This window comes from Epinephelus fuscoguttatus, linkage group LG9 (genome assembly GCF_011397635.1).
Source record: "Epinephelus fuscoguttatus linkage group LG9, E.fuscoguttatus.final_Chr_v1".
Lineage (NCBI taxonomy): Eukaryota > Metazoa > Chordata > Actinopteri > Perciformes > Serranidae > Epinephelus > Epinephelus fuscoguttatus.
This window is the reverse complement of record NC_064760.1, coordinates 42,852,027-42,924,115: the sequence shown is the minus strand read 5'-3', so window position 1 is coordinate 42,924,115 and position 72,089 is coordinate 42,852,027. Positions and strand designations below refer to the sequence as shown.

At 40.5% G+C, this 72,089-nt stretch overlaps 2 protein-coding genes across 3 annotated transcripts in view; one reads left to right on the top strand and one right to left on the bottom strand.

The window, feature by feature from the left end:
• Positions 1 to 15,286, top strand: part of ccdc142 (coiled-coil domain containing 142) — a 48,765-nt gene extending 33,479 nt beyond the window's left edge. Inside the window, exons 12-17 of one of the 2 annotated variants that reach the window (XM_049586258.1) lie at positions 437 to 551; positions 6,629 to 6,806; positions 7,707 to 7,817; positions 9,945 to 10,045; positions 14,068 to 14,233; positions 14,409 to 15,286. In XM_049586258.1, the coding sequence (XP_049442215.1) occupies positions 437 to 551; positions 6,629 to 6,806; positions 7,707 to 7,817; positions 9,945 to 10,045; positions 14,068 to 14,233; positions 14,409 to 14,517 (780 nt within the window). In that variant the 3' untranslated portion in view covers positions 14,518 to 15,286. The remainder of the gene's footprint in view (positions 1 to 436; positions 552 to 6,628; positions 6,807 to 7,706; positions 7,818 to 9,944; positions 10,046 to 14,067; positions 14,234 to 14,408) is intronic. The other variant, XM_049586257.1, reaches the window with a different exon arrangement.
• A 3,865-nt stretch (positions 15,287 to 19,151) lies between these two features.
• Positions 19,152 to 71,800, bottom strand: enpp6 (ectonucleotide pyrophosphatase/phosphodiesterase 6). The gene is made up of 8 exons (XM_049586273.1): positions 71,481 to 71,800; positions 35,980 to 36,159; positions 29,022 to 29,133; positions 25,446 to 25,587; positions 25,161 to 25,340; positions 23,613 to 23,750; positions 22,674 to 22,797; positions 19,152 to 21,988 (listed from the first exon to the last, which is right to left on the bottom strand). The coding sequence occupies exons 1-8, from the start codon at positions 71,749 to 71,751 to the stop codon at positions 21,786 to 21,788; spliced, it is 1,350 nt and encodes a 449-aa protein (XP_049442230.1). The 5' UTR covers positions 71,752 to 71,800; the 3' UTR covers positions 19,152 to 21,785.
• Positions 71,801 to 72,089: the final 289 nt, after the last annotated feature.

Sequence of the window (72,089 nt, the reverse complement as noted above, 5' to 3'; positions counted from 1 at the left end):
CCGTGTAGAATTTTTTTTCTATAATGGTGTCAGACACTAAGAATTACAGTCTGAGCACTTCTAGTGGGCATGGTGCTCAATTGCCTACAGGGATTACATTGCAGCCTGTTTTGCCGCTGCTGTCTGCAGTGGTCTCGCTCAACACTGGAATGACACTGGAATCCTATTAGTCACAAAACATGGGAAAATAGGGCCCAGGTTGAAAAATACCAAAGTTACCCTTTAATATGAGCATAGTAATAGGTAATACATTTATATGACACAGCTACAAGATCTGTAATGTGGGTGTTTTAGAATGATGTGTGAATGCTTCAAACAAGACAAGATGTTTTTCCCTTTCTTCCATTTTGCCAGCATGAATGTGTGCATTGTGCAAACCAAAGAGTGTAGGTGTCATGTGATCCTGATGCCACTGCTCTGTGTCACTGTCCATCAGACCTTCTCTTCTCTGGTGCTGAAGACCTTCTCCAGTGACTGCAAGAGGATGTCAGGGGAGATTTTTGAACAGACCATGCCTTCTGCTGTACACTGGAGACCCAGCCTCAGGACAGGTACTGAAGTCTGACTGTTATTAATGGTTAGTCTAGGGTCAGTCTATGTATGAAGTCATACCACAGATCTTTGCTGATCCCTTGGAGAGGATGAAACTTATAATGTCAGCTCAGCTTGTCACTAAAGAGTATAGAGACAACCTCTTGAGTGCTTCGGTGGGACAGGTGTGATGTTTAGAAGATGTGTCATGTGTGAGACCCACCGTCAGGAGATTTAAAAAGCAAGCTAGAAGCAGTAAGCAGCTAACTTAAAGGTAGGATCTGGAGGATTTTCAAACAAAACAAAATATAGACATATACAAATGAAATCCTGCTTAATCATCACCCATGGGCTTCTACTCATGTGTGGTGGTGACTCTGTTTGCAGAGCTCCTGCCCTTTAACTGTATTTTGATGTTTTTTTGAGCTCGGACTGCTTTTGGGCAGAGATTTCCCCAGCCAATGAGAGAGCGCAGGTGCCGTGTCCAAGCGTGTCCGAGCATGCACCAGCACAAGCTTTGCCTGAACCTCTTCTGTGAAGCCTTCTTCCGTACCTCCGGGCTCCGTACACCCGGGAGAGTTGAGCCTGATAGGAGGGGCCAAATTTGAATGTGTGTTTACAAACAGCAACTGGAAAATCCTCCAGACCCTACCTTTAAAGAAGAAGAACAGTGACTGAAATGTCCGAAAGTGGGGAGACAATGAGGAGCATAGCTCCTTACCCTCTGAGCACTAGACGAGAACAGAGATCAGTTGCTGCGGTGTTGCACATCAAGCCCATCACGCACTTCCGTTATGGCATTATGATGCTGTTGTTTGGCTCTGCCAAAAAAGCAAAGGGATGTCATAGCAGCCCTGTCGTCCAGTCTCTGTGTAAAGAGTGCTGTTATCAATCAGAGGAGCACCAGTACATGTCTGATTTGAGTTTTTTAGGTATACTGTACTGTACTGAATTTTTAAGGGTCATTTATACATAGAATTGCTGCAAAATCTTTCAACCCCCATTGCAAATTTTATTGGCAAAATTTACAAACTTTCAGCTGTTTGCAACAAACAAATCAAACATGAACTATTTAAATAGCTCAACACAACTAATATTTACAAGTGGTTTCTCCAAATTAAACACAAAATGGCACTATTAATGACTACTGCAATTTTAAAATTTTTCAACCCCCTGAATAGAATCCCTCATAAGAGCACACATTTGCAAAAGGTGTTGTCTCAAACACACCTGATGCAAATAATCAAGGGCTTCATTAGTTGCATCAGGTGTGCTTGAGAAAGAACACATCAAGTACCTGGACTGGCCAGAGGTTTACTGATGGTGACGTTTGATTGCATGTTGAGAAATATGGTTTAGTCAAGAGACTTACAAAAAGTTAAGGGAAGTGATCCTTGCCTTGCATAAACAAGGAAAGGGATACAAGAAGATAACAAAGGCACTGAATGTTCCTAAAGATACAGTTCACAAGTTCAAAGTTAAAGGAACATTGACTACACTACCTGGACATGGCAGAAAGAGGAAACTATCAATGGCTGCCACCAGATTCCTGAAGAGGCATGTGGTCAACAGCCATTGTGAATGCAAATTGAGAGTAGATTTACGAAAACAGCTCATAGTCCATTGTGAAGTGGTCAGAAACAGAGTGTGCTGCGAATCATGTGGAGCTGATAGGAGGATGCAGTGACCTATGAAAGGAAAAAGCTTTGATATACAGAGCTGGCAACAGAAGCAGAGGAGCATGGTTGAAAACGAGAAGGACATCCCCTGGAGGTTGGATGTAGGGACTTTGTGGGCAGATCACTTTTGTCCCTGTTAACTGAACTGGGCATTCGAGGGTGTAGCCTAAAACAGGAGGTGAAAGCATGTTTGACACTGCAGCCAATTCCAGTGACTGGCTGTGAGTTAGAAGAAAGTATGCACAGAATACTAAACATATAATGTTGATCAGCGACATTCCAGACAGGATTGTACAACTCCGATTCCAAAAGAGTTGGGATACTATGTAAAACGTAAATAAAAACAGAATGCAATGATTTGTGAATCCTTTATGACCTGTATTTAATTGAATACAGTACAAAGACGAGGTATTACACGCTCAAACTGATCAACTTAATTGTGTTTTGTAATTATACACTTATTCTAGATTTGATGTCAGCAACACATTCCAAAAAGTTGCAACAGGAGCAACAAAAGACTGGGAAAGTTGTGGAATGCTCAAAAACAATTGTTTAGAACATTCCAAAGGTAAACAGGTTAATTAGTAACAGGTGATAGTATCATGATTGAGTATTCGGTATGGGTAGGGATTTTTGACCATCTACAATCCATAATATCATCAAAAAATTCTGAGATTCCAGAGAAATCTGTAAGGGGCAAGGCTGGAAACCAACAATGGATGCCCATGATCATCGATCCATCAGGCAGCACTGCATTATAAAACTGACATGACTGTATAAAGGATATCACTATGTGGACTCTGGAACACCTCCGAAAATCATTATTGGAAAACACAGGTCATCACTGCATCTACAAATGCAAGTTAAGAATGCAATTATTTGCAAATCCTCTTGGACCAATATTCAGTTGAATACAGTAGGAAGACAATATTCTTAATGTTTAAACTGATAAACTTAATTGTTCTTTGTTAATATACACTCATTTTGAGTTTGATGCCTGTAGCACGTTCCAAAAAAGTTGAGACAGAAGCAACAAAAGACTTTTGAAGTTTTGCAATGCTCACAAAACACCTGTTTGGAACATTCTGCAGGTGAACAGGTTAATTAATGCAATGATTGGGTATCAAAGGGGCATCCTTGAAATGTTCAGTTGTGTACAAGCTAGGATTGTCACTTTTTAAATAATGTGTGGGTAAATAGTCCAATGGTTTAAGGTTTGAACAATGAAAAACACACAATGGCAAGGAATTTAGGGATTTCACCATTCACAATCCATAATATCATCAAAAGTTTCAGAGAATCTGGGGAAATGTCTGCATACAGTCAGGTCCATAATTATTTGGACAATGATACAGTTGTCGTCATTTTGGCTCTGTACACCACCACAATGGGTTTTAAATGAAACAATGAATACCTGCTTAAAGTGCAGACTCTCAGCTTTCATTTAAGGCTTTTTTCAAAAATGTAGTATGAACCGTGTAGGAATTACAACCATTTCTTCACACAGTCCCCTGACCTTAAGGGCTCATAAGTATTTGGACAAACTAACATAATCATCAATTAAACAGTCAGTTTTAATACTTGGTTGCAAATCCTTTACAGTCAATGACTGCCTGAAGTGTTGGACACATAGACATCACCAGATGCTGGGTGTCTTCCCTGGTGATGCTCTGCCAGCCCTTACTGCAGCCGTCTGCACTCCCTGCTTGTGTTTTGGGTGTTTTGCCCTCAGTTTTGGCTTCAGCAAGAGAAACGCATGTTCAGTTGGATTCAGGTCTGATGATATGACTTGGCCATTGCAGAACATTCAACTTCTTTGCATGAAAAATGTCTTTGGTTGCTTTTGCAGTATGCTTCAGGTCATTGTCCAACTGCACTGTGAAGCATCGTCCAATGAGTTTTGAAGCATTTGGTTGAATCTGAGCAGATAATGGTGTCCCAAACACTTCAGCTGTCATCCTGCTGCTCTTGTAAGCAGTCACATCATCAATAAATACAAGAGAACCAGTTCCACTGGCAGCCATACATGGCCATGACATAACAGTACCTCCACCATGCTTCACTGATGAGGTGGTGTGCTTTGGATCATGAGCAGTTCCTTCCCTTCTTCCTTCTCTTGTCTTCCCATCATTCTGGTAGTTGATCTTTGTTTTATCTGTCCATAGTATGCTGTTCCACAACTGTACAGGCTTTTTAGATGGTTTTTGACAAACTCTAATCTGGTCTTCCATTTTTAAGGCTAACCAATGGTTTGCATCTTGTGATAAACCCTCTGTATTTATTCTAGTGAAATCTTGTCTTGCTTACAAGAGCAGCAGGATGAAAGCTCAAGTGTTTGGGGCTACATTATCTGCTCAGATTCAACTAAATGCTTCAAAACTCATTGGACGATGCTTCACAGTGCTGATAGACATTGACCTGAAGCATACTGCAAAAGCAACCAAAGACATTTTTCATGCAAAGAAGTGGAATGTTCTGCAATGGCCAAGTCATATCATCTGACCTGAATCCAATTGAGCATGCATTTCTCTTGCTGAAGCCAAAACTGAGGGCAAAACACCCAAAACACAAGCAGGGAGTGCAGACAGCTACAGTAAAGGGCTGGCAGAGCATCACCAGGGAAGACACCCAGCATCTGATGATGCCTATGTGTCCAACACTTCAGGCAGTCATTGACTGTAAAGGATTTGCAACCAAGTATTAAAACTGACTGTTTAATTGATGATTATGTTAGTTTGTCCAAATACTTATGAGCCCTTAAGGTCAGGGGACTGTGTGAAGAAATGGTTGTAATTCCTACACGGTTCATACTACATTTTTGAAAAAAGCCTTAAATGAAAGCTGAGAGTCTGCACTTTAAGCAGGTATTCATTGTTTCATTTAAAACCCATTGTGGTGGTGTACAGAGCCAAAATGATGACAACTGTATCATTGACCAAATAATTATGGACCTGACTGTATATGGGACAAAGCTGAAAACATTGAAAAAACTATGACCTTTGATCCCTTAGATGGTACTGCATTAAAAACCGACATGATTGTATAAAGGATATTACTTCATGGGCTCAGGAACACTTTAGAAAACCATTGTCAGTAAACACAGTTCATCGTTGCATCTACAAATGCAAGTATCAACAACATCCAGGAGCACTGCAGACTTCTCTGAGCCTTAGCTCATATGAGATGGACTGACACAAAGTGGAAAAGCGTGCTGCGGCCTGATGAGTTCACATTTCAGATTGTTTTTGGTAATCATGGATGTTGTGTCGTCCGGGCTAAAAAGGTAAAGGACCATCTAGATTGTAACCAACTCAAAGAGGTGTGTCAGTGCCCATGGCATCATAGGTTACTTGCACATCTGTGGAGGCACCACGAATGCTGAAAGGTACATACAGGTTTTGGGGCAGCATATGCTGCCATCCAGCCGACGTCTTTTTCAGGGATGTCTCTGCTTGTTCCAGCAAGACAATGAGACACATTCTGCACGTGTTCCAACAGTGCAGTTCATAGTGAAAGAGTGCAGGTATTAGACTGACCTGCCTGCAGTCCAGACCTGCCTCCCACTGAACATGTGTTATAAAGCACAAAATGCAACAACAGAGAACCCTGGACTGTTGGGCAACTAAAGCCATATATCAAACAAGAATGGGAAGGAATTTCACCTTCAAAACTTCAACAGTTCCCAAACACTTACTGAGTGCTGTTAGAAGAAAAGGAGATGTCACACAATGGTAAACATGCTCCATGCTCCAACTTTTTTGGAACTCGTTGCAGGAATTTAAAAGGTTGAGTGCTTATGTACAAAAAACAAAAAGGTTTATCAGTTGGAATATTAAATATCTTGTCTCTGTACTGTATACGACTGAATATACATCCAAGAAGGGTTTGCAAATCATTGCATTCTGTTTTTATTTATGTAAACAGTGTCCAAGGTTTTTATTTATTTATTTTGTTTGTTTCTTGTTTTTTTGGGAGTGGGGTTATCTGTTGATGATGGCAGCATGCTGATGACCCACAAGATTTGTATGCACTCTTACACTCACATGTAACTTCTCATTCAGATAAACCCATGACATTCAGATGAAGCTGCCTATCCAGGTGCCTGGTGCCTGTTGACCAGCCACTGTAATTTATCCTAAACATATAATGTAGATAGAAGGCCGGATCATGCTCCCAAGTATCTGCTCTTTGTTTAGGTTAGATGGTGTCGCCTGTCAAAGGGCCCTGTAGGTTTATGAAGGCAAACCCTTTTTATAACATATTAATAATAATGATAGTAATAGTAATAGTAACTTTAAAAACAAAGTTACATTACTACATTACATAACATAAATACTGGACTTCCATAGTAATACTCAACTTTGGCTACAATTTTTACCTGTGTATTGACAACTGTGTATTTTTCTGTCGTTGCACAGGTTTTCCTGGCAGTCCCAGTGAGTATGCGTGTCTGGCTGCTCAGACTGTGATTGGTCAGGTTTTAGAGGGGGTTGCACCGTTGTCTGATGATGCCCGTGTCCAAGCTCTGAGTATAACAATGACAGCTTTTATGGAGGCATGGATGGAACACATCTTGAAACATAAGATCAAATTCAGGTATGTTTTTGGTCATATCATCACACATTGATGCCACAGTGTTATTGACCAAATCAGTGACACTGTTTACATCAGAGATTAAGAATACCATGAAATGAGGCACCCCTGTAACCTAATTGTTAAGGTGCATGCCACATAAAAATGCACCCACAGTTTGACACCTGGCCGAGGATCTTTGGTACATGTGATACCCTTCTGTCTCCCTGTGTTTACTGTCCAGCTCTATACTGACTGTTGAATAAAGGCAACATGCCATGAAATAATCTATTTTTTAAAAACATTTCCCAACCTGACTGAAACTAGTGCCTGGAAATCAAGAGTACTTTTCAAGCCCTGTTCAGACCAAGGATTCATGACGAGACAAAACCGTTTTAGAATGTTGCAGAGAAAAGTTGCAGCAGTGTGCACTGGCCGGTCTGATTGTAGCTCAAGCCAGCTGATGGTGTCACCTGGTGTCGGATGGTGGGTCGCTGCTGTGGCTCACTGTATGTAAGGATTTCATGACCTCAGACGTCAGGGCGACGTATGTCCCTGATCTAGTAACATTGTTGTGAACCGGCAGGTTTTTAGAACATTACAGAACAACACAGTGCAAGTAGTGCCTGTTTCAACTCGTCTCGTCGCAAATCTTTGGTCTGTACTGGGCTTAATGCTTTGCCCTTCCTAGTGTCATGAAAGACATGGGTTTCTCTGTTTCTGCCTACAAAACTATTTTGTCAGCCTGCACACATGATTAATGTGTGTTTTGTGTTGTGTGTAAGAGAGAGAGAGAGATTGTTCATGATGCAAAAGCAATCCCCCTCTTCTTGAGTGTGTTTAACTGGGTATATTGTGCAACAGGCTGCTGATGTATAGCTCAGTAAGTCCTCTGAGCAGTGTTGTTGTGTTGTTCCTCCTCAGTGTGCAGGGAGCTCTCCAGCTGAAGCAGGACTTTGATTCTATCAGAGAGTTGATCCAGTCAGACAAATATGGTCTGTCAGCTGAACTCCACCAGCGACTGCTCAGCCTCCGGTATCACACTTTGTTATATCCTGCCTTTTAACTAACCATACATGTCATTGTAATGTAATCTCAGTTTATTGACATCAGACGAGGCTCCTGTATTGATTATATAAGAGTTGTTCTGTATCTTAAATTGAACTGGGAATGTGTTTACTTAGAAAGATTTAAACCAATCAGACCTACAGTACAGGCCAAAAGTTTGGACACACCTTCTCATTCAATGCGTTTTCTTTATTTTCATGACTATTTACATTGTAGATTCTCACTGAAGGCATCAAAACTATGAATGAACACATGTGGAGTTATGTACTTAACAAAAAAGGTGAAATAACTGAAAACATGTTTTATATTCTAGTTTCTTCAAAATAGCCACCCTTTGCTCTGATTACTGCTTTGCACACTCTTGGCATTCTCTCCATGAGCTTCAAGAGGTAGTCACCTGAAATGGTTTCCACTTCACAGGTGTGCCTTATCAGGGTTAATTAGTGGAATTTCTTGCTTTATCAATGGGGTTGGGACCATCAGTTGTGTTGTGCAGAAGTCAGGTTAATACACAGCCGACAGCCCTATTGGACAACTGTTAAAATTCATATTATGGCAAGAACCAATCAGCTAACTAAAGAAAAACGAGTGGCCATCATTACTTTAAGAAATGAAGGTCAGTCAGTCCGGACAATTGCAAAAACTTTAAATGTGTCCCCAAGTGGAGTCGCAAAAACCATCAAGCGCTACAACGAAACTGGCACACATGAGGACCGACCCAGGAAAGGAAGACCAAGAGTCACCTCTGCTTCTGAGGATAAGTTCATCCGAGTCACCAGCCTCAGAAATCGCAAGTTAACAGCAGCTCAGATCAGAGACCAGATGAATGCCACACAGAGTTCTAGCAGCAGACCCATCTCTAGAACAACTGTTAAGAGGAGACTGCGCAAATCAGGCCTTCATGGTCAAATAGCTGCTAGGAAACCACTGCTAAGGAGAGGCAACAAGCAGAAGAGATTTGTTTGGGCCAAGAAACACAAGGAATGGACATTAGACCAGTGGAAATCTGTGCTTTGGTCTGATGAGTCCAAATTTGAGATCTTTGGTTCCAACCGCCGTGTCTTTGTGAGACGCAGAAAAGGTGAACGGATGGATTCCACATGCCTGGTTCCCACTGTGAAGCATGGAGGAGGAGGTGTGATGGTGTGGGGGTGTTTTGCTGGTGACACTGTTGGGGATTTATTCAAAATTGAAGGCACACTGAACCAGCATGGCTACCACAGCATCCTGCAGCGACATGCCATCCCATCCGGGTTTGCGTTTAGTTGGACGATCATTTATTTTTCAACAGGACAATGACCCCAAACACACCTCCAGGCTGTGTAAGGGCTATTTGACCAAGAAGGAGAGTGATGGAGTGCTGCGGCAGATGACCTGGCCTCCACAGTCACCGGACCTGAACCCAATCGAGATGGTTTGGGGTGAGCTGGACCGCAGAGTGAAGGCAAAGGGGCCAACAAGTGCTAAAGACCTCTGGGAGCTCCTTCAAGACTGTTGGAAAACCATTTCAGGTGACTACCTCTTGAAGCTCATGGAGAGAATGCCAAGAGTGTGCAAAGCAGTAATCAGAGCAAAGGGTGGCTATTTTGAAGAAACTAGAATATAAAACATGTTTTCAGTTATTTCACCTTTTTTTGTTAAGTACATAACTCCACATGTGTTCATTCATAGTTTTGATGCCTTCAGTGAGAATCTACAATGTAAATAGTCATGAAAATAAAAAAAACGCATTGAATGAGAAGGTGTGTCCAAACTTTTGGCCTGTACTGTACATTTTTGTTAAAGTTTCAAAGCTGCTTCATGCACCATACGTTTTTTAGACTGCTGCTATAATGGTAATACCTTGATTTACACCTGACCAGCAGCTCTGTAGACCCTCTTTTGGCTCATGCAACAGGTAAAAATATGAAAGAAAAAGCACCAGAAAATATAAAATAAGCCTACTTAGTAAATGTAAAGGTTTCATTGTACTGGTGATCTGCTGAAACTTTGACAGAGCTGTAACATACTGACAGTATCCATTGTTGACTTCTTTGCAACTGTAGTTTTTTTCAGTTACCACGCAAGTTGGGTAATCCTTTTCTTTGTCTGCAGGGTTTTTCAGCAGGTGGACTCAGCAGTGGTTTGTCTGCTCCAGCAGCCGCAGGCCAAACCATATCTACAGTCCAGAGCCTGGGAGCCTTTCACACGCTGCTGTGAGTATCACACCAGTTGGTCAGAAAGTCACAGAATGAAATCATAACCCCTTCTACACAGGGATCACACTATAGTCCCGTTATGAAGTCTCTTCTCTTTGCCTCCTTTGCATTTTTGCACAGAATCAAACAACAGCAGCATCATTTTGCTCCAGTGTGTGATTTTAGACAGCATGCCGACATCGCAGAAGCAAAAGAGGCATGACAGACATGACATGTAACATTACAGCAATGGCCTCTAGTGTGGCATATAACATACATATTGGCAGCACTTTATAAACAATAACAATGACACAACATGGCAACAACAATCATTTAATATGCCAGCTGATCTCGTCCTCTGCTCGGAGGGTAAGAACTTCGTGGACCTAAGTGTTTTCCCAGTTTTCTGATATTTTGGGCCGCCATTCTTCTCCTTTCAATTGGCTGCTAACAGCTACTTTTTAAATTTCCTGCGGTGAGTCGCACACATAACATGTCATCAAAACATCACACCCATCCTGCCCATAATCCTGTCCTGCTAGCTGTCCCTTTTAAATGGATGTCATTTTGGTGCTAGTACTACCTCTAATGCTGGCTTAAAGGCGAGACTACTCCACACCCCCGTTCAGCGATTGTACCTTTTACACAGAACGCGAGGCAGTATTGCGGCCATAGAGTCCATTGAACCATTACCAGCTTAATAAACTGAGTTATGGAGTCTCTGCTCTTGACCACTCCGGCTTGGTTTGAAGCCATTCCTGAGTATTTTTGGCAATGTTTGGGTTTGTTGTCATGCTGCTCCTGGGTCTCTGTCATCAGCTCTCCCTCCATGATGTTCTGCATCACGTTCTGGCTTCATGGACTATTTTTGCCAGAGCAGCTTGGATCTCTGAAGCGTTAAATTCACTTTTGAATGGCTATACATGCCTATCTAAAGACAATGGAGTTAAAATCAGTGGTGAAAGCTCAGTCACCTTTGGTTTTAAGCCTCGACTTTGGAACGACCAGAAGGGCCCCACCTGAGGATCTAAGGCTGCGCACTGGTTCACCGGGGGTCAGCATATCAGTAATGTGGCTTGGGGCAAGACCCAGACGTGCTTTAAAAATGATCAGTAAAATCTTAAAATCAATTCTAAAATGTACAGGGAGCCAATGGAGGGAAGCCAGGATCCGGGTGATGTGATGTCGTCTGTTAAAACCAGTGAGAAGCCTAGCTGCTGCATTCTGAACAAGTTGGAGGCGGGAGAGAGATTTATGGTTGATGCCAGAAAGGAGGGAGTTACAGTAGTCCAGTCTTGAGAAAATGAATGTGTGAATGACTTTTTCCAGATCAGACTGAGTGAGCATTGGTTTGATTTTAGAGAAGGTTCTTAACTGATGGAAACAGGACTGTACAACTTTTTTGATATGGGGCTGAAAGCTTAAGTCTGAATCAAAAATTACTCGGTTTCTGGCAGTGGGCTTAACATTTGAGGATAGGGGACCAAGACCATTTTTGATGAGGCTGATGGAGTTAGGGGAACTGAACAGGAGGATTTCAGATTTTGAGTTGTTGAGTTGTAGAAAATTTTGTGCCATCCAACAGTTAATATCACGGATACAGTCAACAACAGCAGCTAGGCTTTTGGGGTTACCAGGTCTCAGTGGGAGGTATATCTTTGTGTCATCCGCGTAGCAGTTGGCATTGAATAATCTGACCAAGTGAGAGCATATAAATAGAGAATAAAATAGGACCTAAAACTGAACCCTGCGGTACACTACAGGTAATATGAGCTGTAGAAGAGGAGTGGTTACCTATGGTGACCGCAAATGTTCTCTCTAAAAGATAAGACTGAAACCAACTAAGTGCAGTGTTCCTGATCCCAACCCAGGTTTTAAGACGATTTATTAAAATGCCATGATCAACAGTGTCAAAAGCTGCACTGAGGTCTAAAAGAATTAAAATGGCATCGTACCCCTGTCGACTGTTAAAAGGTCATTAGGTACCTTGAGGAGGGCCGTTTCTGTGCTGTGTAAAACTCTAAAACCTGACTGAAATTTCTCAAAGATGTTGTTATGCCACATAACACCTTATACAACTATGCTATCATCATTATTATTAGTAGTAGTATTAGTATTAGTATTATTATGCTGTTAATGCTATTACTACTGCCAAACTGAGAAAGAGCTAAATTAACCTATAAACCAACATGCATAACTGGTCAAAAAAATTCTCAGCAAATATTACCGTTGACATCCGTAGCAACAAAGTATCTGTATTTTTAGTGGTTAACTTCTGACTGAGTTGCCATTGTGTTCACATTCATACGGCACTGCACAAACTGTCTCATACTTCAGCACGATTCAAATCTGTTATGGTTGTTGAAGATTGTGATTAAAGGCTTCAAAGGGCTCCTAATGCAAATGATATTTTTTGGGACAATGTTTCAAATACTTAACAATAAATTGTGCTACATTTTGATTGTTTTCCCTTTTTTAGACTAGTCGAGTAGTCTTAATTAAAATTTTCATTTAGTCAACAGGGAAATTAGTTGCGAGGAACATCCCTACATGGCACTGTGAGCAGTACATTTCAAGATGCAGCCCAGTAGCAAGAAGAAGATGTTGGCATTGTACACCTCTGTATACCACTTATATGTTACATTTGCACGTTTAACACTTATCATTTCAATATCTATAAGTGACATAGTATATGAGCTGCTTTTCATAGGGGGATGGAGGGGATGTGGATGGTGTGCCACCTAGGGGAGATGTCTGCTGGGTGAGACGCCTGGCAAGCTGCAGATCATTGCTTGAGACCAAAAAACAACAAAACCAGGTGTTTTTAGCAGGTCATTGCAGCTTATTAGCCACCAAATGCAGGTGTTTTTTACCGTCCTGTTGCTGCTTTTCCAGGGTGGAAAGTGCCACAAAAAATGGTTCTTTATTACTGAGACATCGCTGTGATTCCAGCCTAAGACTGTTTTTTTTTTTTTTAATGGACCTGCACTTGTGTAGCACCTTTCTAGTCTTCCAGCCACTCAAAGCTTTTACGCTATGAGTTACATTCATTCATTCACACACACTAGTGGCCGAGGCTACCATACAAGGTGCCACATGCCTTTAAGTTGCAGTTTTTAACACACACACCAATGGAAGCATCTTCGGCAGCAATTTGGGGTTCAGTATCTTGTCCAGGGATACTTCGACATGCAGACTGGAGGAGCCGGGGATCGAACTGCTGATCTTCCAATTAGTAGACAACCTATTCTACCTCTGAGCTGCAGCTGCCCAAGCATAATCTTTTCCTAACCCTAACCAAGTGGTTTTTGTTCCTAACATAACCACACATTAACCACAGCGTTGTTGAAACATTAAGTTTCAGTGTATCTGCTACATGATAAATGTCAATGTAAGATATCCATGATTTGCAGAAACTTATGTTGCCAACATTTTTTCTGCTGATTGGGTTATAAGATGGATCATCATCAATGTTATTCTTCTCAGGGGCAAAAGCTCCCCTAATTACACTACAGTATTGAATTTATTTTAACAGAAATGCATTTTTTGGTGGCATGATGGTGCAGTGGTTAGCAATGTTGCCTCACAGGAAGAGGGTTTATGGTTTGAACCTGGGGTGTGGGAGCCCTTCTGTGTGGAGTTTGCATGTTCTCCCTGTGTCAGTGTGGGCTTACTCCAGGTTCTCTGGCTTCCTCCCACAGTCCAAAGACATGCATGTTAGGTGAATTAGTGACTGTAAGTTGTTCGTAGGTGTGTATGTGAGTGGGTAAGGTTGTCTGTCTCTATGTGTCAGCCCTGCGATAGTCTGGTGACCTGTACAAAATGTGTCCAACCTCTCGCCCAGTGTCAGCTGAGATAGGCTCCAGCCCTACGTGACCCCCATTAGGATAAGTGGCTACGGAAAATGAATGAATGAATGAGAAATGCATTTTGTTGATAGACAACTTTAATGGGTGCAGTAATTTATGGTTTTATAAAGAGAAAATAAAATGAGTGTGAGGAGAGACCAGTGGCAGTAACCTCTGTGTGCAACTCTCCAGGTCCAGCCAACAGCAGCAGAAACAGCATTGATGTGGTGGCGAGCAGTATAACCAACCTGAGGTGTATGGAGGGTGAGGACCTGCATCAGTCCGATCCCTCAGATGTGACCACTGACCTCCCTCCAGTGGACCCATCGACCCCTGAAGAGCCGTACCTTGCTCCAAGGTACATTTTTACAACTGTGATTTGGTGATCAGTGATATGATTTAGAATACCTGTCCCTCCCTTAAAGTACCTCCTAAGGTTCTGTGTTATTAATGTGTTTTGTGGCCCAAAAGTAAACCCTTTTGTGATTAAATGTAATAGTAATAATTGTACTGTCTTTATTTTGTGCTCCCAGTGTAGCTCTGGGTGTTGCTCAGCGGGAATGGCTGGACCTGAGGATCCACAGCAGCACTCGACGCTGGAGGTTGCCAGGACTGCAGTGTCTCTCTAAGTCTGAACCTTGAACACACAGACCCTGCAGAGATCTGACACACACACACACACACACACATCACTTGAATCTCTCTGGCTCTCTGTCTCTTCAGTTTACTGACAACAAACACAGTGTAAATTAAATATCCAGTCTTGTTGTTTATACGGTGTATATTTTGCAGATAAGACGATGATACCTCTGGAGGTTACTTTTGGGTGTAATATATGTTATAAATTGATATAAAAATGAATTTAGCAATGTCAAAAATATTTCTATTTCATAACAAAAGTATTTGTATAACCACATATTTTTATATACTCCTGATTAAAATACATAATTTCATCATCATTACTTCCTGATAAAATGTTTTTTTTGGTTTTCTGCGCACATAATTTTTATGTGCATATGGTGCCTTCCATACTTTGCTGTATGGTGATGGATTTAACAAATGGTAACAAATAGCTTTGCAGCTTCTTGAGAAATGTTGACGAACAGCTCTCTTTAGCTCAGCTAGATTTAGAAGTATTCAAGATCTGGGCTTTATGACTTCACTGCTCTTTTTTCTGCACATTCAATAGTACAATCTACCAAAAGTTCAATACAGCAACATTTTGACCCCAAGGTGTGCCTTAGGCAAAAGGAAAAGAAAAGACAAAACAAAAACTAGACCTGCAGTTAGGAGATCACATGATCAAACTCCTATATTCCAAAGATGATTTTTGGTGCACTCTGCTCTTGGCTGTGTTCATGTTTTGCCATTTTGAAGTATCCTGAAAAAGGAATAATAAGGGGTGATTTGCAGCTGGCATCTGACTCAGAGTCCAAAGATAAGGGGGATACTCAGGCTACTCTAAATGACAATGTCCAAAAATCTTAGAGGGGTAGTGATCTGTAGGAAAAAAAACCTCCAATCAGAGTCCTGTACTGAGTCGGGTATTGGGTCCAGTTAAGTGTATACATACATATATATATATATATATATATATATATATATATATATATATATATATATATATATATATATATACAGTACAGGCCAAAAGTTTGGACACACCTTCTCATTCAATGCGTTTTCTTTATTTTCATGACTATTTACATTGTAGATTCTCACTGAAGGCATCAAAACTATGAATGAACACGTGGAGTTATGTACTTAACAAAAAAAGGTGAAATAACTGAAAACATGTTTTATATACTAGTTTCTTCAACATAGCCACCCTTTGCTCTGATTACTGCTTTGCACACTCTTGGCACTCTCTCCATGAGCTTCAAGAGGTAGTCACCTGAAATGGTTTCCACTTCACAGGTGTGCCTTATCAGGGTTAATTAGTGGAATTTCTTGCTTTATCAATGGGGTTGGGACCATCAGTTCCCACTGTGAAGCATGGAGGAGGAGGTGTGATGGTGTGGGGGAGTTTTGCTGGTGACACTGTTGGGGATTTATTCAAAATTGAAGGCACACTGAACCAGCATGGCTACCACAGCATCCTGCAGCGACATGCCATCCCATCCGGTTTGCGTTTAGTTGGACGATCATTTCTTTTTCAACAGGACAATGACCCCAAACACACCTCCAGGCTGTGTAAGGGCTATTTGACCAAGAAGGAGAGTGATGGAGTGCTGCGGCAGATGACCTGGCCTCCACAGTCACCGGACCTGAACCCAATGGAGATGGTTTGGGGTGAGCTGGACCGCAGAGTGAAGGCAAAGGGGCCAACAAGTGCTAAACACCTCTGGGAACTCCTTCAAGACTGTTGGAAAACCATTTCAGGTGACTACCTCTTGAAGCTCACTGAGAGAATGCCAAGAGTGTGCAAAGCAGTAATCAGAGCAAAGGGTGGCTATTTTGAAGAAACTAGAATATAAAACATGTTTTCAGTTATTTCACCTTTTTTTGTTAAGTACATAACTCCACATGTGTTCATTCATAGTTTTGATGCCTTCAGTGAGAATCTACAATGTAAATAGTCATGAAAATAAAGAAAACGCATTGAATGAGAAGGTGTGTCCAAACTTTTGGCCTGTACTGTATATATAAATTCACCGGAACAGGCAAAAATTAAGTATACACGGGCGGGCAGTAGGTGAGACCAAAAATATATTTTTTATTTTTCAGAATAACAAATGAAAAAGATGTGCAGTATATGTGTAATATTTTGACATCTAAATCACTATTATCACTGCAATTCCTTTCATTTTGTAAGTCAATGACACAAGTCAAATCTTTGACCCTGTTGTCACATTCAACACTGACACGGAGGACTCCAGCGATGAAACTTTGCAGCCTGAGGATGAGGCAGCAGCCTACATCAAGTTCGAGACAACCAAGGAAGATCCTTTTGAGGTTTCATGGCCGTGGAAGGAGCATGCTAAAATGTTTCCTAACCTGGCAGTGATTGCGCAGTGTGTTTTTGCCATCCCAGCTGCCCCAACCCTCTGGATCTCCCTCCCACTCAACATCAGAAATGCAGACTCCCTACAGACTTTCAAATCACTTATAAAACCCCATCTGTTCAAACTGGCTTTTCCCTAGTTTCCACCAGTCACTTTTTATTTTTCGTTTTTATTTTATTATAATTGACATTTTTCAGCACTGTAAAGCATCTTTGAGTGTCCTGAAAAGTGCTATATAAATCTGATGCATTATTATTATTTATTCTTTCCTCCGCTGGATTTGTAATTCAAGAACAAAGAACCCAGATTAATGTGAGAGACTGTAGCCTGTGTGTGTTTAATCACAGGTACAGGTCAGGTCATGGGACTTGTTTTAGTGGGTGCAGGCAGCTGCGGCTTTGACTAAGACATAATGATGGGTAACCTATAAACCTTTGAACAAAGTATTAATAAACAATTCAAAAAACAATTTCTTAGTAGTAGAACACAATAGACAAGAGACAGAACTGAAATCGATATAAATATATGAGAATATGCACTACTAAAGGCTCTGTGTCAGAATGTAGTTTGCATGTACTTGATAAGACCGGTGACTGCGTCAGAGGTTTTGGAGGATCCGGCTTGGATAAAAGTGTGCATTGTTCTACCAGATGGCGTGTGAGGGAGACCAAACTGGGTAGTCTGTTAGCAACTTTTAGTGTTGCCAACAGTGAAGACAACCAAGCAGGGGGGCTGTTCCTGGTTTAAGCAGGGAGGTTAGATAAGTAGAGAGGGTCTCACGCCATCCAGCCGCCTCAAGCAGGTCATCTGCCATCACCATCTTGCATATCCTGGTAGTCCAGATCAACCTGAGATCTGATGAAGTAGTTTCAATTGCATTATTGAACCAGATGGTTGCAGATGTTGGAGACAGGAAAACGAAGCATTGCAACTGTTATTACAATAAGAATACAATACAGTATTCACAGGTAGCAGGACAAACAGGGAGTTTAATGGAGCCCAATAAATCATTTTTGTGGTTCAATCCAGTCATGACGAGTGGGGCTGTGAGGGACAAAATTGGATCCCCCCCCTTTGAATGAGTTATGGATGCCCTTCAAAGAAAAGTAGAATAGAAAAGAGATTAAATTAGTTTTAATCTGGATCTGAGTGGTCTGTGCATCAACCGTTCGTTCAGTTATTTCATTTAATTTGGAGAATAGAAGACGTTTGTCTTCTGACTGTGGCTGGCATCAAGAGGAGAACACGCTGTATTTCATTGTTTTCATCTGTAGCTTGGGTCAAATGCACAAAAAAACAAGTGCTATTCACTATTTGTTTCATGCGCAGAAAGCGGTGCTTTGAGTGGTCAGAAGACTAGAGAGGGGCTTTACAAATGCAAGTCTATTTTTTATTATCACGCTTAGTATAGTATTAAAACAGACTAGCACTGTGGGTCTGTTCTGTTACGTGTTTGGTGTTATTATCCCAGTAGTGTTAAAATGGAAGCAAAGTTCCACTGTATTACATAGGTCCAATCCAGAGTCCAAACTAAAATAAATGTATTAGAAAAAGAATGTCCAAAATGTATGTTATGGTAATTTGACTCTGACCTTGACCTAAATGCATTTCCTTGAATTCTGGTGTCCTGAAATGTAGTACAAATTGAAGGGGCATCCCTAGTTTAGCTGAAAATAACACTTCAAATGTTTTTCTGCACTGTTTGGGTCCAAAACTAAACGTGTTGAACATCAAGACACGGGGGCTGGCAACCATCTTGGATTTGACCTCTCACAGTCCTCATAGGTCAAATCTGACTTCTCTCCTTAACTGAAAATAAAAATTATGGTATGCACTGTTAGAAATGTCATGCTTTCCTCAAGAAAATTACAATTTTTCCACTATTGTGTTTGCTAATTGATATCAGCTTCACATTGACTGGCATATTCAAGTGTGTGGCTAGTAACATCTGATCAAAGTCATGTAGGTGTACAGTAACAGGTGTTTTTGATTTAACTAAGATTTGTTTGTGTAAGTTTGTTTAAGGGGATTTCAGCAGGGTCCTCATAGTTACTCAGATTCATTGAGAGCTCCCTCAGAAAGTGGAGCCTTTCCACCAAATCTAACTATGATTATTTGATATAAATGCAATTCCTTCATTTAAGTGTCTCTGAGTGAAATATAGTCTAAACTAGCAGAAACCCTTAGTGGTTTAATCCCAATAGATAATTCGCAGCTGTTCCTCAGTCTGAGGTGTTTGTAAGCCCAAAAGAAAGCCTGATGGACACACAGTTTCCAAATCAAAGCAAATTTATTTATGGAGCACTTTACACAAAACGTGTGATACAGGGACTTATAGATCCAATACAGAGCAGGGTTCCTACACATTTGGAATTTCAAAATTCCATACTTTTCCATACCCTAATTTCCAAACTTCTCTGCTTTTTTTTTTTTTTTTCCCCAGAGAATATGTGACATCTGAGTAAATATATCAGTGTATCATATTTCACATCATGTTTAATTATTCTTAATAGGCGATTGTGGCCAACTACCATAATGGCATGCAAATAAAAACTCAGGTAAGTTCAATGTCTGGGCTGAGGCAAAAAGGTTGGGACTCTGGGTGCAACCGATGCATTAACGAGACGTCTGTGTTTGTTCCTTTCATGTGGCTCAGAATCGCCTTCTCCCCCATGTTGGTGATGTCAAACGATTTCACACAAAGCTTGCATCTAGCTCTGTGTGTGAATTGGGAATCCTTGGCCAACCAGTATTTATATACGGTATCGTCAAGCCATCCATCCAAAAACGTGCATCTACCCATTGAGAACCACGTGAAACTCATCTTCTTGTCGAAGGTGTAGTGTTGGAGTGAAACTTGATACCTGGGGGGCTGGAGGAGGGTCATGGGGCAGCGGACTGGACATACCACTTGTCAATCAGGTAAAAGGGGCAGTATGTTTTCTGAGATGTTTGCTCTCACACAAACTGCGCTTGGCCCGGCATAAAACACGATCCGGATTCATTAAATTATTTTTGGAAATACCTAATTTTCTATTTTAGAAAACAGTATTTTAGAACAGTGGTAATAGTCTGGAAACATAAATATTTTTCCATTCTTTATTTTTCATTTTCCATACTTTTTAATACCTGGAAACTGATCACATTTATTTCCAGACTTTTCCATACTTTCCATACTTGCGTAGGAACCCTGACAGAGACATTATTAGCTGAATTCAAGGATCCGTTGGTGACTATACAAAACAGGATTGCACACTGGGAAGAAGTTGTAGCCAGATCAAAAATAAGCATCTCAGATATAATCAGCCAACATATGGAGTGAATCACAAGATTTTTCAAGAGCCCAAACTTAAAAAAAGGGAAGATTAAACCTACATTATTTGTGTATTGCCATTTTTTAAGTATATCTTACATAATCCCCCATAATGCATATAGTAGCTGTTACATACATGCACATAATAAAATAAGGCAACATCAGCATCATTTACTATGTAAAAGTTATCAATTTAACAGTGCTCTTCTGTGATACCCAAAACAATACATTCTGATCTATGTATGCAGGGGTTTTGTTTCTATGCTTCACTGTTTTCTGGAGAATATTAGGTCTTAGAACAAAAATGAAAAGAAAAGAGAGAAGATGTTTACAACAGCTTCAAGCCCACAAATAAGTAATACTTCATATTAGAGGTCTGTGTATTTTTCTGTATAATTTTCAATTAAGGTTCCTGGAAATACCTTTGTCATTAGGAAATACTTACAGGTAAAATGGAGTAACCTGGACAATTTTAACTTTCAAATCACCTAGTCGTTTTCAGGAAATTTATAAAGAGATTTTTAGGACAGTGCCCTTTATTCAGAAATCAGAATCAGTTTTACTGGCCAAGAATGTGAACACATACAAGGAAGTTGACCACGGTTTATATCTATAACTCTATATAACTGTAAAGCACCAGAAACCCTGAATACATACATCACTGAATAGAAGTTCTGCTGACATGTTGTATCTCTAACTTCTCATTTTTCACCATTGTAGGTGCCAGCTATTGTTATTGTAGTATTTTGTATTAAGTTTCTTTGCATGCCATATTTGGTCACTTACGAGGGTGTGAGTCACGTGGTGTTGGTGGTACGTCAGCAGCGGTAGTAGTAAAATCAGCTGTTCTTCACCGGGAGGTTCTTATGAATGAACTGAGAGGGTGAGGGGGGAAGTCGCACTTTTGCTGACCGCTTTGATCACTTTTGATCGCTCAACACTAGCAAAAGGAATTGTTTTTAGACTTTGGGAAGTTGTTTCACTGTTTATCAGCAATAAATATGTAATACGCAACATCTTTGGAGCAAAGATTTGTTGACATGCCAGCGAATCCGACAGGTAAAGTTTTTCCCCTACTTAGCCTCTTGGCAACTATATTTTTGCTTTTTGGATAGTCGCTCTACAACCATGACTGACAAAGAATGAAACGAGAAACTGCAGAGGAAAAAAAACTTTAAAAAACTGCCAAAACTGAAAATGCTCAAGCAAACGTAAAGGTTAACATTTAGTTGTTTTGTTGGACATTTAAAGTGTGTACCACAGACATCAAGACATGTTGATCAGACATGGAGAGCTGGACAAAGAAGAGAAACTGTGAGTTTAGGGCTCATAAGGATCCAAAATGGAAGTCCTGTCTAAGGTGTTGTGGGTTTGTAGGATTCTTTTTGCCCAGTCTATTGAAGGATTGGGATGAGATCATGGAAAACTCTTTTAAGGCCTCAGGTTCTTGGTCCTCAAGAATGCTCTAATCATTTCACTTCCCTTACGTTTAGATGCAACGGCCTCTACATGGTGTAATGTTCTAAGTCTTTCTAGCAGATAATTTCTAGCTTCCATCGGGTGCCATAAACACTCAACTGTTCAATTCTTCATTACCATAGTGCAAGCAGTATTCCTAACAAACCCACACAAAAGAGGGTTGTGGGTTGGGATTGACCATCAGAGCCATTCAGGAAGTACTCTACCCGAGACCAGGAGCCATTATTGGGCAAAGGTTTCACCCCCAACGTCCAGCACATTACATTGTAGACGTCCACCGCTCGAATTGGAGCTGCCCGAAAATTCCGCTTGAACTCTGGATGAAATGAAGTAAAGATAATTAGATAAACATCTCAAATAAATATCTTGATATTAGAATATACAAATATTTAACTTCTTCACACTTTTGTCTTTGCCTGCCTCAAAAACACCGACTACCCAGCCAAACTTGTGGGTCATGTCTAGATAACTTAGGAACCCACTGTATGGTCATAATGGTCATGTTTTGAATACACAGTGGATAACAGGAGAATGGTGTGGTTGCTTTCAGACAGATAGCTATGGTGAACCCTAAGGGTCAAATCACAACAACACTTCAAGAAACAACATTTCACAAATCACAACATTTCAGAAAACATGACATTTCAGAATACATAATATTTAACAAAACATTCCACAAAATGACATTTCATAAAACAAGGCAATTTCACAACAAAACACATTAAATTAAAAAAAAATAATTTACAGAACACGTCACAAAACAGGATCATTTTACACAACACAACATTTCAGTGAAAAACAGCAACATTTCCCAAAACCAAAGTGAAATTACATGTTTTGTGAAATGTTATTGTGTTTTGTGAAATATGTTTTCTGAAATGATGCTGTGTTTTAACTTCACAGCCATCGTAGACAGCACTGTAAAGCAGAGTGTTTGCTTGACAGACACAGGTGTATAATATTGCCCTGATTGTTATTTTAAATTATCACTTGTTTATTACCGGGTCCTGTTGCCAAAAAAAAGCCTCTCATGTCAAGAAATTCATTGTCGTAACCATGCCAACCATTTTGCCATGCCGAGGGCTCTCCAGAGTCGTTTTTCCAGTATGGGAGTTTTGCCCTGTTCTGGAGACACAAAAACAAACACATATGATGCGCACGCACACACACACACACACACACACACACACACACACACACCACAGAACTATTTTAACAAAAAGAAAGGTATATATGCAGTAAGGTTTTATCGATTTTTGATGGCTGCAACAATATCAATCCACATATGATTCACAATATCTACAAAATGGATCTTGAGGTGAGATTGTTGTGGTGAAACTGCTGTTTTCAAGGCTAAGAAAGAACCAACAAGCTTAAAGGTGCTACTGCCACCTGTAGATCAGTGGAATAGTGTGAAAGCATTGGCAGAAACGTGTATTGTGCCAGCCCTGTGCATGTGCATCCTCATGTGTGAGACAAATATAATGAGGCTCCATTCATAGAAAAACAGCTCCATAGGCCTATCAATGGTCAAAACTCTTCATGAAATCTTTAACCTTTAAGTCAACATGGATGAAAATCCCTGAGGTGCTCAAATTCATGGGAAGAACATCTATAGTTAGTGCCATGACAACTGAACAAATGCAATTTGTTAATAAGGACCAAGTGTCAAAATAAAATAGCTGTAACAAGTGAAGCTAAAACAGGCAATGAAATGTCTTGATGAACAGTCATAAAGCCTCGGAATGAGAACAATTTTCCCCCTCAAGGTAAAACTTACACATCTTCGTCTCAGTATGGGACACCCTGAGCTTGTGTCCTCCTGTATTTTTGCATTCACTTATAATGCAGTTGCTCTGAGTACAAAAACATCAGCAGGTGAACAGAAGTAGACTTTATCCCTGTAAATGTGTTGATACAAGTGTAGTATTATCTGTTACCTCTGCGATAAACCAGCCAGGCTCAGCGACCAGCGTCAGGGGGGAAACAAACTTCCCTCCTTTTAAATGGAAACGTTCAGGGATCTCCTGTCTGGCATAGACATGCATGTTAGGCACCTGGGACAATGCGGCATACACCTGGCACAACACACACACACACACACACACACACACACATATACACAAAGACATGCATTAACAGTGTTAATTAAACTGTTTTAATAACAAACCTTACATATAAAGCAACTTTCTACAAAAAAGTAGCTTTATTAACTAGTGCCTCCTGCTGGTTGGTCAGACAGCTGCAGAAAGAAATGCGTGACCCTTTACATGTCAAACCCTATTCTTCAAGTTCCTCGCTTGCAGTTTTAAAGATGTCACTGGTAATACAGATACACCCCAAATCCCTATTTCATTATTTCTTCTTCATCAACACTTGCATGACCTGGAAACTGGTTGATCCGGTGTCATTAAAGCTACATGGATTCATACTTTAATGTTAATATCAAATGAAATGCATAAGCATTAAGTTGAAAAGCGTTGTGCATAGTCCTTAACACTGCAGGGCCCCTTAGCTTGACTGATAGTGGCAGCTTATTTCATCTCATAACTCTGGTTATATGCTCTACAACTTAACAACCATCATATAATTATTATTTATTTGTTTATAGTCAACATATTTTAAGGTTTTAAACAAAAATCTCCCACATTTATTTTACATAACTCAAAAAACCCCCACTGATTTCTGTTGAGCTGACAACAGTAGACTGTTTATTATTTTCCCACATTTAACTTTCCTCTTCCAGTATGAATACACACCTGCATTTCCAAAAGTGTCTTCTCTTCAACCTATGTTCAAAGTTCTGCAGCAGATAACTTCTTTTGTACTCTGCTGCTCTGCAGATAGGTGCCACGTGTGTCACAAACTTCCAGTATCAGATCTTATTTAAACAAAATCAGATATTATTTTTGTTGTTTCTCTGATCCCCTACAGATGTCTCTTTTATAACAGTTGTCTATGGGGAAAATGCTTTTTGGGCCACAAGGAATTTTTTCACTGCAATACCATGAGTGGCCACTTGGAAAACCTGGCAGCAATGCTGAGCTGCATTTCTGGGGGCCTTGTCACCAGTTGCTTCTTTTCACCTGCTAATAAGGACTTTTAGCAGGAGGGTGGAAGACTGAGGGGTCCACACAGGCACACTGACCAACCACTCACTAGAGCAGTAAGAAGAATGTGAGCCTTCACTGGCTTCTCGGCCATGAACAAAGCAAATCCTGGCTCTCTGCTGTGGCGAGGGCTTTTATTCCTGCAGAGGACCACATCTTGTAACAAGCTTTGTGGCAATCAATTTAATATCAGAACAGTGGCACTTAATTAATAAAGTACTGCAGACACATAACCTGTACCTGTTTTTACAGTTTTTTTTTTACTATATACAAGAACCTAATCAATTTCTCCATGAATCATTTCATAATGGTTATATGTAACGTTATTAATCACAAAGAGCATCACGGCAGAGCAGTAACTACTGATTCTGGCCTCACCTCTTGGTACTTGTTATCTTTGGGCCACAGACTGACCACTGGTCCTCTGTCCATCATCTTGACAATGGCTGACATGTTGACATACTTGTCCAGCTCTATGACCTTCTCCATCCACTGGACCTTTGTCATACCATGGTCTGAAAATAGCACAATGTTCAGCTCGTTCACCATGTTTTTCTCCTGCAAGAGTGTCACAAGCAACCAAAACAGATGGAAATTAAACTTTGTGACAGGAAAAGCAGTAGTAGCTGTAATTGTTGTAACAACAGGAGTGATGTCACTAACTTTGATTTTGCTGTTGAGTGTCTGCATGGCGAGATCCAGCTGTCGCACAGCTGTTCTGACCTGATGAGAGTCTGGACCAAAGTGATGGCCCTCCACATCTATTTTCTCATAATATATTGCTGCCATGCTCGCTTGGCCTGCCCTACACACACACAAATACATACGCGCGCGCACACACACACACACACACACACACACAGCCACTACCATTATTGTCATTATGTAAGTAGTTACATTATTGCTAAATTATATTGTCACTGATAAAGCATGGACCTACAAAATTCCATAGTTGTAGATTGCAGTTACAAAATAAAAGTGAATCAAAACCATTTCACGTCATCAGCAAAATGGTCCTGATATAATCTTGGCATATATGAAACAGATCAATCCTTTATACAATGGGTAGTTTAAATACAAAAAATAACAAACAAGAATATTCAATAAAACATGCAAATATTCTCTCTTCATTCAGTCTTAATGATTTTCTCTGCTTAGTCATACTCCATGTTAAGCCAGATATACACTGTGCGATTTTTGGCTGTCCCAGACGAAAGATGACCCACATTAAAGAAACGTAGCAATATCTTTGGTCGTGGCTCTAAAACAGTGGTTCTACATCGCACAGTGAGAGAGGTTCAAGGACGGCTGTTGTCACGGTCTTGCCATCAAAGACACTGTGGGATAAAATTCTGACAGTGTCCGAAATTTGGGTTGAGCATCTCACTGTGTGACTGCCCTTATGAGCTACCTCTACTAACCAACCAATAGAAATGGAGCATGAAATGACGCGCTGGCGCTAAACTCAAACAAACAGACAGATAGCCATGGAGGCAAAACACACTAAAGGACATAAGTGAGATTCCAAAAAAGAGGGAAACATTGTGGAGTTGTGGCAGCAGAAACCTTGCCTGTATGATGTGTCCTCCAGCTTGTACAATGATCACTTAAAGGAGGACGAAGCATGGAAGGAAAGGAAATGGAAAGGAAATGCCAGGTGAGCAACCTACCAGCTAGCAAACACACACACACAAACACACAGCAGTATACACTGTGGTGCCCACAAAACTTTAGATTATTTAGTAATGTGACCCTCTCACACACATCTTTCCCCAGCAGCACAGAACACCGTACAATCAGCACAGTTTCAAGGTGGACACCCAGGTTTAGTGTCACCATTCAGTATCTGACCAAATGTCTCCCCCTCTCCCCTTCCGTTCATTCATAGTATGATGTCACAGTGAAGTTGACCTTTGACCTTTTGGATATAAAATGTCATCTCTTCATCATTGCATCCTATTAGACATTTGTGGGAAATATGTCATAATTAGCATATGAATTCTTGAGCTCTGAGGTCACAATGTCCTTGACCTTTGTTCAGGTGGACATTTGTGCCAAATTAGGGGTAATTACCCCAAGGCCTTCTTGAGATATTGCATTCACAATAATGGTTCATACGCACAGAGTAGAGATGGGATTTATGGCTCTTTGAGGGGAGCCAGATCTTGGTGAGCTGTTCCTTTCAAAGAGCCGTTCAAAAAACTGGTTCATTTGACTGATTTTTATATTTATTAAGTTTTAAGAAGCCAGCCTGGTGGTAACTCATTTTATCTTGGAAATAATCACTGGGAGGTATGATGGGGTAAGATTTGGAACAAAATAATACAAAATTAGATATCCCACCAATATCTGAGTTTGAATTATTCTGAAATATTGATTATAACCTCATTTGACATGTGTGGACTAGATTTTAAAGTCTGATCTGGATTCATTGTAAATATTCCACGAGGTTGCGCCATATCACTCTGCTTTGACAGTGACATCACTGTTTTGGATTTACCCTTTATACAAATTGTTTGTATGTGTGTAAAGCTACCATGACTTGTTATTCATGCAACACCGTGACCTTAACACTTACAAATAAACATTAAAAAACAAAGCAGGCTACAATGAATTTTGCTCAGGGGAGGAGCAAAGGAGGAGCACACAGTGATATTAAAAAAAAAAAAAAAAAAAAAAAGAACGGTTCCCAGCTGCGACTCGGTTCCCATCGTTCATGTTAACGAGCCGTTCAATAGAATCGGTTCGTTCGTGAACATCACAACACTAGCACAGAGGGACAGCCCAGAAAAATAATGCCTCCTGCCATGGCTGTCGCTATCACAGAGGCATAAAAACAACAGGTGTGGAGGTTTGTACTTATGTAACTGTTACTTGGTTTCATCCCTATCCATAAATCTCATCGACACTCTCTACCTAAAGCCTCCTACAGACTGTGAGATTTTAGCAGCCTTATAAGTTCAGTGCAGCTACACTGTGCAACATGGATCTAATAAACTTGGGTATGACACCTAGTTTGATGACAGCGCCTAGTGGATCGCAGGCTACAACATATGATGCAATAGCTTCTCAAACTGAGTGCACAAGGATGCTGCACAGGTTATCACGGGTTACTCCAACTGAGAAGCACAACATAGTGGGTACTATATAATGCGGTGGGTCTGTGTGTGTTTGCTAGCTGCTAGGGGGGTCACCCTATGTTTCCAGGGTTCTATGATTCCCGGGTTCTATGTTCCCCACTTAACCCTGCAAAAAAGGTTCTATGTTCCCTGCTTACACAAAAAGGGTTCTATGTTTCCCGCTTGGTTGAGCAGGCAACATAGAACCTGGGAAACATAGAACTTTTTTTGTGTAAGTGGGGAACATAGAACCTTTTTTGCAGGATTAAGTGGGGAACATACAACCCGGGAAACATAGAACCCTGGAAACATAGATAGGCTCCCGCTGCTAGGTTGCTCACCTGGCAGCTGCAACTCCGCCGCTATTTCCTTTCATGCTTCTTCCCGCTTTACGCAATCATGGTAAAGAGCCGGAGGACACATCATACAGGCGAGGCTTCTGCTGCCTCAGCGCCACAAGATTTTCACAAGGTGCTGGAATCCCACACATTTCTTTTAGTGCATTTTGCTTCCATAGCGAGCTGCTATCTGTCTGTTTGGGTTTAGCACCAGTGTGTCATTTCATGCTGCATTTCAATGGGTTGGTTGGTAGACGTAGATCATAAAAGAAGTTACACAGCTGTCCTTGTTCGCAAGACCGTGACAACAGCCGTCCTTGAACCTCTCTCACTGTGTGACATAAGATATCATCATGTTTCTTTCACATTGGTCATCTTTTGACCAGGACAGCCCAAAATCACAAAGTGTATACCAGGCTTGTCACTTTTCAATACTGTAACTGTAATCTCTGCTGTCTAAAGTCCTCTAGAGTACAGTCCTCTCTGTGCTGCTGTTATAGACTTGTCTGAGCTGACTGTGACGCCTTGACTTGCTAATGGACTCACCTCTTATGCCCAGTTTAGCCTTTGAACATCAAATTTTGTTGGAAAAGGTGTTCATTAAAAACTAACATCCTTATCAAAACATGAGGTGCAAGCCACAGGACATACTGTTAAGAGAGGCTCTGTTCCAAGGCTGTATTTTTATGAGCGTTGTTACAAATGTTGTTACAAACTCTCAAGTTGCCATCTCTTTTCAGCTCTTAAAGTAAGCCATGGATCACACGTCATTATGTTGTTACCTTAGGACATTGAGAGCATCCTCTATCGAGTCTGTGAGGTTTTTCTCTGATGGGTTGTAGACGTATTCCTCACAGAATGTTGGACGGACACCCAGAATTTCCACTTCGCAGCCTGAAGACAAACACACATAAGATTAAGACAGTTTGGGATAATTAACATTGTATATTAAAGCACACTGGTCTTGAATTTAGTTCTTACCCAACTATAAACTTTATAATTGGGCATTTGTGCTCAAGAGGTTGACTTGATGGTTCAGTGCTAATAACTCTTCACCTCAGGAACATCTCAGAAACAAACAGTAAACATAAATTGCACCTTATAAACTATACTATACTTTCTGGTATTCTTAATGCAAAATACTTAATACAGCATGGTCCTATAACAACTCACATGCTCTACATTTTTTAGACTCTGGAAAACAGCTAAATGTCAACAACTGTGGTGTAGAAGTCTGCAAATGGGGACTATAACAACCTTTTCTCAAGGTGGGGACATTTTATTAATAAGATGTGGAAAAGCAGGCATCATGGTCCTGGAGGATGTACTGTAAATAGAAGAAATGCACTTCATTCACTTCATACACTCAATTTCCAAAAGATTTCACAGGATAATTTGAAAAAATACTTTGGATGAAGGTCTGCTTGTGAGGCCTAGGAATTCCATGGAGATACAATGCTGAATGTGCATAAGATCTCAGTACCAGTCTGCTGCTTCAGGAGAACCCTGGGCCAGCCAAGCCCAAAAGGTCTCTTTCTTAAGCTTGAAAGCCTCCTTCACTGCAGGTGCTCACCAGCAGGTTCTTAAGTTGCCACAACATACACAACCACAACTCCTTACAATGGGGTCAGGGTTGTCCCTTGTCCCAGATTCTGTCTGTAGCCTGAGCCAAGGGAGGAGAGTGTCCGGTGCTGCTCTTTGCAGATGATGTGATTCTCTTTGTGACTGCGACCTTTAGCACAGCGATTTACAGTCTAGTGTTATGTAGTCAGGGTAACAATTAGCACCTCTAAGTCAGTAGCCATGGGGCTAACCCTGAAAATTATGGATTCCTCCCCTCCCGGTTGGGCATGAGTTGCTGCCCCATGTAGAGGAGTTCAGATATCTCAGGATCTTGTTTACAAGTGAGAGTTTAATGCAGCATGAGATCAATGGGTGGACTGGTGCAGCTTCAGCAGTAGTGTATGTGTTGTACCAGATTGTTGTGGTGAAGAGGGAGCTGAAAAAGCAAAGCTTTTCATTTACCAGTTTATCTACATTTCAGCCCTCAGCTATGGCCATGGTCATGAGCGTTGGGTAGTGACCAAGGGCCTCATTCATTAATATGCGCGTAGAAATATATTTACTCTGCACAAAAAAGTGCACATGCATAATCACTGTCATATTTATGACACGTGCACTGGCTGACTTTGTTCTTATCATTGTACCTATGTTAGAGAATCCAAACCATTTCTAATTGACAGCAGCATGCCCGCTATCTGCAATCAGCATACTGCCACAGCCCCATTTCTCTATATAAAGGAAATACATTTGCCCAGAGGAGTATCATGGAGAAAGTGGTAAAGTTGTTTTGACACACATATTAAGGCCCTGACACACAAGTGTTGGGCCATCAGTGAGCGTCTGTGACAGTCAGAAACTGCTGATCATCCGTTCATCACTCTCCTCAAACACTCTGTTCAAGCATGTCGGTCTCTGATGACTAAAGGCACAGCCTGTAATATCTTCCAGCAAGGTTAGATATGACATCTTAACACCTGCTTGGAGGTAAATCAGAATCTGTTATATACCCTGGATGCCTATTAATAGGCTACCAATTAATTAGTTGGCTATTAACATATACGCAATTTCTATAAGATAAAAAAACTGGGACACTCTGTTTTTATAGTTGGATTTTTGAAAAAATAATTGATGAGGATGAAAGGGTGACAATTTCATAGTTATTGAATACATTTGACCAATACAGTAGTGAATTAATGGTTTTAAATGTTGTCTATAAAAGCCTTTTCAAACAATTATGCTTTTAATATGCTATGCATTTAGTTAAATGGTGTGTGTTTAAATTTTCACCCAGGCCTTCATCATATGTGCATACATACGCATGATCTGAGGTACTTCTAATAAATTCAGGTATGAAAATAATGATGAATCCCAGATTTCTACTAAAACATTGGTATGCACAGTTTAAGCACAGATCTGTGCATACACACTATCTGTAAATGAGGCCCCAAAGGAATAACACTGTGAATACAAGAGGCCATTTAACTGATAAGAGACCCCAGGGTAGGCCCAGAACAACCAGCCAATGACCCTTTCCCTACTTCCTACCCCCTACTTCCTTGGTTTCAGCTACACACCTGTAAAGCTTCATGAATGTATCTTGCATGATTGCGATGCAATCGCGTTGACAAAATCTGTCCACTGACAGACAGACAGACAATAAATCTAATCAAATCTTTATATATTTTTCCCAAGAACAAAATCTCAGAAACATAGACGGCCTGTCAGCTGAGCAGTATTTGACTTCTTAATATAAAATGAAACCTCAGAACATTATGTCACCAGAGCATATGATTTCATCTGACTTGTTTTCAAGTAACCTATACAGTTTGTTCCTCTATGTACTGCACTACACTGTTTATAGATGGATGACAAAGTCTCTCTTATCTTATCACTTCTGATGACCATGAATGTCTGCACACATTTCAACTTATCTGTACAAGATATGTATACAATAACTGATATATCATAGTACAACAAGTTCAGATCGAGTTTGCACGTCATGTGATTAGTCTGCTGAGTTTATATCTCTTTGTATTTAGCTTCTATTTCTAAGCAAAGCAGAGCTAAAGGCACAGATATTACAGCTGTGCCTTCATCAGTGTGTAAACAGTACCTCACACCAGGTTGGACTTTTTTTCTCATCCTACCAACATATTCAACACAAAAGGACTACTGACTGGGCTCAGGAATATACTACTCTAAGAAACAACCATCATAGCAAAGAATTAACTTATTTCACCTAATCTGCATATTGTGTAAAACAAAAAGATAGGTTTTTTTGTAGTACAAATTGCAGCTTTTATCCCAAGTACAATTTACATGAATACTTAGAAGGATATTTACCATCCTTTGATTCAGGTATCATTTAGTTTTCAGTGATTTCAAGTAAACATGATGTGTGTTATCAATATAAAATATAAATATAAAATAACTGAAATAAACAACAGTCATACCAAATTTGTTATCTTTCAAGACAACAGTGGATAGATAGCTTGTTCTTGTTCTCTCTGACTCCCAAAAATAAATAAATGTAATTCAAATTTATTTATTTTTTTCAGTTTGTACATAATGAAGGCAACACTTCTGGTTTTGTTCCCATTTTTTTCACAGGCTTATGTTAAGGATCCATACACCATCCATCCACCTGGCAAGTGTGGTATATTAAGATGTTGATTAAACAGCATCATTACACACAGGTGTGCCTTGGGATGATCACAATAAAAGGTCACATTAAAATGTGTAGTTTGATTGCAACACAATGCTACAGATGTCACACTCTTTGAAGGAGTGTGCCATTATCATGCTGACTGCAGGGATGTTCGCCAGAGCTTGTTGCCTGTGAACTAAATGTTCATTTCAATACATGTTCCTTTTAAATACCATAAGACGTCTCCAGCGTTGTTTCCCTGAACTTGGCAGTACATCTAACTGGCCACACAACCGCAGACCACATAGCCACACCAGCTCAGGACCTCCACATCCAGTGTCCTCACCTATAAGATCGTCCGAGACCAGCCGTCCGGGCAGCTAATGGTTGATTTGCACAACCGAAGAATTTCTACACAAACCGTCAGAAACTGTCTCAAGGAAGCTCATCTCCATGCTCATCATCCTCACCAGGGTCTTGACCTGACAGCAGTTTGTCCTTGTAACTGACTTGTGTGATTGTGACGATGATTGGATGTGCTGCCAAATTCAGGGAAACAATATTGGAGATGTCTTATAGTGAAATTAATATTCAGTTCACAGGCAGCAGCTCTGGTGGCCATTCTTGTAGTCAGCATGCCAGTGGGGCACTCCCTCAAAATATGATAAATCTTGAGCATTGTGGTGTGTGATCAAATGGACTGCACTTGTGTAGTGCTGTTCAAGTCATCTGACCACTCAAAGCTTTAACACTACATGTCGCACAAACATTCACGTACTAGTGGCCAAGGCTACCATACCTGGTGTCACCTGTTACTCAGTAACCTTTCACATGCACTCACACACCGATGGAACAGCGGAGATCTAACAGTCTTAGATCTCTAACATAAACCTGTGAAAAATGGGAGAAAAAACAAAAGTGTTTAAATTTTTGTTCAGTATAAAATAAATGGTGTTTACAAAGAACTGCTGTTATAGCTCATGATTTGGCTCAAGATGTGCTCTAGGCTTACTGACATGTGACAGGAGGAGCAATCATTTGCTGGGTTTACACCTTATATGATTAGATTTTCCAGCTGAGCATTGAATGTCCACAGCAGCAGATGGGAGTTTTCCTTAATTTGATCAACTGAATTTGATAGTCATAAAACACCTTCACTATGAAATGGTGTAATGTATTTCTGACTTTGAACATTATACAACCTTAGGGAGGAGTTGTATTTAGGGTTGTTAAAGAGCTCAATAGGAAATCTGTGTCTGCTGCATCTGTGTCTGTCTCCTCCAGAATGACCTGAATGACCCGAACTAACTGATTAGTGTCCCTGCCTCCCCTGACACTGTGTGATACTTTAAATTAGGACCCATGGCAAACATGAACTCAAATGGGGTGCTTTTGACTAAGGTCCCTCAGGAATCCATCACATTGGTACCTTCAAAAAGCATTAATTAAAAAAAAACAAACATTATTTGAAGTCATTACAAACAAATGGACTGACAAAGTCCTAATAAATTGGAATGATAGAACAGAGCACCTAACTGGGGCGTCGGTAGCGTAGTGGATAGTGCTGGCGCCCCATGTATAGAGGCAATGCCTCGCTGCAGCGGTCACAGGTTTGATTCCGGCTTGCAACCCGTTGCTGCATGTCAACCCCCACTCTATCTCTCTCTCTCTCTCTATTTCACTCTGTCCTGTTCATTAAAGGCAAAAAGCCCCAAAAAATAATCTTTAAAGCAGCTGTGCAGAACTTTTTACCATTAATAAAACTGTCCCTAGTTCGTATCACCCCCCCTTGAAGATCCGCATATTTATTTGAACCCAACAGCGACAAAAAAGCCTTTCTCTATGGCTATTTAGCGTAGCCTCGCGCGGGTCGGACGGACAGCGGAAGTCAGCAAACCGGTATACGGCACCCGAGGCGGAAGTGATTCTGCTTGCCCGCAGCGGCCCACAGTCATTAAACCACAAAAGAAGAAGGAGCCGGTTTACAGAGAGTGTTCTCCAAGTAAGCAGTACGCAACGGGCAGAACACATAACAGTTTTACCAGAGATGTATGTAGGACTTGGTTGTACTTTTGATGTCATGGCAGATAACGAAGGAGCACCATCTAAAAGAAAAAGAACAGAAGAAGGCTATACAGGACAGTGATAGGGCTCGTGTAAACCTCAGTCGGGCATTCACCAAGTGGAGAGAGCTGAGAGAATTGAAAGGTTTGAAAACTGATCCCGAGTTGGCCCTTTTCCTAATCTTGTTAGACGCAACTTGTTAGACGTTGTTTCACTTCAATATGACGACATGGAAGTTATAAGCAAGCTAAATGTAGCTGATGTGAACCGCTTTTGTCTAATACAACAAACGCCACAAAATTCTGTGACCATGAACACGAATATACAGCAGGCAGTTGTCCTCAGTTTATAAGAAATTCAGAGCTACACCAGAACATTTATGAACAGGTCTTACTTTACTGCTAACTTGTGTAACGTTAGAATGTGTCCACTAATTACTTGGACTGACCTGACGTTAGTAGCATTAGCTTTGCAAGCGAAGGCCACAGGTAACAGCTTTGCTGTGTTAGAATTAGATCAAAACAGAAACACGACAGGAGAATTTACTGAGTCATTTTGCGGTTTCCACTAATTACTTGGACTGACCTGACATTAGTTAATCCTCTCGCCCTCCAAAACAAATGCATGCGGTAATTACCAGTTGCAGTCGAGATTTTACGACACTAGGCTGTGGGTGTCATACCGCTTCGACCAAAGGGGCGCTATAATCAACGAAAACGAAAAGATTCGTACAGCTGCTTTAAAGAACAAAAAAAAAAAAAAAGAATAGAGCACCTAAGAGATATGATAAAAAGTATACCTCTTGGTTTGGCGGGGTCTCCAGTCGGTAGCATGACAGTTTTTGAAACTCTACACAGCAGATTATGGTTCTACTACTGATTGCACTATAGCTCAGCAGTTACAGCGATGGGGCTGCCCCATGTACTACGTATGACAACACTGGGTTTATTGGCATTGTGGGAATGAACTCTTAAGCTGCTAATATTTACCCATATTTGGCAGGTATGAATGACCTGAGTGCATTCTGCTTTTTTAGTGGGGATAACGTCAGATCACAATTTTGAGAGCTGACTTGTATTGAGAACATTACCTTGCATTCAACTACAAACCACTATTAATCTTTCTTCTTAACTTAACTGTTGTTTTTCAGTTAAAAGGCAGAGAAGATAAAAATTACATGATCAATCTTTAAGGCTGACACAGCCCACTACACTGCAGCAGCAGCTTCAGTGTACCAACTGTGTCTGCACACGGTTCAGGCACAATACTGAGCGTAAGAACCCCTTTCATAAGCACTCTAGCTACACATGTTAAAGAAGAGAACATTGACTTAAAGCATAAAAATACACTTTGGGTTGCATTCAATCCCTAACAGTGTGAGAACAACACAAGCTGTCACGCTGCCTGTATTGATTCATTTAGAAATGTATCTGTTGAGTGTTCAAGTTAACATAGTGTGTGCTCACCTGGCCAGTAGTACATGAAGACATTCTTTCCATGTCTCTGCAGGGTGACCCATAGTGGTTCTGATCCATCCCACCAAAGAGGCAGTCGACTGTCGGGGTTGGTCCCAATCAGGAATTCCTTCTTTGAGGCTTCATCCCACATGTAGTTTCCAGTCATGTGATGAATGTCACAGTGACGGCCTGACACAACAAAAAATGACATAGTCTGAGTGCCTACAGCTGTTATTGGGTGTGAATGCTATCCGTGTTACACATAGGAGTAATACCTACAGTATGATCTTCTAAATATTTATTATTATTACCACATCACATTTGTTGGCACTTAACTAGTTCCACATTTTTGCACAGGTACAGGCTAAAGTTGCCTGAACAGCAGCCCATTTACCCTCATTGGCTGAGCTGCCCCTCTGGAGGAAAAATAATAATTGTTAATTATTGCTGCTATTGTGGCATAAATTAGAGTAGCCCAAAATACCCTAAGTTAGACCAAATTGTGGGAAAATGAAAATAAAGAAATGTTACAGAACTTGACATTGACCCTTTGAACTCTGCAATAAAAATGGTCCGCCAGGGACTACGTTAGTATTTTTGCTTATTGTGAGTAAGTAGTAGTATTTTTAAATTCTTTTTATCTCTAAAATCTTTACAAACTGAGCTAAAAAGGTATGTAATCAGTAAACGATAATAATCAATAAAAGTACTGAAGGTGTATCATTAAAAAAAACCCTGTTTTTATCAGATTATATTTCATATTTCTTAACACTCCATAAGTTATTTGAACTATGTACATTATTTAGTTTTTGAGATATGTTCATTTTTATGAGCAGAGTGCAAAGGCGTTTTGATGGGTTCATCATTCATTAATCTCGGGCCACCAAGAGTTTTTCCATCACACGTAACGCATTGCAATGACGTCATTGCAGACGTACGACGTGATGACACATAACACACAATCCTTAGCTTTCTGCTGCAAAAAGAATTAATGTTCTAGCAATTATGATTTTTATTTTACATGGATATATAAAGGATTATGCAAATAACAATCTCCCACTGCATTGGCCTTTTGCTAAGTCCCACCCCTTTGTAATGGTCTGACAAGCTGTCGGAGTAAGCAGTACAGTACAGCCCACGCTGTAACTAACTGCACTTCCTGAAGAAATTTTATCATATTTTTGGAAAACTTAAATAGTGATTCCAGAGAGAAGCAGACAGAGGGGTCTACAAAATGTGCTTGAAGGATATATCCAGGATGTCAAACTGACTCAGCAGCAAAAAAGGTTTAAAAGACAAACGTACTTAGAAGCTAAAGCCAAACTATAGGCTACAGATCACAGAGTAAAAGTGAACCACCACATCACTGCTGATCACAACAGAAGACAATGAAAATAAAGGGAAACATCACCGATATTGAAACAGTTGTGTGGTATTGCAGTGTGTGCAGATAAACGATGTTTGGCTTCGCCCCCGTGCTGCTGCCATCATCCGGACCTCCACCGCCAGACAGGCAGGAATCTCCGGGGGAAGACAAGCAACGTTCATCTGCACACAATGCGATGACACCAGTTTCAATGGTTTCTGTAGCAGGGTAGGTCTTTTTTATCCGTGTTACATTCATTAATAAGCAAAAGCAGCTTGTGTATACATTCAGTAGGCTACATCTTCAGTAGCTAGCTAACTAACTAACCTTAGACTTTTCAGGCTTTGATTTTAGTTTTGGAACAGGGAAGAAACGTATATCTTTTTCCAGTGAAAACGACTGCATTAGAGTCAATGGAGTGAATGGTCAATGGTCTGAGCCGGCTCCATACTATGCTATGATTGGCCAGTCTGCGTCCGGGGGCAGGACTTAGCAAAGGGTCAGTCCCTGGGGGGAATTTCTGCTGGCTATGGCAAAATACTACGTTTGCACCGCATGTAAGTTAAAATACGGTAATGACAGTATGACAAGGAAGACACAAGTCTTAGCTTTCTGCTGCAAAAAGAACAAAACCTCCAGCTATTACAGGTTTTATTTTGGATTGATGTGTATATTGTAGTGTAAAGAGTTAATCCCTAATCAAGTAAAAGTGTTATACCGCATAAGTTGATTAAGAAACAAAAGCCACATAACCATCATATAACCATGTTTTATGTATAAGGACCTATAAAGCCAATTGAAATGCATCTATATGTGTTAAAGCATTGTTATACATGTCAAAGTATTCACAATACGGAGTCATGAGCTGATATTGTATCCACACTAAAGAACACACATATAACCTATCATGTTCTGTATAATGATAACACACACACACACATTCAAATGTTTGTATTACCTAATGCACATTAAAGGTTCATACTACATGAGAGCACAAGGGGCTGTATAAAGAAAGTCCCTAAGATTCACATGTTTTTTAAAAATAAAGTGAAAGCGAATCCAGAGCTAAGGGTGGGAGATTTGGGAAATTCCAGGCTCAAAATGAAAGTAATACACCATTAAAAACGGGCCTGCTCATGATTGGACAAAAAGAAAAAGGTTGCCACCAATAGATTTGGATTAAAGTGGGATGGATTAGCAGAAAGAGGTGGAGACTCTACCCAGTCTCCACCAGCATAAAAGCAGACGTGCTGAGAAGCGAGTTTCAGTCCAGCTCCGGGGCTTGACTCAATGAGTTGTATGTGTTGAAGTTTGTGAACACATTAAACTCGATTGCATCGGACTCTGCCTGTCTCCAGTGTTTCTTTGAGTATTACTTAGCTGAATCCAAGGTATCAGATCGACATCAGAGGACAACTGAGAAGCAATGTTGAGGACAAGGTCGGGAGCCTCCAGGCCCAATCCCAGGCACCGATTTCAGCCACTTCAATATATACAGTGGAATGGAAACAGCGATCTATTTCACTTGCACGGCACATATGGTAGGGTAACAAAAGGTCATTAGGTAATCAAATCAAATCAAATCAAATCAAATAAAACTTTATTTGTATAGCACTTTTCATGCATTAAAAATTTTGTAACAGGGAGGGGAAGACAGAAGCTTTAGCTTTCTGCTGCTAAAAGAATAAGTTCTAGCAGTTATGATTCGTATTTTAGATCTATTTAAACAGAACCAGGCAAACAATGTTTTTAAAGGATGCCCTATGATCCCTGTCATGTGATGCTATAGCATTGTTGTTGACCAGCCTTTGAGGGCTCTGGTGGGGTGGAGTGCGTGTGCACTGTTAATTTCAAGAATAAGAAGAATAAGATGTATAAGCGCACATTCTTTTTTTAAAATATGCTTCTTGCAATCTCCTAAGATTAATTCAGTTTTATTTTATTCAAAGGGTTTTCTCACAGCAGGTTTGATAAGGACAAACACCATTAACTTATGATTATCACAATATTAACTTTATTTACATAAAGGAACAGGACAGGCTACTCCTCCCAAAACTTTAACAAATGGAATGCCATTATACAATACTGTTATTGTCCAAAATGTGAAAAATACCGTGACAATAATTTCAGGTCATATTGTCCATCTCTAGTAGGAACTGGTGGGCTTGAAGCTGCCACAGTGCCACATACAGGGAAAGGGCAGTCAGAGAGTAATGAGAGACGGACTAACACATTGTTGGTTTAGATAAGGGGAGGTGTGTGTGTGTATATGTGTGTGTGTGTGTGTGTGTGTGTGTGTGTGTCTCCAGCCAGTGGTTCTTTCAATGGGAGAAAGTGTTCTATCAAAACACACAAATCAGCACATCATCAGGGGGCAGGCTCCAAAACTCACATCCCGTTGGCCAGGGCAGACTGTTGTTTATATAGGGCTTAGGAACATGGGGGACTACAACACACACAGACACACACATGCACGCACGCTATGTTTTGCCCAAAGAGTTGTGTGTCACATTTCTGTTTTGTCCTTTTCATCAAGTCATATCTTCTGACAAACATGAGGCCAATCCCATTTCTGTCTTAATCAATTTTTTAATTTCACAAAATACCCACATGCTTCTCTCCATTCACCAATAACCTATTCGGATAATACATCTCAGGAGAATTACTCCAATAATATAAATATAAAATAAACAATAATTTGTGTTGTTCAGAAAGCTCAGGTTGGGTTGGTGAGAGTACAGTGTGGGGTGGGCTTTGATGTAGTCACATACAGTACGTATTTATTGCAACCCTAACCTACACAAAAATATGAAAATGTTTATCACATTTTGTGTCATGTTTTAAAAGAAAGAATATATTGAAATTGTTAGATATTAGCCCCTTTTCCACCAACATTTCCAGGAGCTAATTAGTAACAATTCACTATCAGCTGAACTAGCATGCTGTCCTTGTGTAAGATATAACGTTAGTGACGTTTAATGTCACTTACAGTAACGAGTGTAATTGCCATCAACTCGAGTCATTTTCAAGTTATCTTCACTTCGTTTCCACCGCTGCCGCTCGACTGTTGAACACTTACCGTGTCGCATCGGTGTGTGTGTGTAGATACTGTGAGCGCTTATCAATAGGCTACTACGGTCTTTGATAATTTAGCTCTGGGACTAATTTAGTACCGGTTTTCGGTACCCATCCTTAATCAAAACACAAACGAAGTGAAGCTTGTAGAACTTAATAAAGCTTGCGGCGGCTGCCCGTACCAGGAAGTGTGGAATGCTGCAAGTGTGTGCTCCACCGATCAGTGTTCTTCGGCAAACAGCTGAACCCCCCTACTAGGTACTTTTTCCAGGGTAAATTTGGGGTTGAGGGAAAGTTTTTTACCCAGGTAATTTCGGTGGAAACGCACAGAGGTTTGTCAAAATTCCAGGTACTTGATAAAAGTTCCTGCGGTGGAAAAGGGGCTTATGTTTTTGTTACGTTTTTAATTATCTTTCATAAAAAATGAGACAGCACAAATAAAATTATATCATATGAAAACATAACATTGCTAAAATATGAATTAATGTATATTACTCAGGTATTAAGTTACTTTAGTAAAATGTTCTAAGTGCAGAGCAAGTACATAGAGACTTCTGCTGGCCAAACTGTCTTACTGTCAGTTCAAACTTGTGCTAACTTGAATGGGGAAAAATAATTCAATCGTGCGGCTCTTCTCAATCTTCCAAATGTTATCAGACCAAAGTCAGCAAATTTTTGTTGTCTACTTATCAACTCCCTGATCTTAACAAAATATATAGTAACTTAAACCACCACTCATTTTAGAAGGACCACCACCAGAAAATGTGGTCTTTGTTTAAATTATCATACCATTAATGGACCATGAATCATAGTTGTTTGTTTCTGGCTGCCAATGTTAGGTAGCATAGCTAGCACGCTAGCTAAGTTAGGTGAAAAGTTGTCTATTTCCATCTTAAAATGCAGATTAAAAATTTTGCCATCTGTTGATACTTTGCCGAGGGTTAATGTTAGAATCAATAGTCCAGAGGGACAAGTCCACCTGTCCAGAAGACAGGCCATGAAACCCTGGGACAAAAAACAAACAAAGTCCATGGCTCTACATCCAGGGGTGTGTGGACACTGGAGAAAAGTCAATGGAACCGCCAATGTCCCACCCTCCCACTAATTCTTCTAACGGAGGAGAAGAGCACAGCCTGGGTCAGTGGGGTTTGCTGGAGGCTGCTTAGGGGCTTAGAGCGAGGCCACTTGTCATATTTTTCAACAGAAGTTTTGAGCCCCTGTCCTCTCTCCGGACAGGTGGACATGTACTTCTGGACCATCCATTTTAGCAGGGCTGCCCCTGACCAAATTGGGGCCCTAAGCGAAATTTTATTTGGAGGCTCCCATCCCAAATGTATCATAGGTACAAAATGAGCATACAACAACTTGCCATTTAACTTGACAGCCTTTACTGCCAATAACAAATGTACTGTAGATACAGTAGTTTGGCTGTATGAGTCAAATAAAAACTTCAATCTGAAATAAATAAATAAATATTAAATAAAAATAACTTCAAACTGAAATAAATAAATAAACAAATCTGAGTCACAAATAGCCATCAATTACTCATCAAAAGAAATTAACTTCCACCACCTCAATCCCCCACCCTTGATTAAACACTGAAAACAGAAATAAAATACAGACATTCTTTTCTATTTTCATCTTATTTAGCTATATTTCTCCCTCTCCCCTCTCTGGGATTATCCGACCTCCCGGCCCCACACATACCCCTGAGGCTTGGGTCTCCCCCTCCGTGGAGCCCGCCCTCCCGTCCCCGCACACACTCCTGAGGCTCTTTTGGACGACATGTCGACAACTCTTCACCTGCTGCAGCTCTGCAAGTGCCTGCCAGCGCACCCCTCTGATTGTTCAGATGTCGAGTGCTGTCAATCATTGCAGCGACGCATGGGCGGTCAGGTCTCTTCTCTCCTTCCTCGAGCTGATTCTATGCGCACCTCATGGTAGTGCATGTGCGCATCCATTGCGCATATGCGCAAATGCGTCCCCTCGCGCAAAATATGGCCCCCCATGGAAGATGAGGCCCTACGCACAGCACGTGTTCTGCGTTTAGGGAAGGGCGGCCCTGCATTTTAGTACTAATCCCAGTCAAGTAAGTCAGCAACATTTTTAAATCAAATTTTAAGGTGGAAATAGTCAACTTTTCAGCTAGCTAATGCAGGCAGCCATAAATAAGTATCTGTGATCCACTGACTATTGTTAGTTGTTATACTCTGTAATGATTCATGATAAAGGAGTTGATAAGTAGACAACATTAAGCTAGTAAGCTAGTGCACTAGCCAGTGGAAAATTGTAATACTTACACATTAAACAAGCAATTGCCAATGCAAGGCTAACACTATTTTTACAACAACAATCTTAAATATATATTAAGCTACCTTTGTTTATACAATATAAAGCTGAGGGTCTGCGCATGCACACGTCTAAAACAGTTGTAATGAAACTCATGCATGCACATGTCTAAAGAGGTGGCTCTGAAACTCTCATATGCACAGGTGTGAAACGGTGGCCTTGAGGTATTCTTGAGATATCAGGTTCACAAGAATGAGACAGACAAGGTCACAGTGACCTTGACCTTTAATCACCAAAATCTAATCAATTCATCATTGAGTTCAAGGTAGCGTTTGTGCCAAATTTGAGGAAACTCCCTCAAGGTATTCTTGAGATACTGCATTCACAAGAATTAGATGGATGCAAGGTCATGGCAATTGTGACCTTAGACCCATGACCACCAAAATGTAATCAGTTCATCCTTTAGTCCAAGTGAACATTCATGCAAAATTTTGAAATAATTCCTTAAAGGTATTCTTGAGATATCATATTCACAAAAATGGGACAGAGAGGACATACGGATGTATGGACATACAGACGTACGGACAACCCAGAAACATAATACCAAGGCTGCCACTGGTGCAGAGGCATAAAAAGTGGCCTCTCAAGCAGAGGCGAGCACACAGACTTACCAATTAAAAACAACAGACTTAAGTTAGTTAATAATACCCAACTGGCCTCGCATTTTACAGTCTGCACTGAGCTGAAGTTTGTTTAAGGTTGGGTATTCCCCAGCTGGACTATTATTAATACAACAGGTCTGTTTACATTAGTGACTGATAAGAGACGGCTGTGCATCTGGGGTAGGGGTTCAAAGCTGATGCACATGTGATGACTCTTGTGGCACAATGCGCTTAAGCTCTGGACACATGATGTTAAGAATACACCTCTAAAAAGAAGATGTGATTTGTTGGCACAGATTACAAAATGGTGGAAGAGAGAGAAAATAGTGAGGGGCGAAGAGGGGAGACAGGCCAGAGAAAATGATAGATAGCGCTCAAAGTTTGGGATCATTTCAAGCTGAAATAAAACAAAAAAACTGCACAGTGCATGTACTGTAAAACCAAACTAGCTTACCACAATAGCATGATGCAAGTACTTAAGCATCTCAACAGAAAGCATCCAGTCCACAAGTGGATAAAGTAACATTAACATTAACATTAGCATTTAGCATAAATCAATATGATTGCTAGTTGAGATAAAGGCTCTTATGGAATGTACTTTAATTAGCTAATTATGCCAATTTTCAGCCAGCTCTGTGCTTTTGGAACATGGAATGTCACATTAAATGTGAATGACCAACACTCCTGGTCGCCGCTAACCTGCCAACAAAAGTCCGTTGGACGACTTGAACCCCGAGGACCTCCGCTGGCTGATGAGCGGGAGCTCCAGGCAGCACTAAAGGTGCTGACACACCAAACCGACATCAAAGAACTAGCGGCGACGAAAGCCAACTGTTGCATCGTCTAAGTCGCCTCACGTCACCCTGTGTCAGTTGGATTTGAACACACTACAAAGACTACATCCAATGGCCAAGTAGCACGTACGTTCTGCGCCTGCGTGAGAGGAAATAACGCATAAAGGGAAACCGGAAGTCCGAGGAATGCATGAGATAAACAAAGTAGCGGAGTGAGAGAGTGGTACATGCTGTCAGCCAAGGGGTTTCCTATCTGTGCAGTCGAGCACCACAGCACCTCCACGAACTATTACATCCAGATGTTCCTGGTGTTTTCTCCACAGGCTTGTTAGACTGCCCAACAAGCCCACTGCTTCTTCCCACTTTAACCTGAATAACAATCCGGGGCTCTGTGCTCTGGTTGGATCCAAACGGAGGGCTGCGGTTAGCTGAGAGGCTAGTGGAGGCTAATTGGCTGTGCTTCCCTCTAGTCATGCTGCGGCTAACACTCCCAGCTAGCTCTGGTTTGTTATTCAGGTTAAAGTAGGGAAGAAGCATCGGGTCTGTCAGGCAGCTGAGTGAAGTGGAGACAAGGAGGAAGCACCGGTTAGCCCCAGTTTCACTACAGGCAGATTCACCTGCTACAGGGACGAGGAAATAAAACCTGAACAGCCAATCAGAGCAATCTCTCTCACAGACAAGCTCTGCCGCCGATTCAACATGCTCAATCGGCCAAAAAGCTGCCGACACCAAAGTGTCGATGGTGCGGGACACACCGCAAAAACTAGGGCGACAGACGCTCACCGACCGCCCGACTTTGACCGACGGCCAACTGTCGGCTTGTTTTGTTAGGGCCTTTAGGGAAGCCAAACACTGTTTATCTGCACAAACTGCTTACACTGCAGTGACACAGAGCTGATTAAAAATTGGCAGAGTTTTCCCTTTAACAACCTAAATCAACATGGTGGCTGGTTAGGCTTTCAGTAACTGTCTGCAGCATTTTATTGCCTGTGTTTATTTTTGTTGAAAAAATGTGTGTGTGTGTGTGTGTGTGTGTGTGTGTGTGTGTGTGTGTGTGTGTGTCAGAGAGAGAGAAAGACAAAGGCAGGTGTGTGAAACAAAGGGCCATTTGGCCTACAAAACAAAATGGCTGACAACAAAGAACTACAAGATGGCCTCCTTGTTGCTGGAAAGTTAGTTGCAAACCTTGTGTTTGGCAGACTAACATCTCTGGTCTCCAGATTATGCTCCTGCTGTGAGCAAGGGCAAGTTGTGCTCCAGGAGAAACAGAACAAAAGTCTTGGTCAACACGGCATCTCGGCCAGTCAAGATGCAGCGAGGGTCGGTGTTCGTTCTTTTTTTTTTTTTTTTTTCAATTGGGCCGGTGTTCAGTGAGAGTGGACGGAGAACGTCAGAACGGCACCCGAGGTTGAGACAACGGCTCCATGGAGCTCAGCAGCTGCGTCTGTCTACGCATACATCTCCAACAATAGCGATTGCTCTAAGACTGCAAGGAAAGCTCAGCTTCCCCTAAAATGTCAAAAAATAAGTGGTCAAATATGTACTGTTGTGTTTTCATGTCATTGACTAAATATGCGCTAGAACGTGTTCAACTTTTGGTCAGAATCAGCTGCTTATCACAGGCCACTGACGCGACTTTCTTCTCATTCATTCCCATAGCGTCACAGTGCATTAAACAGTGGAGGCTCAGCGTCCAAAGACTTCCATGGGGAAGCATAGAGCGGGTTGTTCCACTGCAGTGAAACTAGACAGTCATTGGATAAATGCTCGGTTTTGTCCCACCCATCGGACGCTCAGCATCTCTGGGGGTCTATGGGGCAGTGGGCTGGCCTCGGCTGGCCTGGACGCTGTGCTTCTGCATGATGATTGGATGATCTGTCTGAGGCTGAATCCCTTTTTGATTGACAGCGAAATGAGTGAATCAGCGATCTTGAAATATAAACCACGACCGGAGCATTTTTCAAGTTTCATTCCATTCTTCCGAGTTGATCTGGAGACTTTTCCAATCCTCTTAGTGACTTTTTCCTTTGTTAAAAACGACTAGAGACAAATCTAGCATCTTTTTCTGGTGTTATTGGAGACTGTACTCGTGTTTGGAGACTCTGACTTCTGTCGCTCTGCAGTTACTGTCCCCAACGAGCAGCGGGTGCTGCTGTGAGCCCCTCCACCGTCCCAAAGCACTCACAGGCGGTCACACTAGCCTCGCGCAGCAGCCCCAGCTAGCGAGCAAGCTAGCAAGCTGCACATAGAATTTACGTATAAATAAATGGACACATTTTATGATGTAGGCCGAAAATCAGCTTCCCCTCCTTGAAAGACCAGCAGCTGCCACTGAACTCCAACCACCAACGTTCAAGTTAATTAATTATCAAGTCAATGAATTGTGTGCCATTGTAACATATAACATAACATTATATAATTTAAATAATAGTATGATGCCATGCCACATATCTGGGAAACTTTGTCTTGTAGCCCCTCAGAAGCAAGATCCAGCACCAAGCACCAGCCATGAGCCCACAAGTCCAGAGTGGGCGCGACTTATGTGAACAGAATATAGATTCTGATATTGTTGAAAAGGATGTTGTGTTGTTAAGAATAATGTTGGAGATGTGCACTCATGTTGAAATAAATCTACATTGTGAGGCAACCCTTACTTGCACTGAACTGGAAATATTTCAGAATAATACACTTAATTGCATGGCTTTAGAGAACAGTGCACCATTGTAGACTTAACACATGTAAGGTTATAATAGGTTGTGATCTAAAGTGGGCCGGTCTGAGGCATGAAACTCCAGGGCTGAAAATGAGTCCCACCCCAGTCATGCCTCCAAATGTGTGTGTCGAGGCAACACACCTGAGACAAAGAGCAGCTGCCACAAGCAGGCTCATCCTCTAACCCATTCTGTTTGTTGTTGGTTATTTCCTTAAAAAATATGACTTTATTCTCGTAATATTATGACTTTTTTCTCATTAAATTACGACTTTATTCTCATAATATTATGACTTTTTCTCAGTTACAACTTTATTCTCGTAATATTACAAGTTTTTTCTCGAAATATTACGACTTTATTCTCAAAATCTCCAAAAAAAATTTTCTTCAATGTGGCCCTAATACTCCATCATAAAAACCAGATAATGACGATGGGCCACATTTTTAGCAGCGAGCAACCAATCCACTTTTTTTTTTGCATACATATAAATACAGAAGAAACAGAAACAGACTAAAAAAGAGCTACGAATGCGCAGAAGCATAATAAGCGACATTAACAGTATCTAATAACACACACTATCTCTCTACAGCATCTCCCTCTCCCCTCTCCTCCACACACACACACATGCACACACCTCACCTCCTGACATTGTCCTTATAGCCTAGGTCAGATACACAGGATATAGTTTTATACAGTCCATGGCAGCAACAGTCATGATTACAACAACAAAGTCACTATTTAAAACCCAATAATATCTCACTGGAGTATAAATATTCCTCCTGACGTCACAATACTGAGTGAAGAAAGTCACGTTATCTCAGCATGAAGACAAACATCAGTATCAGTCATTCATCCTGCTCTCTGTCCCTCCTCTACTGAGGACACTCACTCTCTGCAGGTCAGCTGACTCAGGTACATGTTCAGATAAAGTGTTAGCCTACATAGAGACAGCTTTCATTTTAGTTTGTCTTTAACACTTTGCTGTTAGCACCGCGAGCTCGATGTGCTTGTGTCGACTGCGATCATAAATCATAATAGCAGTGAATGAGAGAATCATATTTCAACAACAGAGCAGATTGAAATATTGCTTTCTGCATGCTGATCACATGTATTGATAAAGTACTGGCTTGACTGGCAGAGGTTTTATTGCAGTTACTTACAGTAACAAGCGTAGTTGTCACCAACTAGAGTAATCTTGAAGTTATATTCCCTTCATCTGCACATGGCCCTCGTGGCCCTCGTGAAATTCCTGCCCTGCCACAGTAGCACATGTGCGATCCAGCATTGTGCTGCATGTGTGGGAGACAGAGCTGCTTGATTGTGTCAGGTGAGCGTTTATTTGCTAGTTTGTGTGTGAGGTGGATCAAAGCACATTGCCATACTTCTTGGTAGTTGTAGACTATAGTGTGACATTGAGACAGCACCTGGATGCAGGCGACAGGTGTGTTTAAAAAAAAATGCAGCAACAACACAGACATTTCATATACAAGACGTGTATAACAAGGACAAAGTGTCCCTTGCCCCTTCCCTCCCTCTGCCTCTTTGTTGTTGTTTTTTTGTCATTGAAGGATTTCTATTTTAAGAACATCAACACAAAAGACAAATACATAAACACAAACAGCACAGACTAAACAATAGTGCATCTCTGCAGTGTTAATAACATTAATAAATCAAAAGTCCAGCAGCACAGCACCAAACTTAATGTCATCAGATGACCTATTCCACACAAAAAGTCTGGAAACAGCTGCTTCACTACATTCCCCAAACTACTCCTTATCTGTAAATATCTCCAGAAATCAGATTTATCTTTTAGGTTGTACTGTGCACTGAGTTCTTGAAAAGATTTAAATGTTTTATCATTAACCAGATCTGATATATTTCTTACACCACCAGATAGCCAGGAATGCCAAAAAATGACTTTTTCCCCCACTTTCGTTGTTGGGTTATTCCAAAGTGAGGAATATGCCTGCTAATATTGTGATATCTTTAACAATTTGTGAAGTTTAGTCCAAACATTCTTTGAGTGTTGTAAAACTGGATTGGTCTCTTTGCTCCCAGACTTGTTCGAAAATGGGGTATTTTGTGATAAACCTTACATAGAACTGAAGGGGGCGGTAGGTTCTTGTTCTATTTCTGTCCATCCTAGATGATAACTCTCATTTATTCTGTGTTTTGTCAATTTAGCAAACTCAAAGGAAACACTGTACAACTCTACACTGGGTAGGGAAAGCCCACCATTCCTCTGCCTCTTTGTTGACGCACTAGAGTCATTTGAAAAGCCATGGAAAATGACTTTTTAACTCCCCCCACAAAGATTTTTAATTGTTTCAAACTCCAGTGGATTTGGACCTACTTGATACTTCTATACTCATGCCATTTTCAAAAAGGGAAACAAATGACAGTCTTTGCCTTTTATTTTGATCAGTCTGTTTTTATAAAAGTGCTTGTGATATCTCAAATGTGGCTTTGACTTGCAACTGAACATGTGACCCATTTCGTAGAAAACACCACTATATATAGTATGCAATTAAAGCAGTAAAAATGTTGATTTTTATTGAAAGGAAATCCATTAGGTTATCTTTTGTATATTTACTGTTGCTCTTTGATAAAGCAAGTTTTACTTATCCGATTACTCCATTAATCAATGGATGAAATGGTAGAATACTCAATTACTAAAATAATCAATAGCTGCTGCCCAAGTCCAATCGCAGCTTTGGGGGCAGGACCATGGGAGAGCTTATCAGCCCTGACATGAGCTGATGGCTGCCATCACAGATAACCTTTTACATTTAAAGCAATGGGCCAGTTAGTAGCAGATCTATGCTGCCCTCTGCTGAAATGCAGTACACCTCCTCACTCTGTTTTCTGTGTTGTGATTAGATTTTAATGTGGTATGGCAACAGTTCATTCCATTATTAAGGACAAAGAGCTTAATATTTAGTTAACAATTTTATCATTTAATTGTGATGCAGTAACTGCATACAGACAGTGCATACAGATAAGAGTGTGTACTGGGTTTCATTTTGTCTGCCTTTGATTTGTTTTAAGCATATAAAATCATCCATACAATATAAACTGCCGAGTATTCTACTAGCAATTGTCCAGTAGCTGGATAATAAGCTGGAGCAGGGTGGGTTTTCAACAGGACATTAAGAACTGCAACGTTATAGTTTTCACAGAGACTTGGCTCGACCCCTCTACCCTAGACTCGCCCATTGTTCCAGAGGGGCTCTCCATTCACTGCCAGGAGCGGACAAAAGCATTGGGGAAGAGCAGGGGGGAGGGGTCAGGCTTCATGATCAACAAGTGGTGCTCCAATGTAGACCTAATTTCTACAGGGTGTTCTCCTGTAAAGTCCTCAACAAGCTGAGAGAGCCTATGCACTGGACAAGCTGTATGGAGTTAACGACAGGACAGAGACCTCACGGCTGGAGAGTGCTCTTATTGTGGCCAGGGATTTTAACAATATCAAATTGGAGAAAGTCCCACCCAGAAATCATCAACACATAAGCTTCGCTACGCATGGAAGTAACACTCTCAACCATGTTTACACTCCTTTCATTGATGGATATATGGCCCTCCCTCGCCCTCCCTTTGGAAAATCAGATCACTGCTCAGTTCTGCTCAAACCTGACTCGCTGATGACACAGACCATTCAGCACTGATCCGACCAATCAGACTTGGCACTATGTCATTGCTTCAGCAGGAGTGTGTTTCAAGACAACAACATAGACATACAGAGAGGTGGTCTTTGGCTACATTAGCAAATGCATCCAAGACGTCATACCAATGATTACTGTGCTGACAGTCCTGATTCAGAAACACTGGGTTTCTGGGGAAGTCCATGCTAGCACGCTTACAACACAGGTGATTCAGATGTGAACAGGAAATCCAGGTATGCGCTTCAATTTTAATTCAATTTCAATTTCAATTTTATTTAAAATCAGGCAGAGAGACCAATTCACATAGCCTCAACTCTTTTGGAAGGTTATTCAAAGTGAGAAGAGCACGTAAAAGCATTTTTTCCAAGCTCAGTCCAAGCACTTGAAACAGACAACAAAAAAGTCTTGAGATCTCAGACAGGTAGCTACAATCAAAGTACAAATGTACGGAGAGAGTTTACCCAGTATGGCTTTATAAATGAACAAATACCAGTGACCTAGCCCACAAAAGATCAAAGATGGCCAACCAGCCCTGGAATAAAGCGTATAGTGATGAGTGAGGGCTTAACAATTTGTAACAAATCGCACTGCACTATGATATGTAGTATCTAACATGTGCAAGCAATGTGCAAATGCATTCATGTACAATAGACCATTGTAATCCAAAACCACTAAAAACATAGCAGCAACCAGTCTTTTTCTGGCCTCAAAGGAGAAACAGGACTTGTTTCCTAAATAAAATCCTAACTTCAGCCTCAGCTTTTGGAGAAGATTACCAACCTGAGGTTTAAAAGACAGGGAGTCATCAAGCCAAATACCGAGATATTTGTAACAACTGACAATCTATAACTTCTTTCCCTGAGCAGAAATAATTCACAGGCTTCTTCCTAGCATTTGAGAAATGGATAACCTTAGAATTATCAGCATTTAAGATCAGCTTTAGTTGTGAAAGCTGAATCTAGATAATGTTAAAGACAGCCTGCAATTTGGCCACAGCCTCCTTGATGGTTGAGCTGGCACAATATATCACTGTGCCATCGACATAAAAACGAAAACTGTCACATCCACGTTTTGAACCATGCATGAATATGTTTGTTTACAATAACACAAATATGATGTGAGAAGCTTTAGGTGCAGCACATGTGCATGGACAGAGAAATACCAAGAACGTCAAGTTAACAATACTCCCTGCTCAGCCTTATACATCATATCTTGTGTCATACAGTCGCATGTATAATCACACCAGCTTAGAGGAGTCAAAACAATGGACAATTACTGTACCAAGTCCTCTTCTTATCTTAACCCCCAGACTCCTGGAGCCTCCTCACATGCATAAATGAAGACAGTGAAGGACTCTATTTAATTTTTATTTAACCTTTATTTAACCAGGTAAAAGACCCATTGAGATCGAGATCTCTTTTACAAGGGGGACCTGGCCAAGAGGTCAGCAGCCCACGTCACAATAAATAGCAGACAGGCAATAAACAATATGATAGAGCAGCCAATAACTAAGGTCAAAGTTTGAGGTCAAGGTTGACATTTAAAGTGCAGCAGTGGAAGTCACAATAACAATTTTAAAAACATAAGCACTGTTCCAAGGTCTCGCAATGTCTGTCAGTCAAGAGAGAGCGAAAGTTCTCCAATGGAATAAGCTCCGACATTTTTAAATCCGACTGGAGGGTATTCCACGCTGATGGGGCAGCAAATCTGAAAGCTCTTTTCCCCTGTTCAGTCCTGACACGGGGGACAATCAGGTGAATGATATCACCAGAGTGTAAGGCGTAGCAGCTTTTAGTTCTTTGCAGAAGTGTACACAAGTACGTTGGAACTAGGCCAAGAAGAGCTTTATAAATGAGAGTCAACCAGTGTATGTACCGGCGGACACTCAGAGATGGCCATCCAGACTTGGCATAGAGTTCACAGTGATGGGTGAGTCTGCTACAGCCAGTGACAAATCTCAGCGCACAGTGATAGACGGTGTTCAAGGACTGTAGACATTTAGCTGAAGCTGTCATGTACAGAACATCACCATAATCAAGCAGAGGTAAAAAAGTTGCAGAAACAAGATATTTGCAAGCTCGGAGAGAGAAGCAGGATTTGTTTCTATAATAGAAACCAATTTTAATCCTGAGCTTGGTGACCAAACTAACAATATGCACTTTGAATGAAAGCTCATGATCAATAAGAAAACCCAAGTACTTGTAATTTGAGACAAGTTCAATGGGAACACCTCGTGAGGTTAAGATTGAGGAGATGTTCCCTGGTAATTCACCAGATCTAGAAAACACCATCAGTTTGGTTTTTTGTGCATTTAAAACTAATTTAAGATTTTGCAATCAAGATTGAACAACATTAAAAGCAGATTGTAAAAACTCAAGAGCCTGCACAATTGAGGGTGACCAACAATAGATGACAGTGTCATCTGCATAAAAATGGTAAGAGGCATTTGACAGGTTATCACATATTTTGTTTATATAAATAAATAAAATAGGCCCCAAGACTGAACCTTGGGGCACACCTTTGGAGACCTCAGAAAATGACGAGGTGGAACCAGCCATCTGAACACACTGGGTTCTATCAGACAAATAATTGGCAAACCACAAGGCTGTATTTTTAGACAGGCCAATCTGATATAGCATGTTTATCAGTAAACCGTGATCTACTGTGTCAAATGCCTTTGACAAGTCAATGAAAAGTGCAACACAGTATTTCTTGCAGTCCAAAGCACAGTTAAAGTAATTCAGAACCTTAAGAGTGGCTGTGACTGTGCTGTGTTGCTTTCTGAAACCAGATTGGAAAGTTGATAAAATATTATTTGCTTCAAGAAAATCTTTGAGCTGATCACTGACCAGTCGTTCGAACACTTTGGAGAGCACACAAAGTTTGGATATCGGACGATAATTATTTACATCCGAAGGTTCCCCCCCTTTTAACAGGGGAAGAACAAAAGCTGACTTCCAGATTTTTGGAATTTTACTAGTGGTAAAACTCAAATTAAAAATGTGCGAAAGAGGCTCAGCAATGAAATTTGCAGACAATTTGAGAAAGAACGGGTCCAGTTTGTCAGGACCCGCTGCTTTTTTAGTGTCCAGTTTGGACAAAACTCTGCACATCAGAGGCAGACACAGGAGTAAAATAAAAACAATTTGCACTACTATTTGCAACCTGAGCATCCATAATTGAGACAGGCTTAACGAGTTCGGGGTTTACAGTGTCAAATAAATAACCAGCAGAAATAAAGTGTTCGTTAAACCAGTTCAACATGTCAGATTTTTCAGTCAGAGTACATGAACCATTCATCAAAAAATTTGGGAGTTCAGCCAATCAAGGTTTAGATCTCCAACCAAAACAAGTTCACTCATGTTAAACCTGGAAATAATATCTGACAGTGACGGAAGGGCTTCATTACATGCTGAGGGTGGTCTATAGCAACCCATAACTGTTATAGACTGATCCTGTGCAAAATCAAGTTTTAGGGCAAGAAGCTCAAATTGCTTGCTCAAGGACACAGAGGATAGGATAGACACGTGGTACCTATTTTTAACATAGATGGCTATACCCCCGCCTTTCCTGGGACGATCACAGCGGAAGACACGATAGCCTTTTATTAAAATGTCATTGTCTGAAATTGATTTTGTCAGCCAGGTTTCAGACAGGACAAGAATGTCAGTGTCAGTTGACTGAATCCAAATTTTTACAAAGTCTAATTTTGGGAGCAAACTTCGTATGTTTAGATGGAGAATGCCAAGGCCACATCTGGCACTGAAGTCATCAGGGGTAGCAATACAATTCAGAGTGGGGCCTGGGTTAGGCTGAACATTGCCAGACAGAAGTAGCAAAAGCAGAATGAAACATTTTCTCTTAAGATCACGAAATGATGCAGAGTCACCCTTATTTGACATGGCAAGGTCAATAAATGATGCTTCTGTGAGAAAAAAAATAGTTTTTCAAGACAAGATTACACATTGAACGAAGCAATTTAAGATAATTTAAAACTGGCCCACAAGCGGACACTGACAAATATTCAGTCAGCTCAGCAGGAGCAGAGGACCAGGTAATAGTCATTGCCTTAGGAAGGCACAGAGGTGGGCGGGGCCCCTTAGCGGGTACATTACGATGGATTACAGTTCCATGGGACCAGAGAACGAGAAATAGGGACAGTGCAAGTAATAATTTCATTGTTAATGTCTCTAGACGAGATAGTCATGCAGTTAAAGATGCTAGTAGTGTTAGGAGTGGAAGGCAGAGAGGTGAGATGCAGAGTCACCTGTGGAATCACCTGCATGTGTACGCTGAGTAGGGTGGTCTGCAGCAGGACCGCTGTGCTCTCCCACGACGCGGGCTATCAGCGGCTGACAGTAAGCAGCTAGCTTACCAGCCAGCCACCAGATGCCAACTCTCCGGGCAACCGCTAGCGGCTAACTCACCAGCTAACAGCCAGCAATCCGGGGTGTTGGAAGACGGATCCCGGTGTAGCTACAGGACCCGGCAGCTAACAGGCCAATCAACGGCTTTAGCTTCGGCATCCAGCGGAGAGTGGACACAGCTGAAGGATCCAAGAGGAAGACAGGAGCGAGCAGCAACAGATGGACACCCTGGAGCCGGTATCTGCGTCCAGTACCACGACAATGTCAGAAGCACCGGCAACAGCACCGCACCACAGCCGCGACTCACTCGCGTAGGAGACCGAGATGCAGCAGCCTGAGCAGTCGAGACACTTCGTCAACCAAGCAGACGTGCTGGTAGGGATTTCCAGCACGACAGCAGCGTAAACTCAGCAAGGCTTCACAGGTGGACCAAGAAGGTAAGAAGCCGATAGGCAGGCAGTACTTTGTTGATGATTAATTTCCTCACAGATTAGCTCGATTTAGTGTTCACATGGAGATGAGTCCAGTTAGAAACGATTAAAATAAGAATAAGAAATATCACACTCGGTGAACGTTAGTAAAAGTTCGTTAAAAGACACTGAGCCAGAGAGTAAACAACGCTAGGACGTGTGCGCGGCCATCTTGGAAATTCCAAAATTTGGACTCTGAGGCTTTTCAAAATACCAAACAACCAAATAAGAAAGCTGTGTTTCCAAAATAAGATTAGAAGTAGGGGACAAATCTCATTACAAACATAGAGTTAAAGTAACCTGTACTACAGCGCATGTAAACATGTTCTCCTGTCCAACCTGGTTTCACTGAGTCCACTGGTTACTCAAAGGGACAGTTCGCACCAAAGTCAAAAGTACATATATTTCATACATATACATATACATCTACATCTACATCTGCTAATGGAGAGGAGGCTTGTGCTCGGGACAGCACCTAATGTGAAGCGTAATGGTGTCCTCCATGATCAAAATTTTAATGTAGAGTCTACACAAATGTCAAAATGACATAAAAAAATGAGGTTCACTTGACAAATGAACTCATTCTTTGTGAGCTTGACATAATTTTTAATGTTAAGTCAGCAATTTTTGAGTTTTGAGTTAATTTGAAAACTATGGGAAAACTGTGTTCTAAATAACTCATGTTACCCACCACTCTGATTAATGTTTATATATTTTACAGTGGTTCTAATGGGTTACAGTCAATGTGGTTAAAGACATTTTGCACTATAAATTAACTAGTATACACAGTTAGTGACCTGTGTGGATATTCGAGTGTCAAACATAAGATTGTGCAGAGGTGAAATCAAGAGCACTTCCTGGTTCAGAATTAATCTCTTTGCCTTATTCTTGCAATCAAGTAACCTTAGCTCGCCACAATATATGTTTATAGTTCAATGAAATTTTAAAAATAAATTTATAAAAAGTGCTTTCAGTGTTTTAATATTCATATGATGTGACTAAATGCTTAAACAACAAAAAACAGTTATGTTAAACTGACATATAATTCCTGTCAAACAAGGGTCATGTGACACATTTATTTTGTGTCTGGTGTACTAAAAACTTTTATGTTACTGTATTTTACTAAACTAAAAATTTTGAATTCAAGTTGAAACCCTAATTTGCTCACTGAGTTATATGAGCGAATTGGGGTTTACTGTGTTGGCTGAGCTTTGATGTAAGCTGGCTCAGTGATGAGCCAGCACTAGACGCATGTTTCTTTCTGTGTAGTGATTCAGTTGGCAGGTGTAGGTTGGTAGAAAAAAAATGATTCCCACATGAAACTGCTCACAAGGTCTGTGGATTATCTTGAGTAACCGGGTCATGATTTCTGTAAAGAGACATAGCCGTTAATGTATTTTTTTGGCACTTTGAGCTTCACAAGTGGAGAAAAGGCAGGCATCTTCATGGCCTATATCTTCAACACTCAGCATTTCACACCAAAACTATCTAGATTAAAAACAGCACTACAGGTAAGAGGAAAGATCTGTATTTTTGATTTGAGGGTGAACTGTCCCTTTAAGTGCATAACCACTGAATGAGGATGACATACAGCTGGACTCCATCATCCTGTGCTGTGAGGTGACACATTGATCCTGCCAAATGTTCTGCCTCAGATGTTCACAGGACTTCACTGCACAAAGGCGCAGCTGTGTCAACAACTGTCAGACTGTGCCTGTGTCCACTCGAGTAACCCCCTCAAAAGGTTTCTCTAATACAGGCTGGACCTAAACAAACTCACAAACAGACATCCATGTATTAATGAAGGATTTTTACTTACAATCAGAGTGCCTCTGGTGCTTTACAGACTGCAAACCTATACCATGGACAACTATTTAACATAAGCTGGACTGTCATTGTTTTTAATTCTTGTCAAACTCACAATCACTTGTCATCTTCTAGGTGGGACTGACTATTGCAAATACTGGATTCCAAGTCAGCTACTTCATGTGGTATTTCTGACATGGACAGCAGAGGCCCAGCATTCATTTATTAACGCTCAGCCTTCTAGTCACTTCTGTTTGGTTCTACCAAATTATGATCTGTTTTTAAACACTATTATTTTCCTAAATCTGAATGTTACACACCTGTAGCAAGCTATAGCCAAATATAGCAAACTGTCAAACGCATCTTGTTGTTTAAGTTCAAGGTTAATTTATTGTTTTTCTACAACACAGTGTTGCACATATATATATATATATATATATATGTGTGTGTGTTGCACATATATATGTGCAACACTGTGTTGTAGAAAAACAATAAATTAACCTGATATAGATATAGATATAAAATCACTGGTATAAATGAACTTCACATGGACAGGAAGCCGGTGAAAACAAAAAAAATATATATATTTTTTTATGAATAAAACAAATGAAAAAGATCTGCAGTATATGTGTAATATTTTGACATCTAAATCAGTATTATTGACTTGCAGTTCCTTCTATTTTGAAAGTCAGTGACACAAGTTGAACCTTTGACCCTGTTGACATTTGTCACTGACACGGAGGACTCCAGCGATGAAACTTTGCAGCCCGAGGATGAGGTGGCAGCCTACATCAAGTTCAAGACACCCAAGGAAGATCCTTTTGAGGTTTTATGGTGGTGGAAGAAGCATGCTAAAATGTTTCCTAACTTTGCAGTGATTGTACAGTATATTTTTGCCATCCTGACATCAAATGCAGCCTGTGAAAGAGACTTTTCCTCTGCTGAATTTGTAATTCAAGAAGGAAGAACCCAGTTTAATGTGAGTGACTGTAGCTTGTGTGTGTTTAAACACAGTTGTGGGTCAGGTCGTGGGACGTGGGTCAGGTCGTATTAACGGGTGTGGGCGGTTGCAGCTCTGACTTAGACATGATGAAAGGTAACAGGTCAGTTCTGGTATTGAGTTTTCAAAAATGGACCTGTGCAGGACTCTGACCCAGCCTACAGCTATATAAGTCATTCTATTTACAAAGTGACTTGCTAATCATTTCTACAGATCCCAGATTGATTTTAAATGAGGTTAAGATCTTACTGTTTTGTGTGCAGCGCATGTATTTCGGGTATTTCCCCATTCCCGATGACATCACTACAGGAAAATTACTTCACCTAATGTAATCAAACAAACACAAAAAACTGAGCAGAGAACTGCACAATGCAGTTTTGTTGGATTCTGCAAATAAACATTTTTTATGAAAATAACTTTTTTTCGTATTTGCTGAAACTGTCACTATATCCACACAGTATTACATGAGACATAAAAAAATCATGTATCCCATTCTCCTCGTAGTGCCCTGGACAACTCAAGGGCACCTTCTATTATTGTTCGCAGCAACAAGGACATTCTGGGCCTCTGCTGTTCCAAAACATTTATCCATTATCTGTCCTTTGGCAACCTGAGGCCTAGGGAAAGAATAACTATCCCATGTACAATAGCTCCAGTGTCAAAGCAAAGATTAGCTAATAGGGTGACAGGAAGAATCTCCAATCCCACAAATCTCATTCAAATTCCCTGTAAGCAAAGTATCACAGGCCCTGCTGCAAAAAATTTAAAACTATATGTATTTAATATCAGTCATTATTAATCAATGATTTTATAACCTCTATAAGCGTGATCTTATGTTAACTGGGATTTGGTTGGACATCAAAATTGGAAATGCTGCTCTTATTAAATCCACTCCATCAAATTTTAAAATGGAAATAAAGTTCTCGCCATTTATCTTATACATTGTGATTTACAGGCCACCTAAATACTCTAATACCGCCACAGAACTTTCTGCCATGCTTGACAAATTTCAGAATCAGAATCAGAAAAGCTTTATTGTCTGTCGTGACAGAAAATCGTCTTAGACGTTGCTCATACAACAAACAAAACAACACAACACGACACAACACAGAAACACACAATTCCTAAAAACCTAGTGAGATAAAAGAATACTGAGGCATAAATAATTTATACAGAGTTTAAGAAAAACTCTAAAATGTGCAATGTGGTAAAGTGCATGTGCTGGGGGTCATTTTTGAGCTATTGTTTGTTTAAAATGTTTATGGCAGTGGGGATAAAAGAGTTGCGGTAAGTGTTTTTCTTGGATAGGGGGACTTTATAGCGGCGACCTGATGGTAGGAGCTGGAAGGACTTGTGCAGGGAGGTGAGTGGGATCTGCTGTGATGAGGTTGGCTTTCCGTGTGACTGCTTGGGTATGAAGTTCTGATAGTGGAGTCTGAGTTTTGCCAGTTATTTACTTGTTATTTTACTAATTTGATTTTTCTCAACATGTGAGAGTGCCGACACATACAGTAATAGAGGACACACTTTAGATCTAGTCAGTACTGAAGGTGTAAACATTTCAAATGTCACTGTGCTTGATGTTGCTCTATCAGATCACTTCTGTGTGTTTTTTTGATCTGTCACTAACTCCCCAGATTGTCCATGTTGAATAAAGCTTCTTAACTGAAACCAAAAACCACTTTTCATGGAAACCATCAAATTTGAAACTGCCACAGTTTCAAATCATGTTGATGACCTATTGAATTCCTGCACTTCTGAAACTGCAAATATCATTGGTGCCATTGCTCCTGTTAAGGTGACATTGATCAGTAATAAGCAAAAGGTACCATGGAGAAACACTCGTTCTGTAAGGGTCCAGAAAAGGGAGTGCTGGAAAGCAGAATGAAAATGGCGTAAATCAAAGCTCCACATTTACTCTGAAATTACACATTTTCAATCTGATCTTAAGAAGTGAAAGGCAGTCATTTTTTCTCTTGAGATCATAAACAAAAAACAGTAACAACTCATGCATTATTTGCTACTGTAGACAGATTAACTAACCCCCCGGTTCCAATATCTCCAGAACCAGTTTCCACCAGCAAATGTAACAAGTTTGCAGCATCAAATGTGAGATTAACTCTTCAATGCCAAAGAATAAAGCACTGACACTAGTCTTACAAAGGTAACTTGTTGGGTATGACAGAATTTAAGTCAGTCAATGTCAAAACAAAGGAAGAAATTGTACCAAGTCTCAGTTCTTCCACTTGCTGCCTTGATGTTTTACTCACTAGCTTCCTTAAAACTGAAGTGAGCAGCCTTGTAAAATGACTTACTCTTATAGTTAATGTCTCCGTCCAATCTGACACTTTTACAAATGCTTTAAAAACTGCAGTCATCAAGCCTCTCCTAAAGAACAGCAGCCTTCATGCCACTATAACGGCAACTATCAGCCTATTTCAAACTTACCATTTTTTAGTTATTGAAAAAGTTGTCTACCAGCAACTTCACAACTTTTTAAAGCCGAACAATTGTTTTGATAACTTTCAGTCAGGTTTTTCGGCCCGATCACAGCATTGAGACTACACTCGTAAAGGTAATAAATGACGTTTGCCTGAACACCAATTCAGGCAAAGTTTCTATTTTAGTGCTGTTGGATTTAAGTGCTGCTTTTACAGACCAGAAAACTGGGTCGGACTCTCTGAAATTGTTCTTAAATAGTTAAAGTCATATCTTCCTGACAGGAAGTACTTTGTCTCAATTGATAACTATAAGTCAGAGCAGATGGCCATGACATGTGGGGTCCCACAGGGGTCCATTTTGGGACCCCTCTTGTTTAATCTCTATAGGCTTCCATAAGCCAAATCATACAAAATAATAAAGTAGCAGTACCATAATTATGCAGATGACATGCAAATATACATACATATCGCTTTCACCAGGTGATTATGCACCTGTAGAATGTATGTATCACTGTACTGAGCAAATTGAATGTATCAATATTTTCTCCAACTCAACATAAGACCAAATAATTGTCATTGGGCCACAGAAAGAAAGACAGAGTGTCAGCTCTCACCTTGAGACCCTCTCTCTTACGACTAGGGGTCAAGCAAGAAACCTTGGTGTTATCCTGGACTCAGCTTTAAATTTATAATTCATTTATTTTATATTTATATTTCTAATCAATAACAATAATAATAATAATGTCAAAGCAAGACCTTGAAAGGCTCACCCTTGCCTTTATTTCCAGTAGATTAGAATACTGCAACGGTCTGTTTGAAGGACTTTAAAAATAAGCTGTCTGGCAACCACAGCTTACTCAGAATGCTGCTGCTGGGGTCCTGACAAAAACTAGGAAATATGACGACCATTTTAAAAAATAATAATAATAAAAAATCTTTGCACCTCTTGTCTGCACTTTTGCTATTTTAATGGTGTTTTTTTTAATTGCTAATCATTAATTTACCTTTCATATATATATATATATATATATATATATATATATATACATACATACATACATACATACATATATATATATATATATACATATATATATATATATATATATATATACATCTTTATATTTTATTGCTCTGTAAAGCACTTTGAATTGTCCTGCTGTATGAAATGTGTTATAAATAAAGCTGCCTTGCCTTTTCGACAATCATGAGCTGGCATGGCTTGATTTGGACTGGTTTGAACCTCCAAACCACAAAGATTCAGGTAGTAGCTACGGGAACTGCCCATTGGTTCGACATCCCATTGTTCCGACCATATTAAACCCATTGTTCCTAAGTCCGTTCCGAAATCATCATGATGCCCTGTGGTTAAGGTCTGGTTAGGTTTAGGCACAAAAATCACTTGGTTAGGGTCAGGAAAAGATCATGGTGTGGGTTAAAATGAAAAAGAAAGTGACAAACACATAAGCCGTGAGCCTGCTCCGACTCAAGCCTTTCCCAGCTGACCCAGAGCCAGTCGTGGCGCACCAAACGCCCGCCGCGAGCCGTTCAGCACCACAGACAGTCGGACTAATGGGATGTCAAACGAATGGGCTGTCGGAACAATGACATGGACCCATAGCTACAAACATACTAAAAGTTGAACACACAGATCTCTGGTGCGGCTCGGCTGATAATGGCAATGGAAATCGGCGCAGCATGGTTTAACTTGATGCGGCCAAAAGTGACAACGGAAAAGGCCCAATGGTGAATTTTCAACACATATGACAAAAAAGCTTTGTTTATAAAAGTTCCTAACTTACACAATATTCATCACTTGTACACACTTTATGAACTGAAATTTAGTAGGGGCACTTTTTTATGAGTTAGAGTTTATGATTCGACTCACTAGGTCTTTTTGAAGTGCGTTTTTTGCTTTGCAAGTAAAAAATAATGAGTGTAAATAGTTCATGCTAATTTTAGAGGAAGAATGCTCTGACAACAGCGGAAGGCAGCGCAGTTATATTAAGGCCCGTTTCCACCACAGGAACTTCGGGGTAATTTTACGGGGCTGGGGCTGTTGGTGCGTGTCTCCTCTGCAGGAACCACCCCCGAAGGACAGAGTACCGGAACTTTTACAGGGGCTAAACAAGTCCCTGCCTCGGAGTAGGTACTCAGAACGGCCCCGAGAAACTCCTGGCCGGGGCTTGGGGATTACTTGGTGCTGATTGGATATACTCAAGGCGGGATGTGACGTTTTGTAAATAACAACAATCGTAGATTAGCTGGGCTAACCGTTAGCTGTTAGCGGTGTCTGTAATAACTCCGGTCACGGAAAAAAATATTTTTCCAGCGGATATCTTAGTTACAACATGATTGAGCTAGCAAAGCAGTTTTGTGTTGCTATGTGTGGTATTTATTCAGTTTTGGGAAATCACGATGTCTAGAAAGCATCAGCTGACAAGGACAGCTAAGAAACGCTAACATCAGGATGGTATCTGTTAAAGGCCTCCTGTTGTCGGATACGACATGAAACTACACCAGTTAGCTAAATCATGTTGTAACTAAGACATCCGCTGGAAAAAATATTTTTTTCACGGACCGTTATTACAGACGCCGCTAACGGCTAACGGCTAACGGTGTCCCTACACCTCTACGTCGCGTCGGTCAAAATGGTCGCGCAACGATTACATCACATACAGAGCCCGGTAACTTTACAGGAACCTTCCTCAAAGAGCATAGATACTAAGAGGTGAAGCTCCGTTGAATTTTTGCCAACAGCCACTAGGGGCGCTACCGCCATTTTGGACTGTTGAGCTTGCGCCTAGACAACATGCAAGATGTCAAGGAGAGAGGAGAAAAAAAAGTAAAAGAAAACAGTGTAGTGCAATTAACTGCAACAACTATTAGTGGAACACCCTGCACCTGGCCTTCCGCCGTTTCCCGAAGGATCCCGACAGGTAAGAACTCCTGAGGTGTACGTTTTAAAGTGTTTTAATATCCATTTAATATGCCAGTTTTGGAGGGAACATAACACTTATAGAAGATTAACTTAATTACTCCTTCAAAATCACCCCATAAGCCAATCTACAATATATATATATATATATATATATATATATATATATATATACACATGTATATGGCCCCTTGGACCATTTATATCAGAACTGATTACTGCTTTAGTATTGAAATATATCATATTAAAATAGCCTATATATTATTATTATTATCATAATTATTATTATTATTATTATTATTACTGTCCCCTTACTGTACAAACTGTAAATAAATCTTTATTCCTGACTATGTGACGTCGCCATTAATGTGTTTCTAGTTAAAAATATTGAATTTTTTTTTTTTTTTGGTAGCTTGAGTAATTAAGTTAGTCTTCTCATAAGTGGATGTAATATGTAGAGATGCCATCTAGGCCGTTTTCATCGTTTTTTGTTTTTTTTTGGAAGTCTATATTTTGCTTTACAAAAACGTGAAAAAGCAGCTGTGACCGAGCTATCATGAGGTGAGTAGCATTGTAAGCAAAATTAATAGCGATATACTTCAGTTTGTCTATGTGTTTTTGTATGCAAGCGGGTCTGCTGCGGTCTGCTGACAGTCCAATACGGCGGCAGTAGGACGAAACCATGGGCGAGTCTGTTGCTATGGGGCGTTCTATTGAGCTTCACCTCTTGGTATCCATGCTCTTTGCCTTCCTCCTACTACGCTCTCTCAGTGGAGACATGGCGGTTGAGAGGGTCGAGCGAGAGGACGTTCCTGTAGTAGTTCCTGCCCCCCAAATAGTAGCAGGAACTTCTTCAGTGGAAACGGGCCTTTAGGCTCTTACAAGTCATTAGCACCGCCCACTCCCCTGCATACCATCTCCATAGTATTACTAACAAACACCACTCAACTGAAGCTGTCCTGTGAGGAAGAATTTGTTGTATGTGTTTAAGCACAGCAAGTCACAGCCACAGTAGCTACAACTATTAAGACAAACAGACTGCTTCACTGTTCCTGCAGTGACTGGTAATGAAGACAGGAGCAGTGTGCTGTGTTCAGGGTGCCCTCTGAAAACCAGACAATGATTACCATGGTAATGAATTGGTAATGTATTAAAAATTGTTGGTGGCACCGACTGGAGGGGAGGAGTTTAAACAGATTTTGTCCGTGGTGTGAGGGGTCTACAGTGAAGTTTCCTGCCCATTTCCTGACCCTTGACCTGTACAGGTCCTTGATGGAGGGAAGATCAGTCCCAATAATCCCCTCTGCACACCTGATTGTCCTTTTCAGTCTGTTTTTGTCCAGTTTGGTAGAAGATCCAAACCAGACGATGATGGATGTGCACAGAACAGACTGGATTACGGCTGTGTAGAACAAGATCAGCAGTTCCTGAGTCAGGTTGAGCTTCCTGAGCTGTCGCAGGAAGTACAGCCTCTGCTGGGCCTTTTTCCTGAATCGTAACCTGCGATTCAGTTAGTGCTGTCATTATACAGTCTGCAAACATTAAACTTGATGACATACCCAAGTGTATTAGATCCATGTTGCACAGTGTAGCTGCACTAAACTTGTACGACTGCTTAAATCTCACAGTCTGTAGGAGGCTTTGGACTGAAAGCGCTCAGGGCTTGTGGGATGTAGCAAACTTGCAGGGGGGGAATGAAACAACACTGATGTTTTTATATAGTAGGGGAGAGGTTACAGGGCTCCAGGCTAACTTTTTTTCAGTAGGAGCACTGTAGCCCCTAACTGAAAAATTTTAGAAGCACAAGCAGAAAATTTAGGGGCACACCTTAAATTGTCCTGCAATGCAATTATTCACATTTTTGGCCATTTTAACTGTATCATAAACTATATTTTGTCTACTTTATATTAACATTGGACTGTTTTAATTATTGAAGTATAAGCATCACAGAGACTTGTGGTCAGTGGGATATGAGAATTCTTCAAATAACATATGTACAGATGTGAAGTCCTGACTATATCTGACTGATTGGATTAATTTGGATTCAGCCCCAATTTCCGGACTTCACCACACTTGCAGACCCGCAGATTTTGGGTGCGCGTCCCCGGAAGTGCTGAGGGCTCCAAATTCACAATTCAGCCAGTCCACAAGGGGCCTCAAGTGGACTTTCTGCAGACTTCCAGAGAGTCCACTTGGGGTTCTGACTTCAGCAGACTTCACTTTTTAAATAACCCATATTTTATTGCAATACAGACATGACATTGTGGGTTTTTGAACTGACAAAAAAACCCTTATTAATCTGTGAAATAGTTATTGATAGTTAGATCTATTAAAATGTTACTTTAACTTTTACTTTTGTGTAGGCCAGAAATGACCTCATCAATTACGTAAATATGTCGATGCGAATTATTTGCGTCGACGCGACAGTTCAAACAAAAAAATGGCGCCGTGCAGCAGCAGCAGTGCTGTGCTATTGTGCCATGACCTATTCAAGTGCTGGAATTTGTTATTTACGTGACAACACCTGAACGAAACACAGGCTCCACTCCACCGACTGTGTGCATAGTGCCGTGCTGCGGGTTCGGGCCGGGCTCGGTTATAATTGTCTCACTCGGGTCAGGTTCTGTCAGAAAAATGCAGCCCAAACCGCGCTCTAGTGTGCTCACCTGTGTGTGTGTGTGTGATCAATCAATCAATCAATCAATCTATCAATCAATCACTTTATTTATAGAGCACTTTTCATACAAAAAATGTATCACAAAGTGCTGTACATTACAGAACACAAGCAGGATAGGATCAGGGGGTACAAAATAAAATACAAAATGAAATACAAAAACCCACCCACCCACCCTCCAAGCCCACATTTAACGCAGACACCCCCCCCCCGCGCACACACACACACACACACACACACACACACACACACACACAAAAACAATGTAATGTATATAGTTTAATGTCAACTTTTTGTTGCAATAAAAAAAAATCGATTACACTGTCGGTGCTTCTTTATGGGGTGCCGTCTGTAAAGTGGCTCACGCTGAAAATAACATCAACATTTTGCCACATTTAGCTTCAAACAATGTTTAAAAAAGTGTTGTGAATTTTTTAACGTCACCTTTTACCACATTTACAGCAATATTTGTTAACTTAGAAATATATTAAATAGTTAAATCTAAATATTAAATCTAAATCTAAATCTAAATGTTAAGTCTAAATGCTAAATCTAAATATTAAATCTAAATTTAAATACTAAATCTAAATGTTAAATATAAATATAAATGTTAAATCTAAATGCTAAATATAAATATTAAATCTAAATGTGAAATGTAAATATTAAATCTAAATCTAAATGTTAAATCTAAATGCTAAATATAAATCTAAATGTTAAATGTTAAATCTAATGTTCTGGGTGAAACTAAATATTTAGCTAATATGCAAATTCACACTGTCGGTCACCGGAAGTACCAAAATAAAAGCTCGAGATGGTCAGACTGTGTTTATAGAATCAAATAATGAATTAAAACCAACTTATCAGGGGAAATGAACACTTGAACATACATTAGCGTGATAATAACTACCTAAAATAACAAGAAACGTGTTTGGAGAAATTTTATTTGACGTGTACTTTGAGTTGTTAGTGTCCCTTCGGAGGGAATCACCTTGTTGTTTACAAATACTTCCGGGTAGAAAACCAGCGGAGTTTAGCTACATATATATATGCAAATCTCACATTTTTCACGTCACTATATCACCGTTTAGACTAATCTGGTGTTTATAAAGTCTATAAACACTATGATTGAACAAACATATCACGTTCTGAAATTAATAACATGGTTATCGTAGATTAGCGGGGCTAACCGTTAGCTGTTAGCCCCGTTAGCGGTGTCTGTAATGACTCATTAACTCTAAACGGTCCGTGAAAAAAAAAAAAATTTTTCCAGCGGATGTCTTAGTTACAACATGATTGAGCTAACTGGAGTAGTTTCATGTCGTATCCGACAACGGGAGGCTTTTAACAGATGACGTCCTGATAGCTTTGCTGCTGCTGCAACCACTGATGCTTTCTAGACATCATGATTTCCCAAAACTGAATAAATACCACACATCGCAACACAAAACTGCTTTGCTAGCTCAATCATGTTGTAACTAAGACATCCGCTGGAAAAAAAAATTTTTTCACGGACCGTTTAAGAGTTAATGAGTCATTACAGACCGCTAACGGTGCTAATAGCTAACGGTTGTTAGCTTAGCTTAGGTTGTTAGTCCCTCCGAAGGGACACTAACAACTCAAAGTACACGTGAAATAAAATTTCTCCAAACATGTTTCTTGTTATTTTATCAATCAATCAATCAATTTTATTTATAAAGCCCAATATCACAAATCACAATTTGCCTCACAGGGCTTTACAGCATACGACATCCCTCTGTCCTTAAGACCCTCACAGCAGATAAGGAAAAACTCCCCAAAAAAAACCCTTTAACGGGGAAAAAAAAACGGTAGAAAGGTAGTTATTATCACGCTAATGTATGTTCAAGTGTTCATTTCCCCCGATAAGTTGGTTTTAATTCGTTATTTGATTCTATAAACACAGTCTGACCATCTCGAGCTTTTATATTGGTACTTCCAGTGACCGGCAGTGTGAATTTGCATATTAGCTAAATATTTAGTTTCACCCAGAACATTTAGATTTAACATTTAACATTTGGATTTATATTTAGCATTTAGATTTAACATTTAGATTTAGATTTAATATTTACATTTCAGATTTAGATTTAGATTTAACATTTAGATTTAGATTTAGATTTAATATTTAGATTTAACATTTAACATTTAGGTGCCACATTTAATATTTAGATTTAACTATTTAATATATTTCTAAGTTAACAAATATTGCTGTAAATGTGGTAAAAAGTGACGTTAAAAAAATTCACAATACTTTTTTAAACATTGTTTGAAGCTAAATGTGGCAAAATGTTGATGTTATTTTCAGCGTGAGACACTTTACAGACGGCACCCCATACTTCTTACATTACAGTGGGTGCTCCCAAAATTTTGCTGGTCCGGACCGAAAAATTACAGAGAGGAGGAGTTTCACAGGCACATCGGATATCACAGAGATTCCTACAGGAAGACTTCCAGCTGACTCATTTCTGTACACATACGTAAGCGGAAACAAGAGGTAATCACGGTGGAGAAGCAGCGGGACAGATAGGCCTACCACAAAGACAGATTCATATGTATTCAAAGTATTTCATATATATTGTGTATCACTTTTCCTAGCTCTTCATTCAAGTCAGACTATATTATCTTAAAGGCATACTAGCAAGAATTGTCAGCTACTGTTTTTAAACAGTATCGCCAGCTTAAGTTAAAGTGAGAGCTAAACCCAGATTTTCTCTATTTGGGTTTTTTTGGCACTGTGTCCAAGATTTTCATAGCTTTCCTTTGGTCTCTTAGTCTCTCTTATGGTCTGGCACCTTGTCACTTACCAGCTAATTTCAGGCGCACTGGCTCAATGACAATGTCCAGAAGAAATGGGCAGACTTGAAGTAAAATGGTTACGCTATAATAGTCTGATTGCAATATATTGTTTCAGCTTCATAATCACTGGTTTTCCTGGTGGATAGATAAAACATTGCACCTGGTTTCCACATATGGGACTTATGTGCATTACAAGGCCCTGTCACAGCCCAGCCAGCAATTTAAGAGAGGTAGATTACATAAACTGATGTTGTCTCAGCTTGCTTTTTGTACCTATTTAATGTGTAGCACAACGCTTCAGCAGACATCCACCACACAATCTGAAACTGATATCATCAGTTCTGGGGAGCCCCTGAGAGGAGCTGCCCGATGGGGAACTCCCTGGAGAACTACATACCTTAAAAGGCTTTTCTTCTATTTGATTTCGTACTGCTAATAGATATATAAAAATAAAAAATATTTCTTTTCTAAAGTCAATGCAAAAGTCAATCGCAATAAATAAACCTGATCTAAATATTGATCAAATAATCGTGATTATCATTTTGGCCATAATCATGCAGCTCTATCATTATGTAGAACTTTCAGTCAAACTCACTATCAGCGTCACATGTAGTCACTCACAACAATTTGGGGCATCTCTTATCTGTTCTCTAGCATACAGATATACTGTATTGTAAAGTACTCAGAGACAAAGTACAAGTCAGTTGTAAATCCAGACAACATGCAATATCTGCGCATGTTCAAAAACTTGACTTAGACACTCCTGTTATCTAACTCCACTCGGACGCCGGCGTCCTTCTCTGTTAAATGGTATCTCACAGGCGCACTACATCGTCAAACCATGTGATGTTTGGTATCATCGGATTCAGGAGGCTCTCGGCTTCCGGAATTTTCCGAACTTTCTTTTATCTTCTATGGATTTCGCAACAGAGCAGCCTAAACACACAAAGTCCAAAATCGCGATGAGTGGTGACAAGTCATGTCATGCCGTTTTTCGACAGGAAAAAATAAAGGATTACTCGCGATCTTATGCGGACAGGCGAGTGGGGACTTAGATCTTTTATAAAAGGCAAGAGTCTCACTCCTACCACTGTTTTGGGCTGAGATATAACGCCTAGAAAGTGGGATCATAACTTTGACGTTTCGTATGGCTTTATTTGGTGATATTTTATGGTGTTTCTGTGTCATAAACAACATCAGCTATCATAACCACACATGATTTCAATAAGGTACAATGTTTGAAGCTGGCTGAGTGCTGTTTGATCACTGATAGTACTGTTTTGAAGCCGAGTGAGCGCTCTTGTCATTTGGAGCTCCGCCCGGATCTTTGCATGGACAAAACACTGTAGAATGGTCATACTTTGAGCAATCTTCTTCAAATTAGTAACAGATGTTCATTGACAGTGTGCCTACAGCCCCACAGTGTCATTTACCTGCTCAGATGAAGCCACAGTTATTCATCCCGAAAATCATTTTTTATTTTATTTTAGGCAAAATCTTCAACTTTTTACTGACTTCAGAGGCCCATTACTCTGTCTCTGTATCACCTGGAGCGTGTCTGACACTTTCACAAGAAACTTCAGGGAGTTTTCTTTCTGGCAAGACCTCATGCATGTATGCAGTCAGAGCGGTTCAGAGGCTACAGTCATTTTAATTTGGGTATGTCATTTTAGGCGTTTTCGCCACAAAATGGGGGTGGAGTGCAAGAGGTTATCTATAACTATACTGGTCATATACACAAAAACCACAAGCTGACAGCAATCTATCTTCCCTGTAGTAACTCATTAATACTTATACAGCCCATATTACAATAAAACAATCTCTACTAGATACCAGATATTGTCCCTTGCAAGCTCTGCCTGGGTAAACAGCATGCTATAACACAGCAGCTTTGGTGACCAGACAAACAAGGAACAGAACAAAAATATATATATAATAACATATATAATAACATCCTTAAGAACACATTAAATCCTCACATGGCAGCACATGTAAACACCAGAAATGCCACTAATGAGTGATAACAGAGAAACCACAGCCAATGACATACAAAGGGCTCCATATCCATGGATTAAAGGTGCGATCCTTTGGACTGCCATGAAATCAAGGTCTACTTGTGATACTAGTTATTGAGGTAGTTTTCATTGTTAGTGTTGGAGACCACCATTGCTGTGAGGGATGCACAGGAAATGAAGCAGCATGTCATTAGATCTAACTGATAAGCCTCAGTGTTTAGTACCCTCCCACAGTACAGCTGTCACTTTCTAGCCTATAGGAAATTTTAACAGTTCAAAAGTCTGCTGTCTATCTACAAAAAAATCTGAGGACTCAGCTGCTAGCTGCAACCTGTCAGCTGTCATCAACGGGGACAGAAAAAGTGACAGCCCCTCACTACAGCATAGATAGATAGATAGATAGATAGATAGATAGATAGATTAGCATACCTGTCATTAATGAGTAGTAATTAGGGTATGATAAACTTGGGAAGTCCGGTGTCATATAATCCACTTTCACCCCATTGCCCACGAGCTCGCGAAATCCAGGTAGAGCGTGAAGATCATCCATGTAGTCATGACGGAACCCATCGATCAGGAACACGAGGAGCGGACGAGCCGCGAGGCACTGCTGTCCCGCTGCGAGGAGCAGGAGCAGCGGCGGGAAGAGACGCAGGAGCAGCGTGGGTGTGTGTCTCGGAGACATGCTGAGTCGGGACATGGCGACCCGGACAGGCGCTGGCCTGGATATGAGCAGGGGGCAGTGTGGGGAGTGTGAAGTCCTTTACACAGCGGTGGGTGTGGTTACAGTCTGTATGGGTCACGCACACATGCCACCCCAATCATTTGCAAATATTGCACACCATATATGACATTGTATAGCCTACTTTATTCATTATTAGTAGGCCCATTTTTATTTTCATTAACCAGTAGTAGTTTTTTATCATTTGTAGGCGTAGCCTAGTCTAGTTTTGTTATTCATCATATATTATAGGCCTTCTATGTCCAGGCTATAGATTATATTTCATATCCTCTGCTAATCTGGGTTGTTTTTCTGTA

Excerpts from the sequence above, each read along its gene's own strand:
- enpp6 (XM_049586273.1), bottom strand. The coding sequence starts at position 71,751 with ATGTCCCGACTCAGCATGTCTCCGAGACACACACCCACGCTGCTCCTG. Across the intron at positions 25,588-29,021 it reads GATGCTCTCAATGTCCTAAG|GGCAGGCCAAGCGAGCATGG; the intron begins GTAACAACATAA and ends GTGTGTGTGTAG. Across the intron at positions 25,341-25,445 it reads CACTCAACAGCAAAATCAAA|GAGAAAAACATGGTGAACGA; the intron begins GTTAGTGACATC and ends ACACTCTTGCAG.